The sequence below is a fragment of the Canis lupus genome, chromosome 14 (genome assembly GCF_011100685.1).
Source record: "Canis lupus familiaris isolate Mischka breed German Shepherd chromosome 14, alternate assembly UU_Cfam_GSD_1.0, whole genome shotgun sequence".
Taxonomy (NCBI): Eukaryota; Metazoa; Chordata; class Mammalia; order Carnivora; family Canidae; genus Canis; species Canis lupus.
The window spans coordinates 39,526,431-39,588,976 of record NC_049235.1 but is presented as its reverse complement, the minus strand read 5'-3'; the positions used below and the strand labels follow the sequence as shown (position 1 = coordinate 39,588,976).

At 43.9% G+C, this 62,546-nt stretch overlaps 1 protein-coding gene across 1 annotated transcript; it reads right to left on the bottom strand.

Moving 5' to 3' along the window:
* Nucleotides 1-1,812: 1,812 nt before the first annotated feature.
* Nucleotides 1,813-37,019, bottom strand: NFE2L3 (nuclear factor, erythroid 2 like 3). The gene is made up of 4 exons (XM_038557145.1): nucleotides 36,414-37,019; nucleotides 7,906-8,076; nucleotides 4,172-4,255; nucleotides 1,813-3,505 (listed from the first exon to the last, which is right to left on the bottom strand). Exons 1-4 carry the CDS (start codon nucleotides 36,975-36,977, stop codon nucleotides 2,273-2,275), a joined length of 2,052 nt encoding a protein of 683 aa, XP_038413073.1. The 5' UTR covers nucleotides 36,978-37,019; the 3' UTR covers nucleotides 1,813-2,272.
* Nucleotides 37,020-62,546: the final 25,527 nt, after the last annotated feature.

Here is a 62,546-nt window from a genome sequence, read left to right as displayed (position 1 = left end):
AGATGGAAAACCTTAATCCAAACATTAAAAGCAATACACATTCTTGGGAAAATTTTGTGTGAATCTGCTCTTTGAGCTTATCTTTGGAATAGCTGTGCCTAGATGGTTGATACACCTTGTATGATTTTCATGCCACACCGCTGTTTACTATTGCGCCGATCACTTAGCTGTAGCAGGTTTTTTTTGTAACGGGTCAAACTACCCTAAGGTGAGTAGACTACCCAAGAGCGAGCAAATTCATTTCTTTGAAGATGCTGGAAGGGGAAATTAAGATTGATCCAGGTGTACATAAAGCATTTAAGTCTTGTGTAAGCTGATGTGTTTTGCAGCTTGGATATGTGCAAATTGGGTTTTCTGACCTGCTAGGTTCTAAAAGATCTTGCTGAACCGAAGTCCAATTTGAGAGGGACCCAAATAATCCAAGACCTTTGGTACATGTTGCATGAGGTTACATACACTTGAAAATCTAATTTTACCTGTGACAGCTGTTAAACATGGTGCTTGTTGATGGCTACTTTTGAAATGTGAAGGCTTTCTTTAGAAACTGAATAGTGGGATGCTAAGAATCTGCCTTTCTTCACTTGTAACTTTATAATAGGAATGACTTCAAGATTAAGAACTTTCCCATAAGTAAAGGAGGTAAGACTAGTTCCAACTGGGATTTAAACTAGGGCCTACCCACTGTAGATTGAGGAGGGGAAGGAGTGCCCACCAGAAATGTCTGTAAAAGCAGCCAAGGGCTGGCTAGCTAGCTTTAAGAGTAAGCTCTCGCCTGACTGTTCCCCCTTGACGTCTGCATTTGTAAACCCTGTACCAAATATTCAGAAGAAGCACACTGGTGGTATGAGGTAACACACTCCTGAGCCACTGGTTCTATGAGTCTAGTGTGTTTGTTTACCTTTCTGTCAAAATGGCACGAAATACCTTTTAGACTAAAGCTATTAAGCTTCAGTTAAGTACTTGTTCTTAGGTTCCTATTTACCCATGATTGAACCTGTAGTATATATAGTTCATGTTGCAGGGATGAGGATAATGCCCAGTCTCCTGTATTGGGTGGATAAGGCTACTAGTAGACAAGCTGGTATTAACAAGTTTAAGTTGTGGATTTGAAGTTAATTTTTTGTGGAAATGTGAAGCATCATGTTACACATTCTGTGGACTGTTCCCTTAGAAAAAGCCAGCCTCTGAAGAGATTTTTAGGTTAAAAAATTACTGTACAAAATTGACCAGAACATTAAAAAATTACTGTACAAAATTGACCAGAACATGTCTTAGAAGGATTGTCAGCAAAATCTAGTGCTTAAAAGAAATGCTTAGGCTCGTTTTAAAAGCACTTACTAGGCTCCATAAACCCTGCTTTCTGTAAACCTGTCCTATTTTACGGTAAACTGTTACAGTAGAAGTAACATTTGACAACACGTGTACTCTTTCATATTAATCTTCCCAAACAGTCTGGGCTATATTCGCTATACCCTACTGCTGAAAAGTGCTCATTGAGCTTGAGTGTTTTCCCCTATTACTGTTGGGTTGTGCTGTGTGGCTTTTAAATGTTATCACATTGTTAAGTGAGGCTTTGGGGATGGGATGGGGGAAAAGAGGTCCATGTCCAGATTAAACTTGATAGGTAGTTCCATTTAGGGAGCCCTGTTCTGTCCGCTTACAAGAGACACAAACTTTTTTTAGACCCATTTTTGTTCTTGGCACCTTGGTTTATAGTCTGATCTTAAAAAATCCATACCATGCTGCCCTATTTGCTAGGTGACCCCTGTACCAGAATGTGGATGTTGTGGAAAACAAATTATCCAAGGTAGATATGGTTGGAAAAGATGTTTTTTATAAACTAAAGTTTATTTCCACCAAGCAATTCAGAGTATTCATAAAAAGCTAAAAACAGCACTTGTAAAACTGTACTTCAGTGCTAAAAAAAACTACACTGCATTTCAAGTCACAAAAGCCAAAATGTTTTAAAAATAATTTACATCCAGTATTTGCTGTTGGAAGCGACCGGCTTACTAGGAGGGAAGGAAAAAAGGTAACCAAGTGACTAGACTGTCAAGTTTCCATGTCACCCTGTTCTTGGTACGTTTGTGTCATGCAAATAAGAGTTGGACTTAATGAAAAGTTGTGGCTTCCCCAGATTTCCCACAAATCTGTCCATAAAAAGCTTCAAAATGTAGCCCTGATTCAAGTAGCAGAAGAAATAATACTTGAGCCAAACTTTGAAGCAGTTTGTGACCAGGTATCAGTTTGATACCTTCTACCTTTAGTTTCTTCACTTTCTTTTTCCCTTATGGTTTTCCTTTTTGTGGCCTGAGGTCACCAGTTCCTTAGGTACAATCAGAACGCTTCCATCTTGGCTGCACTGAAGAACATACTGGTTTGGATTGACTGGCCTACCTTCATCATCTCTTAACCTACTAAAAATATCATGATAAAGTTCATGCAGTTTCTGTTTCATTGTGTTAATAGCTTTGTTATACCGGGCTCGTTCTCTCTTAAGGATTTCCCTCTTGGCTTGCAAGTTACATACATCATCTTCAAGATTCAAAATTATGTCCAGTTTGCGCTTACGACAGTTCTGAGCAGCAACTTTATTTTTTCCTCTTCTTCTGATATCACGGATGAGTGACACTTGTAAATCTGTCAGATAGTGCCTGCTTAGCATGTTGTTGAAAGAATCAACAGGCATACGGACAATTTCATCTACAGAAAAAGGAATGTGCAAAGCCTTAGCACGCCGCTCATCACGGCTTAAGTTTCTATCTGTGTCATTGAGGTACCTCCTACTTTTCTGTGACTTTCCATGCCGTGAAAGAGATGTAGAGGTGGATTCTAGAGCACTTGGCTGTAGGTGGTAAGTGTGGTTATGAAATACATGTTGAAATGTAAGATCCCCATGAAAACCAGAATTACTCCTATGATCCATGTGACAAAGCTTACTGGGCTCTGCGTAGTAGCCTCCTACAGCCCCTTCCAGGTCATGGTGGGAAAGAGATTCAAGGTCACTACTAGAACCTGTAGCACCTTCACACACAGAGTGAGAAGAATTAGACTTGGTGACAGAGGTACTATTGTGGCTTGAGTTTAAGGAAAGTCCAGAATCAGAGTCTGGTTCTTCAAAAAGCTGAGCCACTTCCATTGGATCAAAACCTGTGGCCAAAGACATTAAATTTATCTCATCAAATATGTTTAGGTCGAGGTCATAGAGAAGATCTTGACTTGTCAGATTCCTCATCTGATTGCCAACAAGGGGAAAAAATCCTGTCAGATTAGTTCCCGGAAGGTTCTGTTCAGAGTTGGTATTCTGAGAATTTAAGTGTAGAAATGGTTCTTGTGAAGTCCGTGCTACTGGTTCTCTTCTAAATGTATTATCAGGGCACAGCAACATGGCCTCATGGAGATTCACATCCTGACTTATAGCCTGGCTAAAGTTTACATTATGATGTATTGAAGAATTCACGCCATCATTGATGTTTCCTGGAAAAGTATCTTCAAGTGAGATGCCCTGAAAAGGGGGATAAAACCATTTTTAGTACATGTAATCTTATTTCAGTAGCAGTTCTATTAAATCTAGTGCTTTGGTCACTTTTGTCAATTCCTCTATACAAATAAGCAGTTAGCTATGAATCACTTTTACTAAACCTAGGCAAGTACAATATGCAATGTGAGCCCAAATCTGAATGATGCTACATTTGGGGGAAGCTTTTTCTTTTTTTAAATATTCTAGAAATGCCAAACATTTGATTTAGTTCATATTGTACCTTGCTGCTTTATAGATATAAACTGAACAATCAACCTAGCTGTTGGCAGAAAGTCCACAGGGGAGTAGTCTAGGCAAGGTGGGTGGTTGTCTTCTGATAAACTATGATTGAGACAAATGCTCACAGGAAAAAAAAAAAAAAAAACTATGCCTTAGTTTGTCAAAGGTTTACTGTCATGATTCGATAAATTATAAATTTGATTATATCCTTGTGATCATTTAAGAGGAGGAAGGAACCATCTATATAAGCTAATTCTCTAAAACTGAAGTTTCTCTATAAAAAGGAATCCTAAATCTGTGCTCTTACATAATGGCAGTACTGTTGCTCAAAACTATGTCATAAACTATGTCATCCTAGTAAAGAGGTTAAATATATTCACAGATCAGTGCAGAAGCTAAGGTTCCAATTACCTCCAATGAATTTTCAGGCTGTGATGAAAACATCTGAAATAAGTCTTCCAGAGAGAAAGCTGTATCTGTCCCATTTAGAGCTCTCTGCAGGAAAAAAAAATTAAGGTTAAGTTCTTTATCTTGAAAGAATAACCAGGTCTTTTATCTATTCTGAATTTTTACCCCTACTTTGAATTTCTACACTCTTCTTTCAGTACTAAATATTTTAATATCCCTCAAACAAGGATTTTATTTGAAGACTTTATTCGTAAGAGACAGACACAGAGACACAGGCAGAGGGAGAAGCCGGCTCCCTGCAGGGGAGCCCAGAGTTGGGACTTGATCCCAGGACTCCACAATCACGACCTGAGCTGAAGGCAGACACTCCACCACTGAGCAACCTAGGTGCTCCTAAATAAGGGTTTTTAACTCCAAACTCTTCCCCCATTCTTGCCTTAACCATCTTTCCATATTTTTGGCTAATATTCTTAGTTCCACCTTATTTTTACCCTTCTGTGGCTGATTCTCCAACTGGTTACAAAATTGTGATTTTTTTCCAAGTCAAATATGTATTTAGATTTACCAAAATGTTTTGCCAGTTTCACTAACTGCTTCATCTCCTGCCTTCAGGTTTGTTTCTTAAGGAAATAACTCGTTTGACAGCTTTTTTTAGAGAGTGGCTCCACCAGGGGTAAACTCAGTTTTTGTAAACTGGAATTATTTGCTTTTATGCTTAAAATAGGGATTTATCTGTTATGATTATCCGGTTTAATGTTTCCCCTTTGTGTTTTGCACTAAGGGGTGTATTGCTATTGATGTCAGTCTGTCACTTTATAGCCAATCTTTCCCCACCCCCTTCAGACTCTGTCTCACATTGGTGTATTTGGGATTTAATTTGTTTTTATTTACTCTGCCTGGGACTCTGTACTCCTTTAATCTGAGTCCTAAAATTAATTTTCAAAATATTTTGCCATAAACACTCTGAAGACTGGTTCACCTTCATCCTTTTCTAGCCTGAGACTCCTATTAGAAATAACTTAGATTTTCTTGTTCTGTCTTAAGCTCATCTTTAAATATAAAAGAAAAATTATCTCTCGGTAACTTTCTTTAGGAATCCCACATACCAAGGGTTACCAGCTAACTATTAAAACAATTGTTTTTCTCTCCAAGGACCAGTTTTTATACCATTTTGTACACCTTGCTTTCTTGGCTTAGGATTCCTGATAGTAATGGTAGTGTGGATTCAGATTCTAAATCAAACACAGGGTCTTTGAGGTTCTGATTTCTAAGGCTGGATAGACTGCTCTTGTCTCCTAGGTGGTGTCTAGGCTTGCACTAGTCTCCCCATCTCCTGAACAGAAGAATCTTTATAAATCCTGAGCTTTACGTGGGGGAACTTAGGTACTTAGGTACCCCACCGTATGGGCTTAATACCTCATTTCTCATCTGTTCAACTCCAGTCTCTGTCATGACATCTGTATACAATCCCTTCACTGTGGCTTCTTAAATTTTGATGTCTTTTAAATTCTGGATTTGCATTGCCTCTGCTGCTTTTGTCTACAGAGTTGCCATTCTTGCTTTTGAGTTGCTATGCACTTAAAAACTTTTATCCAGGACTTTCTGTCTTTGGTTTATCATAGGGGTTTTAGCTTTACATGTCAGCAGGTTCACATTCCTGATACATTCCCCTCCCCTAACTTTGTATTTTAGGGTTTCCACTTTTGAGGATTCAGACCAGTTAAACTTGCAAGTTTTTAGTGTATACAAATAATTGGTTTCTCGTTACACCAAGTACCTTGCATTCTATGAAGGCATGTATTCAAGGCCCATTAATACAAATACAAGGCTTTCTGTGTCTATGGATGCTACAGGACCACCTAAGCTGAATTGGTAAGATGTCATCATTTACTAGTAAATTATACATTCTTAGTGGCCTGGAGACTTTATTTGCTAACTTGACTGTTAATTTCTGACCCAAACTTGAGTCATTAGTCCCAGCCCAAGCACTGACCAAAATTTGTAGATGGCCATAAGTGTGTGAGGAGTACCAGCACAAATCTAGATTCCTGTGAAAATCCTATATTGTGGGTAAGTAACGTTATTTGCAGAAAAGAAAGCCTTAATATTTAGAACTGATGGAAAGGTACAAAGTCTATTCTGCTTTAAGTGTATTATGGACTGATCCTCCAGGATATACAGATCTGTTTCATTAAATCTGTGCTTGTTCCCTTCTTCAGTGCCCCTACTGAGCCAGCCCCCTGGCTAGATCCACAGGAGACAAAGGGCTAAGATGAGAGGAAGGACTGATGTGCCTTAGAGACAGCTGAGCTCCCTTTCTTCCCAGGTTCCCTTCTGCCTTGATTTGGATAATGACTGTCCTCGAGAGTTTCCTTATTCTTGGTTTCCCTTAAACCTGCCCTCACCTCTTAAAAACAAACAAAACTTTCCCTCTCTTCAGAATCTCATTAGGTGTGTTGATACTTGCTTTCTAGTTGAGGGCCTTAACATCTGTTTAAAGTCCAGGCAACAGAATTATTCCACTACACTTAAGATTATAGAGAATAATTTTTCAGACATTTGGTTTCAAAGAACTTTGTTACTGTTTTTAAATACAATGGCCTTATTATTTTTGTTTAGCTGGGTATAGATCTTGCACAAAAATGGACAACTACGTAATCCTTACAGTTAATCCACAAGATGTATTCCATACTTTGAGTGAAATTTAGATTGCCAAGAAACGGTCAGTCTTTTTAAAGTCCACTTCTTAAAATTCTTCTAAAATTTAATGTTAAATATAAACATGTGGTTCTCTGGGGCAAGTCATGCTGAGAGGACCATCAGGGCGAGCCCTGGTTTAAGGTTCTGTGGAACCTTCAGGTCTGTCTTTGGAGTGTGTGTTTACCAGGCTTGTGGACTAGGGTGTCAGCAGGGGTGACCAGAAACCAGAGTAGGGCCCATATGAAAGAAGGAAGGGACACACAGGCTGCAGGAAGAATCTGTCATTCATCTTTCTATAACCTCTTCACACAGCCAAAGGGTATGGTTAGAGGAGCCAAAGAGGCTGTCCCACCCGGTCTGGCCAGAGATACAAAGCGGGCTCCTGAATTCAGAATGGTCTACCAGGAGACTAAATGAGGATTTGAGGCCAAGAATCAGCTGGTATTGAGGGGTAATTTGCCTTCAAGTTATTCTGCCTCAGTATCCCAGACCTAGCCAGCTTGGGTGCCCCTGCAGATGTCTGGTTAAGAATTCCTGGGTTTAGTAAGCCAGTCACCTCTTTATCCATTGCCATAGCAAACACAACAAAACCTGCTAGCAACTTCCTGAAGGGGTTTGTGTGTAATACATACAGTACCTCCTTCCCGCCCCACAACACACACAATCTTGAGTTTAACCAGAGACAACTAATTCGATGGGCTGATTCCTTTGTAAATCAAAAAGCCACTCACACAACTATAAAAGATACGTATTTTCATATATCTGATTTGCTTACAGTAGGGCACTTATGTGGGAAACTCCTTATCAACACATTGTCAAAACCAAAATCTACCTTACGGGGGCACCTGGTTAGTCTGCCTTCGGCTCAGGTCATGATCCCAATGTCCTGGGATCAAGCCTGATAACATGTCACATCATCTCCCTCTCCCTCTACCCCTCCCCACCATGTATGTATGTGCATGCTTTCTCTCAAGATCTTAAAAAATTCTACCTTATAGCCGAAATGGTAAAAGGCCGAGCTATTCTGATGTGCTTACCTCATTGCTAGATTCAGTGGGCTTTTCTGCCTCCCAGTCAGGATTATTTGCTATTTTACTTTCTTCATTCTTTTGTGATCTTTCTTGGGCTGATGATACTCTTTGCTCATTTTCCTCATTCTGAGAGCTATGATCCACAGCTTCATGCTTCTCTCTTAGTACTTCACTCCCCTATAAAAGTATCCCAAAATGTACTAAGTAGAAATCCATATTTCACCAAATAAGTCAAACAACCTTTAAAACTGCATTATACTTTATTCAGTGATCTTAAAAAACCCAAGTCAAAAGCTACGACTGGCATTGCATTATTTCAGTATTAAAGAGTTAATTCTGAAACAAGGCCCAAGAACTCACTAAGACACTGGCTGTTGTAATATGCAGAATTTATAAAGCTCTAAGTTTAAACTACTTACAAATTTGATCATATTTAGGAATCAGTGTTGCTAGCAGGCAGTTTTTACTTAGTTTTCTGTTGAAAATAGATCAGTTAAGCTGGAAGCAACAGTGATCATATATATAAATAGAAAAGTCTGGAAAGTATTATTACAAAGTGTTAATTGTAGTTTTTTTCTGAAAGGTAAATAAGGTTGGGGAAGTTTGGGTAAAAAGTGTCTACATTTTATACATTTCTGTGCTTTTTGAATATTTTACAACAAATGTTACTTTTAAAGTCAGAAAAAAGATATTAAAAAAAGCGAACAAAACTTAAGACTGAATCTCCATAGGTATTTTCAACTGCTTACCCAGATGAACCCTACTTTTTAATCTAACTGGAAACTTAAGAGTTAACCATTAACATACACTGGTATACTGATACTTATATTAAAAGCATGCAATGTTTGCCTAACAATAACAGGGCCTCTCAAACTCTTTCAAAAGACCTATTTTTAATTTTTTCTTTAAGCAGCACCACCTCCAAATCTAAAACAGAGAAATGCTAATTTAAAAAATAAAAATAAATAAAAACACACGAAGGTCAAAGAAAGATAAAACATACAGATGCCAGAAACAAGGAGAGAAAACCTTTAAAAAAGGAAGCTGACATGCTAGTGGACCGCTTGGTTTTACTTCTCTGTTCACTTAACTGACTCCCTCCTGCAGCAGAGTTGTTCTTGTTCCTACTTCAGTCTCTACCAACAACCAGCTCCAGGGCTCAAGGACACTCACTGCTGCTGCTGCTCTATCCTCTTCTGTATCTAGGGTTTCCTGTCGAGATACTCCCACCAGCCTACTAACCTACAACCTCTCATCTTTAAAATCTCTCCCTCCTTTGATGTCCCATATTATTCTCTAGATTCCATCCCATTGTTCTGGTTCCTTTTAGAGCATCATCCTCCAGAGAGTCATCTGGACTCCTGCACTCTCTTTTGAACCTACTCCAGTGGGAATTCTGAAACATCTATTCAGGGTCTCCCCAGGTTGACAGTTCTCCAGGCTCACCTTACCAGACCCATCAGTCACATTTCCCTTATTACTCCCTCCTTCTGGAAAACGGGTTCTTACCTGGCATCCAGGTACCTTCTCTATTATCCTACTTCACCAACCACTTCTCTCTGGCTGAATTTTTTTTTTTTTTTTAAGATTTTATTCATGAGAGACACACACAGGCAGAGGGAGAAGCAGGCTCCTTGCAGGAAGCCGGATGCGGGACTGGATTACTGGATCCCAGGATCCCAGAATCACGCCCTGAGCCAAAGGCAGATGCTCAACCACTGAGCCACCCAGGTGTCTTGTCTTTGGCTGATTCTTCAGCTCACCCTCAGGCACACCAAAAACTCTCCTTTCAGCTTGCGTTTGACGTAGGGCTCTCTGCTCACTGCCTCACCCCCTCACCCATGGCTTTGAAGCTTCAAGTTTCTATTCAAATATTACCATCATACTTTTATTTTATAAAAAGGCACTGTATTTCCCTCGCTTTTTTTCATAGTATTTAGCATCAGCTGAATGTTCTCTATCCCAATAGAATGCTAGCTTCTTAAGGGTAGAGGCTCTGTTTAGCTCCTGCATGCCCACTGCCTAGCCCAGGACCTGCCACATGATAGACCCTTACTAGGTATTTGTTGAATAGAGGAGCTCCCAGACACAGCATCTGAAGATTCTGATAGCGATCCACTTCCAATGGGTGAGCTGCCATTGTTTTATTTTAATCTTTCCTGCAATTACAAATCTGTTTGCTATCTAAATCTGGGGAAGGAAGGAAAAGCTGACTGACTGGTCATCACTCTTTTAATGTCTATCTTTTGCCAAGGCAAAGTTTCTTTTGTTAAGCCTGAAGATAATCAAATTCAAACTTCTGGATTCCTGAGGCAGCTAACTTACGAATTTGCTGTTGGTGGGCACAGGAGCTTCTAAATTCTATGATCTATTTTAGAGCCACGAAGCAAGCTCCCTTTCATTAACGTATAGTATGTGAGTTAATACAGTACATATGGACACAACATGAACTTGCAAACACAAGAGTACGTTACGTCTAACATTACACAAACAAAACGGAACAAGCAGCTAATACAGGCCTGGATAGGAAACCAAGTAAGCTTTAGTCTGGGAAGACTTCGGGGAAAACTGAGACTTTAGTAATGGCTTTCCTAAAGACGCTGGAAGATAAACAATACAAGAAGCAGAAATTGGGTTAAAAGCCCTATCTTCTAACTAATTAAATAAAATGAATTAAATAGAATCCATAAGTCCATCTGAATATAAGTAAATGAGAGAAAAAGGAAATCCTTAAGGTAGAATGCAACTAATAAATAAAGGAGAATGACAGGGGCTAGAAAATCATTAATGGATGCTAAAACTAGGGAGTAAACAGTTTGATGAGAAACATTTAAATAGGGACACTACAAGAGAAACATAGCAAACCACCTCAGCCAAGAGGTAAACTCTATCATCACAAAATGGCAATAAAATCAATGTGCCACTTGATGGGGAAATACACACTTCTGTGGTATTCCTGTCCAAAATTCATAATCTCAACTCAATCACAAGGCAACATCAAAAATAAATTTTTAAAAATTGGGGCCATTTTATAAAGCAAATGACTGATGCTCTTCCAAAATCTAAAGGTCAAGAAATCCAAGACTGAGGAACTTTTCTCTACTAAAAGTGACTGAGAGACTTGGCAACTAAATACAATGTATAATCCTGAGTTAGATGCTGATCCAGGAGGAAAAGGTCTTATATGGGACATTTCCAGGACAATGGATAAAATGTGAATACGGATAGATTATAGTCTTAGATTTACATTAGTTTCCCGATTTTGATAATTTGGGTACTCAGAGACAAAATGGCTTTTATTCACTTTTACGTGTTCAGGTACTAAAGTATTTGGGTACTCAGACAAAATGTCTTTAATTCACTTTTACATGTTTCACAACAAAAATTATGCGTAGATGGATAGGTAGCTATAATTACAAAATAGAACAGTCAAATGGAGCAAAATGCAAACACCAGGTAAATCTGAGTAAAGGATATATACTATTCTTACAACTTTTTTAAAGTTTGAAATTATATCTCACTAATGAGTTGCCCTAAAAATCTGTACATGACAAAATTACTTTGGTCAAAGCAAGAGCAAAAGGTTGACCCAGAATTATTCTTCCATTAAATTTTCTGTTAATCTCTCTCTCTCTGTCATGAATAAATAAAATCTTAATTTTTTTTTCTGTTAATCTTATTTTCTCCCCAAAGTATACAATACTATCAATTGCCTTATGGTTTTCATCTCTCCTTTCCAACATTTACATTTCATATATCATTTTCTTGCCTTACTTGCTTTGGTTATACTTCCAGAATAATGTTCAATAATAATCGTGAAAAAGCTCTTGGTTGGTCTACTCTTGATTCTCTTACAACACTCCTTCATTTGACACTAGAGGTGTGCATTTCCACACACCAAGAAATTCTGCAACACAGGTGACTATCCTACAATTTAACTCAATTCTATCACTACCTCCCCTGAAGACTGCGTCAGATCCCACAGATTAGTCTCCTAAGACTGTCCACTCCCTCCCCTCCCTTCAAATGCCAAGTCCAAGTTGTTACCTGTGCTTCAGAATTGGCTATAAATCAGAGATTCTCACGACGCCCTCCCTTTGGATTTTATTTGCTAGAGTGGCTTACAGATCTCAGAAAACATTTTACTTACTAGGTTACCATTTTATTACAGAATATTATAACCAGGTACACAGAGCAAGTTACATGGGAAGGGGCATAGAAGTTCCACATGCAGGGCATGCCATTCTTTTTTTTTTTTTTTTTTTTTAAGATTTATTCATTCATGAGAGGCACACAGAGAGAGGAACAGGCAGAGGGAGAAGCAGGCTCCACGCAGGAAGCCCAATGTGGGACTCTATCCCGGGACTCTGGGATCACAACCTGAGCCAAAGGCAGACGCTCAACCGCTGAGCCACCCAGGTGTCCCTCTGGCATGCCATTCTTGCACACCTCCACATGTACACCAACTTGGAAGTCTCTGAACCCTATCCTTCAGGGTTTTTATGGAGGTTTCATTAGGCATGATTGAATAAATCATTGACCATTGGTGACTGGACTAATCTCCAGTTGCTCTTGCTTCCACAGAGGTCTGAGAGGTAGGGGCGAAAAGTTCCAACCCACTAATCATCTGGCTGGTTCCCCTGGCATCCCACCTTTAAGGACTTTTCAAAAGTCACCTCATTAACATAAATCAAGAGTGGTTGCAAGGGGCTTGTTATAAATAACAAGACATGCCTTTTGCCTTTATGGCTCTGGAGCTGTTTTAAGAACTGAGGACAACAGACCAAATAGTATAGCAAAAGATGCTCCCATTGTTCTTAATTTTTAGGAAACCAAGAGTTTTGGAAGCTCTGGGCCAGAAAGAGATAAATACCAAAAAATAAATACCAAAAAATAATAAATAAATAAATAAATAAATATCAATTAATACATATTGAGTGCCAAACACTATACTAGATGCTGTGGTTACAATAGGGAAAAAATACATTCAGAGTGCCCCTTAAGAGTTAAAGGGAGGAAGAAAGTTAATTACAAAATAAGTGATGGCAAGTGAAAGAAGAAAAGAGGAGACCTCCTTTAGAGTGTGGCCAGGGAAGAGCTCTCAGAAGAGATGGGTATTTGATGGAATCTGAAAAAACAGAGAAGAGCCATGTGAAAAGAGGAATGCACTAAAGGTACAGATAACCTCCAGTGTACTCGCGTGCCTGTTACCATAATGTATTTCCTTAGCTTCTTAATGATGGATACTTGTTTCCAATATTTCCTTTTAACAATATTAAAACGTCCTCATCCTTACATCTTTGTATGCATGTGCAAACAGAATAAATTTCTAGGATTTATGCTGGGTCAATAGATATGTGCATTTTTTATTTAATGGATTCTATCCAGTAGCCTTTCAAAAATGTTTGTGATAATTTAAATTCCTACCCACAGTGGATAAAAGTGCCAATTTGGTGCCAATTTGAAAATTGGTATCTCACTGTAATTTTACTTTCTCTTACTGAGGTTGAACATTTTTCACAAGCTTTAAAGCATTTGTATTTCCTTTTCTGTGAACTGTTTGTGGCTTCTGCCCATTTTTGTATTGGAGTATTAGTCTTTTTTCTTATTATTAACAGCACAGGATCATTTTTACTCCCCTTCTCCCATCCTGTCTGCAGAAATGCAAGAGTAGAAGTGGGGAGTCCAGTAAGAAGGCTACTGCAGTAATTTAAGGGAGAGTGGGGGAGAATCGGAAGAGGGTAGTAGGGAGGAGGGGCAAGCTGGCGGAAGAGTAGGGTCCCCAAATCACCTGTCTCCACCAAATTACCTAGAAAACCTTCAAATTATCCTGAAAATCTATCAATTCGGCCTGAGATTTAAAGAGAGACCAGCTGGAATGCAACAGTGAGAAGAGTTCGCGCTTCTACCAAGGTAGGAAGACGGGGAAAAAGAAGTAAAGAAACAAAAGGCCTCCAAGGGGGAGGGGCCCCGCGAGGAGCCGGGCTGAGGCCGGGGCGAGTGTCCCCAGGACAGGAGAGCCCCGTCCCGGAGACACAGGAGCTGCACCGACCTTCCCGGGCGGAAAGGGGCTCGCAGGGAGTTGGAGCAGGACCCAGGAGGGCGGGGATGCCCTCGGGCTCCCGGGGACAGTAACAGCAACTGCGCGCCCAGGAGAGTGCGCCGAGCTCCCTAAGGGCTGCAGCGCGCACGGCGGGACCCGGAGCAGCTCGGAGGGGCTCGGGCGGCGGCTCCGCGGAGGGGGCTGCGGGGCGGGAGCAGCTCGGGGGAGCTTGGGCGCCGCTCCGCGGAGGGGGCTGCCGGGCGGGAGCGCGAATCCAACAGCGCAGGCCCCGGAGCACAGGGCGCTGGGACACAGCCCGGGATCCGGCCTCCCCCGGGACAGGCAGAGGCTGGGAGGGCCCAGGACAGCGAGGACGCTCCTGCCCCGAGCTGAGCAGAGCAGCGGCCCCGCCCCGGAGCCTCCAGGCCCTGCAGACCGAGAGCTCCAGAGTTCCTGCCGGAGCTGAATCCAGGGCTGCAGAGCTGGCCCCGCCACTGGGGTTGTTCCTCCAGGGGCCTCACGGGGTAAACAACCCCCACTGAGCCCTGCACCAGGCAGGGGCACAGCAGCTCCCCCAACTGCTAACACCTGAAAATCAGCACAACAGGCCCCTCCCCCAGAAGACCAGCTAGACGGACAATTTCCAGGGGAAGCCAAGGGACTTAAAGTACACAGAATCAGAAGATACTCCCCGTGGTTCCTTTTTTTTTTGTTGTTGTTGTTGTTTTGTTTTGTTTTTGTTTTGCTTTTTGATTTGTTTCCTTCCCCCACCCCTTTTTTTCCCTTTCTTTCTTTTTCTTTTTCTTTCTCTTTTTCTTCCTTTTTTTTTTTTTTCTCTTTCTCTTTTCTTTCCTTCTTTCTCTCCTCTCTTTTTCTCCTTTTCCCAATACAACTTGCTTTTGGCCACTCTGCACTGAGCAAAATGACTAGAAGGAAAACCTCACCTCAAAAGAAAGAATCAGAAACAGTCCTCTCTCCTAGAGTTACAAAATCTGGATTACAATTCAATGTCAGAAAGCCAATTCAGAAGCACTATTATACAGCTACTGGTGGCTCTAGAAAAAAGGATAAAGGACTCAAGAGACTTCATGACTGGCAGAATTTAGAGCTAATCAGGCAGAAATTAAAAATCAATTGAATGAGATGCAATCCAAACTAGAAGTCCTAACGACGAGGGTTAACGAGGTGGAAGAACGAGTGAGTGACATAGAAGACAAGTTGATAGCAAAGAGGGAAACTGAGGAAAAAAGAGACAAACAATTAAAAGACCATGAAGATAGATTAAGGGAAATAAAGGACAGCCTGAGGAAGAAAAACCTACGTTTAATTGGTGTTCCCGAGGGCGCTGAAAGGGACAGAGGGCCTGAATATGTATTTGAACAAATTCTAGCTGAAAACTTTCCTAATCTGGGAAGGGAAACAGGCATTCAGATCCAGGAAATAGAGAGATCCCCCCCTAAAATCAATAAAAACTGTTCAACACCTCGACATTTAATAGTGAAGCTTGCAAATTCCAAAGATAAAGAGAAGATCCTTAAAGCAGCAAGAGACAAGAAATCCCTGACTTTTATGGGGAGGAGTATTAGGGTAACAGCAGACCTCTCCACAGAGACCTGGCAGGCCAGAAAGGGCTGGCAGGACATATTCAGGGTCCTAAATGAGAAGAACATGCAACCAAGAATACTTTATCCAGCAAGGCTCTCATTCAAAATGGAAGGAAAGATAAAGAGCTTCCAAGACAGGTAGCAAATGAAAGAATATGTGACCTCCAAACCAGCTCTGCAAGAAATTTTAAGGGGGACTCTTAAAATTCCCCTTTAAGAAGAAGTTCAGTGGAACAATCCACAAAAACAAGGACTGAATAGATATCATGAGGACACTAAACTCATATCTCTCAATAGTAACTCTGAACGTGAACGGGCTTAAATGACCCCAAAGGCGCAGGGTTTTAGACTGGATAAAAAAGCAGGCCCCATCTATTTGCTGTCTACAAGAGACTCATTTTAGACAGAAGGACACCTACAGCCTGAAAATAAAAGGTTGGAGAACCATTTACCATTCGAATGGTCCTCAAAAGAAAGCAGGGGTAGCCATCCTTATATCAGATAAACTAAAATTTACCCTGAAGACTGTAGTGAGAGATGAAGAGGGACACTATCTCATACTTAAAGGATCTATCCAACAAGAGGACTTACCAATCCTCAATATATATGCCCCGAATGTGGGAGCTGCCAAATATATAAATCAATTAATAACCAAAGTGAAGAAATACTTAGATAATAATACACTTATACTTGGTGACTTCAATCTAGCTCTTTCTATACTCGATAGGTCTTCTAAGCACATCTCCAAAGAAACGAGAGCTTTAAATGATACACTGGACCAGATGGATTGCACAGATATCTACAGAACTTTACATCCAAACTCAACTGAATACACATTCCTCTCAAGTGCACATGGAACTTTCTCCAGAATAGACCACATACTGGGTCACAAATCGGGTCTGAACCGATACCAAAAGATTGGGATTGTCCCCTGCATATTCTCAGACCATAATGCCTTGAAATTAGAACTAAATCACAACAAGAAGTTTGGAAGGACCTCAAACACATGGAGGTTAAGGACCATCCTGCTAAAAGATGAAAGGGTCAACCAGGAAATTAAGGAAGAATTAAAAAGATTCATGGAAACTAATGAGAATGAAGATACAACCGTTCAAAATCTTTGGGATGCAGCAAAAGCAGTCCTAAGGGGGAAATACATCGCAATACAAGCATCCATTCAAAAACTGGAAAGAACTCAAATACAAAAGCTAACCTTACACATAAAGGAGCTAGAGAAAAAACAGCAGATAGATCCTACACCCAGGAGAAGATGAGAGTTAATAAAGATTCGAGCAGAACTCAATGAAATCGAGACCAGAAAAACTGTGGATCAGATCAACAGAACCAGGAGTTGGTTCTTTGAAAGAATTAATAAGATAGATAAACCATTAGCCAGCCTTATTAAAAAGAAGAGAGAGAAGATTCAAATTAATAAAATCATGAATGAGAAAGGAGAGATCACTACCAACACCAAGGAAATACAAACGATTTTAAAAACATATTATGAACAGCTATACGCCAATAAATTAGGCAAACTAGAAGAAATGGACACATTCCTGGAAAGCCACAAACTACCAAAACTGGAACAGGAAGAAATAGAAAACTTGAACAGGTCAATAACCAGGAAGGAAATTGAAGCAGTCATCAAAAACCTCCCAAGACACAAGAGTCCAGGGCCAGATGCCTTCCCAGGGGAATTCTATCAAACATTTAAAGAAGAAACCATACCTATTCTCCTAAAGCTGTTTGGAAAGATAGAAAGAGATGGAGTACTTCCAAATTCGTTCTATGAGGCCAGCATCACCTTAATTCCAAAACCAGACAAAGACCCAACCAAAAAGGCGAATTACAGACCAATATCCCTGATGAACATGGATGCAAAAATTCTCAACAAGATACTGGCCAATAGGATCCAACAGTACATTAAGAAAATTATTCACCATGACCAAGTAGGATTTATCCCCGGGACACAAGGCTGGTTCAACACCCGTAAAACAATCAATGTGATTCATCATATCAGCAAGAGAAAAACCAAGAACCATATGATCCTCTCATTAGATGCAGAGAAAGCATTTGACAAAATACAGCATCCATTTCTGATCAAAACTCTTCAGAGTGTAGGGATAGAGGGAACATTCCTCAACATCTTAAAAGCCATCTACGAAAAGCCCACAGCAAATATCATTCTCAATGGGGAAGCACTGGGAGCCTTTCCCCTAAGATCAGGAACAAGACAGGGATGTCCACTCTCACCACTACTATTCAACATAGTACTGGAAGTCCTAGCCTCAGCAATCAGACAACAAAAAGACATTAAAGGCATTCAAATTGGCAAAGAAGAAGTCAAACTCTCCCTCTTCGCCGATGACATGATACTCTACATAGAAAACCCAAAAGTCTCCACCCCAAGATTGCTAGAACTCATACAACAATTTGGTAGCGTGGCAGGATACAAAATCAATGCCCAGAAGTCAGTGGCATTTCTATATACTAACAATGAGACTGAAGGAAGAGAAATTAAGGAGTCAATCTCATTTACAATTGCACCCAAAAGCATAAGATACCTAGGAATAAACCTAACCAAAGAGGTAAAGAATGTATACCCTTAAAACTATAGAACACTTCTGAAAGAAATTGAGGAAGACACAAAGAGATGGAAAAATATTCCCTGCTCATGGATTGGCAGAATTAATATTGTGAAAATGTCAATGTTACCCAGGGCAACATACACGTTTAATGCAATCCCTATCAAAATACCATGGACTTTCTTCAGAGAGTTAGAACAAATTATTTTAAGATTTGTGTGGAATCAGAAAAGACCCCGAGTAGCCAGGGGAATTTTAAAAAAGAAAACCATATCTGGGGCATCACAATGCCAGATTTCAGGTTGTACTACAAAGCTGTGGTCATCAAGACAGTGTGGTACTGGTACAAAAAGAGACACATAGATCAATGGAACAGAATAGAGAACCCAGAAGTGGACCCTGAACTTTATGGTCAACTAATATTCGATAAAGGAGGAAAGACTATCCATTGGAAGAAAGACAGTCTCTTCAATAAATGGTGCTGGGAAAATTGGACATCCACATGCAGAAGAATGAAACTAGACCACTCTCTTTCACCATACACAAAGATAAACTCAAAATGGATGAAAGATCTAAATGTGAGACAAGATTCCATCAAAATCCTAGAGAAGAATACAGGCAACACCCTTTTTGAACTCAGCCACAGTAACTTCTTGCAAGATACATCCACGAAGGCAAAAGAAACAAAAGCAAAAATGAACTATTGGGACTTCATCAAGATAAGAAGCTTTTGCACAGCAAAGGATACAGTCAACAAAACTAAAAGACAACCTACAGAATGGGAGAAGATATTTGCAAATGATGTATCAGATAAAGGGCTAGTTTCCAAGATCTATAAAGAACTTATTAAACTCAACACCAAAGAAACAAACAATCCAATCATGAAATGGGCAAAAGACATGAAGAGAAATCTCACAGAGGAAGACACAGACATGGCCAACATGCACAGGAGAAAATGCTCTGCATCACTTGCCATCAGGGAAATACAAATCAAAACCACAATGAGATCCCACCTCACACCAGTGAGAATGGGGAAAATTAACAAGGCAGGAAACCACAAATGTTGGAGAGGATGTGGAGAAAGGGGAGCCCTCTTACACTGTTGGTGAGAATGTGAACTGGTGCAGCCACTCTGGAAAACTGTGTGGAGGTTCCTCAAAGAGTTAAAAATAGACCTGCCCTACGACCCAGCAATTGCACTGTTGGGGATTTACCCCAAAGATACAGATGCAATGAAACGCAGGGACACCTGCACCCCGATGTTTATAGCAGCAATGGCCACGATAGCCAAACTGTGGAAGGAGCCTCGGTGTCCATCAAAAGATGAGTGGATAAAGAAGATGTGGTTTATGTACACAATGGAATATTACTCAGGTATTAGAAATGACAAATACCCACCATTTGCTTCAACGTGGATGGAACTGGAGGGTATTATGCTGAGTGAAGTAAGTCAGTCGGAGAAGGACAAACATTATATGTTCTCATTCATGTGGGGAATATAAATAATAGTGAAAGGGAATATAAGGGAAGGGAGAAGAAATGTGTGGGAAATATCAGAAAGGGAGACAGAACGTAAAGACTGCTAACTCTGGGAAACGAACTAGGGGTGGTGGAAGGGGAGGAGGGCGGGGGGTGGGAGTGAATGGGTGACGGGCACTGGGGGTTATTCTGTATGTTGGTAAATTGAACACCAATAAAAAATAAATTTAAAAAAAAGAATAAAAGAAAAAAAAGGAAGAGGGTAGTAGGTAACAAAGTGGAACAATTTATGGACTATGGAAAAAAGAATACACAGGAGTTGCTGACAGACAAGAATACACAGGAGAAGGAAACGGGAGGGGCAGCCCCGGTGGCTCAGCAGTTTAGCACCGCCTTCCGCCAAGGGCATGATCCTGGAGACCCAGGATTGGGTCCCATGTCGGGCTCCCTGCATGAAGCCTGCTTCTCCCTCTGCCTGTGTGTGTCTCTGCCTCTCTCTCTGTGTGTCTCTCATGAATAAATAAATAAAATCTTAAAAAAAAAAAAAAGGAAGGAAATGGGAGATAAAGAGAATTAAGGATGATTTCTACATTTCTGGCTTAAAAATATGGTGGACAGTTCTAGAGAGAAGAGGGGAAACACAGTTCTTCCATTTTGGATATATTAGATTTGAGATATCAAAAGTCAAGTAGAAATGTCCATTACGCTGTGAGATGAGAATCTGGAATTTAGAGTGAATGTTTGAACTTCCAGGGAACACATCAACAACAGCAGCAGCAACAAAACCCCACAGAAAAAAATGAAATTCCAGCGAGAGTACATGGAAAGGGCTCGGCAGTGGGTCCCAAGGAGCCACAGCATTCCGAGGTCAGGCAGAGGAGCCAGCCAAGAGCCTGAGGACAGGAAGTGAGGTTCAGGGGGAAGCCAGAGGACAGCAATGTCTCAGCATCTGCAAGTGTTTCAAGAAGAATGGAGTGGTTGATGATGCTGAATGCTGCTTGGAGGTTGCACAAGGTAAGGACAGAAAAGTCTTCACTGGGTTTGGCAATAAGAAAGTTGTTGGTAACCTTCAAAAAAATCAATTTAGGGTAGAAGCCAGTGGTACTGTGTAGAAGAGTAAAAATGGGAGCTGACAAATTGGAAACAGCAGACTGGGGACTTTTCAGGAATGGTGGCTGTGAAATGAATAGAGATATGGATCAGAGTAGTGTTTTGTTTGAAGAGGAGAGAAACTAGAGTACATTTGTAGGAGAATGATTTAGGAGAAAGGGTAACAATAAAGCAAGGTCCTCCAGAAGGTGATAGAGGATGGATTCCAAAGTACACGTGGCAGGGCTAATTCAGAAACAAGTTAGTTAAAGCCTTTATTTCAGGACAAGGAGTAGGAAATGGATGGAAGCTTTGAGAATTCAGTAGTGGGAAAACCTATCCTTATTTTTGAAAGGTATTTTTAAAAAGAATTTTAAAATATATCCACAAATTATTTGACACAGTTTTCTTCAAAAGGTAAAGCTCAATTCCCCTTCCCTTGAGCTGGACCTAGTGAACCACTTCTAACAAGCAAGGTGGATGTGATGGTTATGACACTGGTTTCTCCCTGCCCCCATCACTTTTTCTAGTGGAAGTCATCACTGGTGTTGGAAAGATCGAGCTCTCCGGAGAGGCCTACTCCACGAAGAACTGAGGCTTCTCGCTAACAGGCATGACTGATCCATCTTGGAAGTGGATAAACACAACCCACCCGACACCCTGATCACAACCTAGGAGACCCTGAATGAGAACCATCGAGCCAAGCTGCTACAGAATTTCTGATAATACATACTTGTATTAAGCCATTAAATTTGGGACAATCTGTCATTCAACAATGGAGAACATAAACATTTATTTTTAAAGATTTTATTTATTCATGAGACACAGGTAGAGGGAGAAGCAGGCTCCATGCAGGGAGCCCGATGCAGGACTCCAACCCGGTCTCCAGGATCTTGCCCTGGGTCGAAGGCAGATGCTAACCCACTGAGCCGCTGAGCCACCCAGGGACCCCCCCGGATAACATAAACATTTAAAAAGTTTTTTGCATCTACATTTTTTGTATGCCTTGCTAATATTTTATTTAATGTTCTGCATGAATATGCATAAAAGTGATTCTTAGATTTTTGTGATGCATTTTTTTTTAGGTCTTGGTATCATTACTGTGCTGGTTTTGAGAAAAAAAAAAAAAAAAAAAAGAATTGGGAAGCTTTATGTTACAGAGTTCCCTACTGGAAAGCCTGAAGATTTCCTCTTGAATTTTCCTGCACCAGTATACATTTTTTAACTTCTTAAAGAAATTATGCTGACGATGTTTTCAACTGCTTTCACGGGATATGCCAAAAAGCCCTCCAAAAAGGCCGTTCTAATTTACATGGTCATCAGTGGCATTTGGACATACCCACTTCCTCACACCCCACCTATTCTGGATCTCTTAGTATTTTGCTGATGAAAAGGTTAAAAATGCAGCTCACTAGGCAGCAATATCTTAGAGCTCTCAATGTATCCATGAAGCAATTGATGACATAAAGACAGCAGAGGCTGGGCTCTAGATTCAAGTCGGGGACAGAGTCTACACGGAGAAGGATTGCTGACTATCATTAAGGATGGAGGCATGAAAAAAAAAAAAAAAAGGATGGAGGCATGAGAAGCTGGCTGCAGGAGTCAAGGGAGGAAAGTCACAGTAGGAGCAGGGATTTGAGCTGTGCTGCCTTCAGGTATTTCTTCTTCCTCTCTGGCCACAGAGAGGGAGGCGGGAGAGGCAGGTGGTGAAACCTGGAGCACTTCGTTTCACTGTTGAGTACCTATCTAGTCTCCTGAGAGGGCCCTTGCCAGTTCTGACTCTCCGAGGGTCTAAGAAAGTGGCTACAGAATTTATCCCCCAAAGCAGTCCATTTTTGAAAGGGTAAGAGGACGCTAGTAACAATGAAGCTGGACAAGAGGCTCAAACTAAGACCATCCCAAAAGGCTGCCCTGTCTAGGAGGCTGCAGGGGACAGGAGACTGCTAACCACCAAGAATCTCAATGGCAGGTGGAATTCCAGAGAACTGGGGAAGAGAGATGGTTTAATATGCACAGGTTTAAGCATTTAGTATTTTCTCTTAAAGACACATACTGTTATTTTTGTGGAAGGATTTTAAAATTAATTTGTCAGAGCGAGCACAAGCAGGGGACGTGGCAGGCAGAGGGAGAGGGAGCAGCAGACTCTCAACTGAGCAGAGAGCCCAATGTGGGGCTCAATCCCACGACCCTGAGATCATGATCTGAGCTGGAAGCAGATGCTTAACTAACTGAGCCACCCAGGAGCCCCTATTCAGTATTTTCTTAGCTGGTCCTTCACTCATTCATTCAACTATCATTTACTGCAAAGTGTGTTATAAAGCTAAAAGAAATTAAAAGAAATGTGTTATGAGAAGTGACAAATAAGAATTTTCCCCGGGGTTAGTGTGCTGCACATAAAGCTGTGTAACCCAGAATCCCCTCAAGGAAGGACCAGTGGAGACAGGGCCTCCAGCTGAGCCTTTAAGGATACCTCAAAGGAAAAAAAAAAAAAAGGATACCTCAAAGGCTGACAGCTACTTCCCCTGAGGTCACACCCTCCCCTGGGCACCCAGAGTCCAGGACTGAGCAGGGAGAGTACAAAGGCCTGGCCATCTTGGCCCAATGTGGGACAACTGTGATGAACCACACTAGCCCCAAAGCTCCTGGTTTCATCAGCCTGCATCAAGTTTGACTTCTATTTCTGTCCTCCCTTCCCTAGTTGTAGTGTCCATGGTCACACCCTTATGATCATCCTGCAGATCTAACTTGATCTCAAGAATCCACCTCCCAGGGAACCCAATTTGTGACATCACAGTTAGCAATTTTATCTTGGTGGGAAGAAAGGAGAGACCACATCTCAAGGCAGTTTGGGGTAGAGGACTCAATATTGTAATATTTCTACTGAGAAAGTAAAAAAAAAAAAGGCTATTGCACATGTAGTATAATTTGCACAGCCTACAAGGCGCCTCAAAAGTCCAATGGAGGGGCACCTGGATACCTCAATCTGTTAAGCATTTGATTCTTGGTTTAGGCTCAGATCATAATCTCAGGTTCATGGGTTTGAGCCTTGGGGGGGGAGGGGCTCTGTGCTCTGCATGGAGTCAGCCTCTGATTCTTTCTCTCCCTCTGCTCCCCACTCACCGTGCATGGTCTCAAAATAAATAAGTGAAATCTTAAAAAAAAAAAAAAAATTTCCCTATGGACAGCTCAGATCCAAAAATGGCTGAGGAAAAAAGGCCATCCTACTCCTATCAGCTATATTACCTTGGGCCTCAGTTTCCTTGTCTGTGAAGTGAAAGGATACTTTATAATTCACATTTTAAGAAATTGGTTGAAAAAAAGCACTTCACACATTAAAGATGTCACAGTAATTACTACTCCTTTCTAATGCTTTTTGATTCTGAAGTTACAATTAAAGACTAACTGCATGCAGCTCACTCAGAATGTCAAGAGAAAGCCATACAGGCCCTGGTACCAGTAATTACTATCTTTACTCTCTTCTCTTCCTGTTTTTCTCAACTGAGTGACAAGGAGCTGAGATACACCGTACATGTGTTTTACAAGTACAGTTGTATATACTGGAGATTTATGGTCCATGCTCTTAAGAATAGGGAAGTCAAACCCATCATTAAGTTACTTTTTATTTGTGTGTAGGTGATTTTTACTTTTGTGGGGCTGGGACTCAATTAAAAAAAAAAAGTTTCTGTGCTTGCCATAGGAAGCCATCGTAAACTAGTGAGCTGGGGCGCTTAATCATAGCTAAGAATCCAGTGACTTGGACTGAACTGGCACCTGTAGAAGGGTCCTCCCCCACTACAGTCATCTCTGCTGGGAGGGGACTCATCTCTTCCTCTGCACAGGTCCAGGATCATGTCATTTTGCGCCCCTTTCTAAAATTTGGTTCTCCTGTCTCTAAAATACCATGGCTTCTGGATTTTCTCCTATGACACTTCTCCTGTTCTATATAAAATTACAATTATTGGGATCTTTTCTTTCCTGATGGGCTAGAAACTTAGACACCTGTCCTCCAGCTGTTATTTACGTCTGCCACCAAGGTTAAGGAGCAGAACCTTGCATGCAAGTTTTCTGAATCAGTGGAGGTAGTGGGAAGGGGGAGAGGGGAGCGACACGGGGCTCTTCTCTTTTTGTTAAATTTCTGAAGTTCCTGATAACTGGCAACATGATTTCCAAGCCCGAACTCCTTATAATGTATTGGGGACCTGAATACTGGGATGGAGAGCTTGACCCTGAAAAAAGGCTTTGTGAACAGTCCCAGCTGGCTTAACTGGGCCTTTCAATTATGCTTCTGGGGGAGGAATGACTGTGACCTGCTTTGACCTTTAGGGTTGGATGAACCTTCAAAGACAAAGAACAATGTGGTGCCTACAAGAAGGATGACATCAGAGGGAGAGGGGTGAAGGCCAAAGAATTCTGAGGCCCATCTCTAGGCTGGAGGCAAGCTGGAGTCATTAGGTCTAGAGAGAAACCAGGAGCCAGATAAAGAGGCTGTGTCCTATTTGGCCTGGGTGGTTTTTAATAGCAGTTTATAATAATTATAGCTCACATTTATTGAGCACTCGCTGTGGGCCAGGCACCACATCCATGATCTCATTTAAGTTGCTCAGCAACCCTGTGAGATAGGTACTGCTGTTACCTCGGGTGCCAGATGATGAAGCGGAGGCACAGAGACATTAAGCAACTTGCCCTAAGTCCCATAGCTTTTAAGTGACAGAACCAGGATTTGGCTGCAGGCATTCGCCTGGCAGAGCTGGCTCTTAGCCACCTTGTCTGTCCCTCCAGATCTCCATGTGCCTGCAGAAGCCGTCCCCCCCGCAAACCTGGGGCTCGGAACAGGTGGCTTCCAGCAGGGCTCAGGGGTGGGAAGCGAAACAGGACAGTGGAGGCTGAACAAGGAGGAGGCCAAGCCATTTCTCCCCCTGAGGGCCTCACCGTCCTCACCCTCACCTGTAACACTTTCAGCCCTTCCCCTGACCGCCTCTGCGTGCCCTACCATGCCCATCTGCTCCGTAAGAAGTCATTCATGACGTGCCTTCATGGGAGCCATCTAGGGCACACCCGGCCTCCTGCCAGAAGCCCAACGGCCTCACCACCAATGGCCCGCTGCACCCACTGGCTTCACGCAGAACAGAAGAGCAGGGGAAGGGCTGCTGGGCAGGGCTGACTCCGTCAGCATCAAGAAGTCCTGTCTGTCTGAACCTCACCGTCCCCTGCGGACACGGCTGGCTGCTGTGCCAGGTGTGGGCCTGGCCTGGTCAGGAGGCCAACAAACCAACTGCGGAAAAACTACTCATGGACTGTTTGGGGGACCTTGAGTACTGACTGGAAATTTGGTGATGTTAAAGAATTATAGTTGATTTTTTTTCTTTAGGTGTGTTAATGGTTATACTCTGGTTATATTTAGCAGAGTCCTTACATTTTAGGGATATATATATAAATATTTACAGTAGGTTTTCTGAGTCAGGGAAGCCAGCGAGAAGAGTAAGACAAGGACAAAGCTGGGCTTTTCTCTTCTCTTTGCTAAGTCCCTGCAAAGAACTGGCACAAGAATTCCAAGAAATGATATCTGGGATTTGTTTTAAAATAAGGAGGTAGGGAGGAGGCTGTTACAGACAAAATAAGACTGGCCATGAACTGTAATGTTAAAGCTAAATAAACAACAGGGCCAGGAGGTTCCATCACCCTAGTCCCCATTCTCTCCACCTGTATGCTTGAGAATTTTCCATAATAATGTACAATACAAGCTATTTCTGAAGGCCCTGGAGGAGGCAGGGAAGCAGCTCAACAATTGGCAGGAGTGCTCCACATGGCTAAAACGAAGTCATTTGATGTGACTGCCCACTAGAAGTCAAATGGGCAGTGCTTCTAAATAGGGGCCTCAATACCTAGGACACAAGGGCACGAGTGCCAACTCAGACTCGATTGTAAAAAAGTGCTGTTTCTCATGCAGGTGGCACCTCCAGGCAGACTGAGGCGCCGGGGAGTGGAGAGGCAGGCAGTAGAAATTCATTTATGATTCATTTATTTTATGCTGGAATTACCCCGGCAGGCAAGACAGGCCAAGTGAGCCTCAAAATGCATGATGTTTTTCGATTTTCTTTACTCTTGAAAATTTCAAACACATAAAATAAGCAGAAAACAGACTTTAGGAAACCCTCCATGCACACCCATCACCCAGTTTCAGCAACTATCAGCATCCTGACATGCTTTTATATCAATACCTTCACCTCTCCCTGCAGAACTATTCCACCAGTTTCTAGGCAGGATTTACACAGACAGGAATGCATAAACCTTAGCTGTACAATTTTGATAACGGAGGTGCCTATGTAACTCACATCTCCACTTGACACAGAACATTTTTACCTGCCTAAAAATTTCTCTCCTGTTCTGATATTTCTACCTTGCCTGCTTTAGAACTTAAGCAAGAGCTTTAAACTGCATTTATGTGCAAGCTATAGCTGACCTTTGAACAACACAGATGTGAACTGCGCCAAGTCTCCTGATATGTGCATTTTTTACAGTACTGTAAGTGTATTTTCTCAGTAACATTTTCTCTAGCTTCCTTTACTGTAAGGACACAGAGTGTAATGCACATAGCATACGGAATATATGTCACCAATTCTTCATGTTATCAGTAGGCTATTAATAGTAACGTTTTAGGGGAGTCAAAAGTTCTACTTGGAGGGGCCTCTGGGTGGCTCAGTCGGTTAAGTGGCTGCCTTCAGCTCAGGTCATGGTCCAAGGGTCCTGGGACGGAACCCCTCATTGGGATCCCTGTTCAGCAGAGAGTCTACTTTTCCCTCTCCCTGCCACTCCCCCTGCTTGTGCGCTCAAATAAATAAAATCTAAAGAAAAAAAATAAAATCTAAAGAAAAAAAAAAGTTCTACATGGATTTTCACCTTTGTGTGGAGTCAGCACCCCTAACCTCATTGTTCAAGGATCAACTGTAGTTCTACATTCATTATTAGTTTTTTGGCAAGCTAGTTCCCCATCCTCCAGCGAGGAACTAGAGAAATGTGGCTTTAACTTGAAAACACCTGGTAGGGGATCCCTGGGTGACTCAGTGGTTTAGTGCCTGCCTTTGGCCCAGGGCGCGATCCTGGGGTCCCGGGATCGAGTCCCTTGTCAGGCTCCCGGCATGGAGCCTGCTTCTCCCTCTGCCTGTGTCTCTGCCTGTGTCTCTGCCTCTCTCTCTCTCTCTCTCTCTCTCTCTGTGTGTGTGTCTATCATGAATAAATAAATAAAATCTTTAAAAAAAAAAAAATAAGAAAAAAGAAAACACCTGGTAAACCAGAGCACTAGCCCTGGCCCTGCTGCCCAGTCCTTTAGCTCTTCTGAGCCTTAAATTGATGAAAGGGCAGGCTTTCAGCCAGACACTCCTTCCACGCAAGGGTTGCAGAATATTAGGAGGCCATAGGAGATGAGCATTATGGCTGAGGTCAAGCTTGTGCTGGCTCAAAGATCATCTGGAGGTCTGGTAAACTGCAGATTCCCAGGCCCCACCTGAGAGGCTCTAGTTCAGCTGATCTGGAGTGGGCACCGGAATCTGCATTTTATTTTATTTTTTTAAAAGATTGATTGATTGATTTGTTCGTTCATTCATTCAGAGAGAGAGAGAGAGAGAGAGAGGCACAGACACAAGCAGAGGCAGAGGGAGAAGCAGGCTCCACACAGGGAGCCTGACGCGGGACTCGATCCTCGGTCTCCAGAATCACGCCCTGGGCTGAAGGCAGCGCTAAACTGCTGCCCCGGAATCTGCATTTTAACAAGCAACTTAGTAACTGATGCACTCACTGGATCACTCAGTTCCTTTTTTTTTATTTTTTTTAAGATTTATTTATTTGAGAGAGAGAGTGTGCTAGTGCATGAGCGGGAGGGACAGAAGGGCGGGGGGAGAGAATCTCAAGCAGACCCCACAGAATGCAGAGCCCAACACGGGGCTCTATCCCACGACCCTGAGATCACAACTCAAGCCAAAACCAAGAGTTGGACACCCAACCACCTGTTCCACCCAGGCACCCCAAAACTCCGCTCTTAAGAAAGGTTAAAGAAAGGGGCGCCTGGCTGGCTCACTCCTTACAGCATGCAACTCTTCATCTCAAGGTTTTGAGTCCAAGCCCCACACTGAGCATGGAGTCTACCTTAAAAAAATAAAATAAAGTCCTTCTTTTAGATGAGCCTTCATGATCAGGGCTTGCCTCGTCAACAATTCCAAGGCCTCCCTCATATAACAGCTCTTCAGATATTTTGAGTGGCCCGTCTTGTTCTTTCCTCAGTCTGACCTCAGCATGGACCATCCCCACTCTGCTCCACCATTTCCGGCACGATTTCCCCCTCACAAAAGAGGGTTCCTCTTTTCCCACCAAAGCAGGTCCCAGTATGACCTAGCAGTCTGATCCTGTCCTCCAGAGGACAGCAATTTCCTGGACATTCGACCCCCAGTTCGGGGGCAATAAGAGCAAATCATCCGTTATACGTCTAGTAACACGCCAGGACCCCGTACCACCCCTTGGCACACGGGGTTATAGTATCCTCAGAACTCTCCCCGAAACAGGTTGATGTTCTCCTTGCACCATCTGGAAACCAAGGCTCACAGAGGTTGCCCAGGAAGAGATGGAGCTGGGGCGGGGAAGGCTGGCTCCACGTGTCCAAGTGGCCAGGCTACCACACTCAGTTAAGCAATGAAACGCTAGCCGAGGTGTCGCTGGGGACGTACTCCATACGCGTAGTTAACAGCTACAGTCAACCAAGTGACTTTCAGTAACAGATGATTGTGGTTGTCTGAGTAAGCCTCACGCAACCAGCTGAAGGACTTAAGAGCAAAACTGAGGTTTCACTGAGGAAGAAGAAATTCTGCCTCAAGCCTGCGGCATCAGCATCCACCCAGAGTTTCCAGCTACCCAAAGTTTGGACCTGCCAGCATCCACGATCACATCAACCAATTGAAAGAAGTTTCGGAAACAGATAGACACACACGCCCATCTACATCCGTACACTTATCATCCTGGCTCTATCCTCTGAAGCACCCTGCCACCGATGGGAACCCAGTTCTCTGAAACCTCAAGAGGCCGGGTCTCGCTTCTGTGCCACTGTCCATACTCTGCCAACCACCATCGGCAATTCAACCAGAACCAACCCAGGGGTGGGTCTGGAGCTGCGGCCAGCTTCGGCTGCTCAGAAGCATACCTGAATATTCACACGGATCCTCAACTAGAGTTTGAGAATAACTTACTCAGATCCAAAGGCTGCCACAAACGGGGAAAGTTTGCCTTCACAAGTTTGAAGTTTAGCAGCTGGTGGGAGGTATGGTTTACTCAGTGCTTAAGAACAGTGACTTGTTCTATTCTGGGTAAGGTACACTGACTTGCTCTATAACTTTAGGCCATCCTGAGTTTCACCACCTGATTAATTATAATGCCAAGCTCAAAGTCGGCTTTCCATGGCCCCCATCACTCAAACTGGCATTAAATGGTCAGATGGCCCATCAGGATTTCAGATCTGACCTACTTACTAGTTGAGACTAGCCTTGAATGACCACGCCACATTCACGCTCACGGTATCCTGGAAGTTCTGCAAGGCCGATGCGGGGGATGGAAGAGGAGTGCTCAGCAGAGAGGCTAGCTGGACTGGCCTCTGCTCTTGACCCTGTCTCTGGTGCTCCTTGTAGGTGAAAGTAAAGACCCAGTTTCTATGCTCAAGACAAGTAGAGCATTCCAAGGCCCATACATGAAATATTACACAGTGTGCTCAGGGCTCAAAGACAAGAACAGGAAATGCCTGTAGATGAAATGACGATAGTAGAGATGAGTCTGAGAATTTAACAATAAGACTTGGAAGGAATGAAAGGATGGATTCTGGGCAAAGGTAACAGAGAAGCACAGGAAAGCATGGGACTGTGCAGGGTGGGGGTGGGGTGGGAGGTGGGTGGGAGTTTTAGGTGGAAACTAGGCCACAGGTAGAGTGTTAGTGGGAGATTAACTCAGCTAGGGCAGTTGGGGAGTTAGGTCACACTAGCCAAATGCAGAGCCTTGAATGACAAAATATAGAACTGGTAGGTAGAGGCCATCCCTGGGTGGCTCAGCGGTTTGGCGCCTGTCTTGGGCCCAGGGCCTGATCCTGGAGTCTCAGGGTCTGAGTCCCACATCAGGCTCCCTGCATGGAGCCTGTTTCCCTCTGCCTGTGTCTCTGCCTCTCTCTCTCTCTCTCTGTGTGTGTGTGTGTGTGTGTCTGTCATGAATAAATAAGAGAATCTTTAAAAAAAAAAAAAAAAAAGGAACCGGTAGGTAGGTAATGAGCTGGTGGAGGCTCCCCAAATGAAAGTGAAGAGACAAACATGAGCTTTGGAAAGCTGTGCCCGGCAACAGAATGAAGTGGAATAAATTGGGGCAGGGGCATTAAAGCCACAGCTGAATTAACAGCAATCGCTAACATTACTGAGGGCTTACTGAGTACCAGCCCTGAACTTGTGTGATCTATTTAAACATCACAAGGACTCCCTAGGGTACTCTTATCATCCTGCTTTACAGATAAGGGAACCAAGGCAGTAAGAGGTTAAGTGTGCCCCAGATCATACAACCAGGCAGTGGCTTCTGAGATCTGCAGCTTCCCCAGCTGATGTGACCCCCATGCCAAGCACACCTGACCACTAGGCCCAGCCTGCCTTGGAGTTGGGGCCCAGGCCCTGTGCTCTGATTTCTGAGCAGAGAAGCAGGGGAAACGGAGAGCAGCCAAATGGTACAAGGGACACTGCAGAGGGGTTATTTCTATAACCCCCTTTTTTGAGGTGAAGGATTGACTGGGAAAAAGTTTGAAGCAGAGTTCCTTAGGGTTACTTGCACATGAAGTCGGCAAAAAAACCAAAACAAAACCAAAAAACCCCCAAGTTTGCTCATGAGCATACACCAAAACCTGCAGCAAATGATCCTAGACAAGCTGCCTCCAGAAACTGTTGTAGCCTACTTGCTAAGCCAGCTCAACAACCCAAGAGCTGCCAGGAAAAGGGATGTGGTGACTGTATAATAGATTGACTTGTGTCCCTCGAAACCCATGCTGAAGTTATAACCCTCAGTACCTAAGAATGTGATTTTATTTGGAAATTGGGTCACTGCACATGTAATTAAGATGACAGGGGGAGGGGGCACCTGGGTGGCTCAGTGGTTGTCTGCCTTCGGCTCGGTGTGATCCTGGGATCTGGGATCGAGTTCCACATCAGGCTTCTTTTAGGGAGCCTGCTTCTGCCTCTGTCTCTGCCTCTCTCTGTGTTTCTCATGAATAAAAAAAAAAAAAATCTTTTTTTTTTTTTTAAAGATGACTGGGGCGGGAGGGGTGCTAATTCAGTGTGACTGGTGTCCTTATAAAAGGGGAAATGTGGACACAGACCAGCACACAGGGAGAATGTCTTGTGAAGATGACCGCAGACACTGGGGTGACAGTAGAAACCAAGGGCCGCCTCTGAACAGTGGGGTTGTGAGCTTAAGCCCCATGTTGGGTGTGGAGATTACTTAAAACTAAATTCTCAAAATAAAATGAGAAAGAGAAAAAGGAAAGAGAAGAGAAAGGAAAAGAAAAGAGAAAAACCAACCAATCAACCAACCAAGGGTTGCCAAAGATAGCCAGCAAACTACCAGAAGTAAGGAGAGGCCTGGAACAGGTTCTGCCTCTCAGCCTCAGAAGGAACCAAGCCTTGATGTCCAACTTTCCACCTCTAGAACTAGGAGACAATAAATTTCTGCTGTTTAAGCCACCCTGTTGGTGGTACTTTATTATTGCAGCCCTAGGACACGAAGTCAGTGACCTATGCCATCTTTCCCCATAAGATCACAGGTGAATTTTTACCTTGAGTAAGCAAGGTAAAATTACCAAGTCCTTGAGTAAGCAAAGAGCCTCCTCTGACACTTCTTTATACCACGATGTATGAAGGTCAAAGGCTACCTCTGTATCACAGTTGTGAGTTAAAAACAAGCGTTTGAAATTTCACCTATCAGGGCAGCCCGGGTGGCTCAGCAGGTTAGTGCTGCCTTCAGCCCAGGTCGTGATCCTGGAGTCCTGGGATCGAGTCCCAGGTTGGCCTCCCTGCATGGAGCCGGTTTCTCTTTCTGCCTGTGTCTGTGCCCCTCTCTCTGTGTGTGTCTCTCATTAATAAATAAATAAAATCTTTAAAAAAAAAAAAAAAAAGAAAAGAAAATTCACCTATCTCCAACTGCCCAGGCACCAGGATTAACTTCGCTTCTGAAATGACAAATTTTACTTTATCAAGGAGCTTCTTTTTCTTCCTTTACTCTTAAAAGCGAGTACTGATTGTCTCAGATTCTTCCTGTGACCTGAAGAAACCCGGTCTAATCCTCCTCCAGGTCCTGCTGGACCCCTCACCCAGCAAAGGGTCCCCATTCTGGGGCTTGAAACCATTATGAAGATGACCACAGGCCACTTAGCTTCCAAGTGGAGACAGCTCTCTGAAATACGGGTGCTGGGAGCTGGCTACAGGCGGTTATCCATCTTCAAATACGCTTACATATTCAAATTTGCAAAAACTGTTCCAGTCTCTGTTTAAGCCGTGCATTACTTTGAGAACACGTGCATCATCAGTTGTGAGTGGTTTTGAAGGGAAGCAGGTCTGCCCTGGGGAATTCCGGATTCTGTTTTCAGATAATGATTACCCCACTAAGAAATGAAACCAAAGCAGTACTTTCTTTTGATACCTGGAAAATCCCCCACTCCCAGGAACATTTTTTGCAAATGTACAAAAGTTATGGAAAATTATACCACACAACCAGAATCTCCCACAACTCAAATATATAAGCCATCGGAATTATTTATTGAAAAAAGAAACACAACAAACCTCTGATGGTCCTGTAGGACAAAGCACTCCTTCTTTTCAAAGTTAAGAGTAGCTAACTTTTAATAAGTGCTTAAAATGTGACAGGCACGTGTCTAAGCCTCTTGCAAAAAATGAATGAATTCTCACAACCATCTGTGGTGGGCACCTTTAGCATTCTCATTGTGAGGTGAAAAATGAAGCAAACAGGTGAAGAAATTGGCCCAAGGTCACACAGAGCTGCAAGTGGTGGAGCTGGGATTCAAAGCCAGGCAGTTCAGCTGCAACACACCACACCCCCTTAAACAAGCAAACAACCAGGTCAGACTCATAAACAAGACAAAAGGGAAGAGTTGAGTGGGGACGGGTTAAGGAGGGTGGGTTGAGAATGGAGGCGGAGAAAAAAGATTGGCAATCATATTCCAAGCTGACACTCCACACAAGCTTTTCCCATTTAATTTGCACAAACCTTACAGTAAGAATCACTCTCCCACCTGACATTGGTAAGTGACAGCCCTAATCCCAGGTCTGCTGACTGCAAAACCCGGGGCTGCTTTCCCAACCCACTCTCCCCCAGTCATGGTTTCAGATTGCAACCTCACCATTACAGACGATACAACCTGCTTTTAACAGTCAATCCAGCATCAGGGGGCAGTGGTGCTGAGGTCAGGAGTGGAAAGCATCACCCCATCCTAGATACATGCTTGTTCAGAGAACCCGGGTGTAATCACAGGTGCTTAACTAACATGCTAACATGAGTGTCAGAAAGCTCGGGTTCTGGTTGTGCTTCTGGCACCACGGTGCGGCTTTAGCCAAGTCCCCTAACCTCGCTGGGCCTCTATTTTCCTGAAGTACAAACTGGATAGAAGGATACCCCACCTGCCTACCTCTCAAGTTGATGTAAAAATAAGATAAAATAATAAAGTGTATTACCAAATACTACAAACTTACAACGAGGCAGAAGCTCCTTAGGTTTTCTGGTTTTGTTTTTAAAAGACATTACCAAAGAAGGTGAACTGGCTGTGAAAACTGTAAGGTATTCCACAGCTGATCACTGCCAGAATGAACATAACCAAGGGCACCTACCACAGTCCAGCAGGTCCATACAAGCTAGCTGGGGAAGGCAATGCCAGGGGGGGTTGGCCCCAAATGAACTTTATCCTCCCCCCACCCCAGGAAAACTGGGCTCCATCTTCGATGGAGGTGTGGCTGGTTGCTGGCCCCCAGAGCTTCCCCCAAAGCAGGTTTGCCAGACCGAATATGTAATGCTGAGAAGGGGAAGTCCTCCCAAGGCGAACAGCTTCACCTCCCTCCAGGTCCTGGTATGCTTTGCAAGTGGGTGGCATTCAGCAGGGGAGGGGAGGGTGCCATCTGCTGCAGCAAGGTGCATTGGGTTTCACAAACACACACACACGTTACAGAATCAGGAAAGGCTGTAGTGCAGCATGCGCCACCTCCTTAGGAGATAGAGGATTCAGGTGATGACTGAGATTGGATGAGTGAAGGGGAAGAAACTTCCACTTTTTGTTTTGGACAGAAGCCCACCCAAGACTCTCAGTAACCCCCCACCCCATTCGTTCCGGCCTCAGGAAGAGGAAGGGATCAGATCTGCATAACAGTGAATCACAAGCACTTCGGCACAATGACCCCTCCGGGAGAGGGTGGAGAAGCTCGTCTGGCAACTGCCTACACAAACAGGGCAATTCTGAAGAGCAGCAAACAAACCAGTCTAGCCCCAGTTCCCATTTTGCATAAGATTGCACTCCACAGAGACAACATCCAAGCAACACCTGTTGATCGATACCGACTGTTGACACTAAGATATGGGACAAGGGATCTTTAAGAAGGCCCCCTTGAAGGAACTCTGGGTAAGGCAGTTATGTGAAAATTGGTTAAAAAAAAAAAAAAAGAGTGTCCTGAGACTCCAAAAGCCAGGAGGAGCAGCATACAGATACTTTCATCAGTTGATTTTGGTGCACTTTGTTTCAAAAGGATGTTAAACCAGAGGATCTGAAACCATAAATCAGAGCACTTGTTAAGCCAGTAGGTGACCATCAGGGTATCTGCTTTCTTTATGCTCAGAAGTCACACCGGGCGCCTGGGGGGCTCAGTCAGTTAAGCGACTGACTTCGGCTCAGGTCGTGATCTCGGGGTCCTGGAATCAGGTCGGGGCTGCGCGCTCTGCCGGGAGTCTGCTTGTGTCCCCCTCCCTCTGCCCCTCCTCCCCGCTCGTGCTCGCTCTCTCTCTCTCTCAAATAAGTAAATAAAATCTTAAAAAAAAAAAAAAAAAAGTTACACATGTTCCAGGAGGGAGGAGGGGTCGTTAGGCGCCGGGGATGGTTAGGTCACAGCGGGACCGCCTGCCAAGTGGCCTGGGGCTGAACACTGACCACGGCTCTTTAATCCAGGTAAGCAACAAAAACGAACCGCAACCGGGTTAAAATGCGCGCAGGGGCCACCGCGTTGGACAGGGAGCAGGGGTTCCTAGGAGAAACCTGTCCTCCCGGGGGCCGAGGCCTCTTTCGGGTCCTCCGGTTCGGACACGGGCTCCAGGAAAAAGACATCTCCGTGTACGCGAGATACCGAAGACCGCAGGCAAGGAAATTACCAGCATCCCCTCTGCCTTCCGCAGCCCCGAACTCTGGTTCCTCTAGAACCAAGCGGATGACTTCACCCACTTCTTTGTCAGACACCTTAAAGCCATAGCGGCCGAACTAACAGCTTTCGTGGGGATTCACAAAAAGGAGAGGCCAGAGTGGTCCCGAGACCGGAGCCACCCAGGGGCTGAGGGTGGAGGGCGGGCGGGAGTGGCCCCCCGGGCGCGCCCCAAGCCTCCGGGGCTCCTGGCCACCCCCCAGCTCCCCAGCTCCCAGCCCCGCGCGCGTCCCCGCTCTCCTGTTACCTGGTTCGCGCGGCCGCCGGCGTCCAGCACCTGGGCCGTCGGTCCCGCCGGCGCCCTCTCCTCTTCCCCGGCGGCCACGGGGCTGCTCGCAGCCGCCCGGGGGTCCCCATCCCCCGGCGCAGCCTGGCTGCTGTCTTCCACGCCGGCGCCCACTCCCCCCGCGGAGGCGGCGCTGGCCGTGGCGCCGAGCAGCCCGTGGGCCCCGTCGGCGTCCGCCGCCGCAACGCTGTGCACCAGCCACGCATCCACCCGGGTGCGGGGGATGAAGGGGACCCCCAGCGCGCGAACCTCCCGAAGCAGCCGGCCCTCGGGCTCCGGCTCGCGGCCTTTGGGGTGCAGCTGGTCCGCGCGCCCCCACCCTGCCGAGGCCGCGAAGGGGCTGAGCGCGTAGGTGGCGCTCGTCGGGCCGCCAGCCAGCAGCAGCTCATCCCAGAGCAGGGTGGGCGGCGGGAGCAGCAGGTAAAGGTCCAGGTCCAGGTCCAGGCGGAGCCCCGCCAAGCTCAGCAGGACGGTGAGGTGCAGGAGGCCACCGCCGTCCGACCACCGAGGTTTCAGGTACTTCATCTCCCGCCGCGCGCCCGGGACGCCCCTGCCGGCGCCCGCGGGTCCCTGCGCTCCGGCCGCCGCTTCGGCACGTGCGGGCCCCGCGCGCCGCGGGCACCTGCCCGGAAGAGACGGAGAACCGAAACAATGGGCCCGGGCCGCAGCGGCCGTCGCGGGCTCTCGGGGCCCGGCACAAAGGCGCTCCTGCGGCTGCCGCCCCGGGGCCCGGGGGTCAGGAGAGGCGGAAGACCGGCCACCTGCGAGGAGAGTCAGCGGCCCGGCCGCCCCGCCGCCCAGCGCCGCGGCCAGGCCCCGCCCCCCAGCGCCGCGGCCAGGCCCCGCCCCCGGCAGGCCCCGCCCCCCGGCAGGCCCCGCCCCCGGCAGGCCCCGCCCCGGGCCGCGGGCGCCGCCGCCGGGGACACGCCCACGGCCGCCCCGGGCTCGCGCCGGGGGAGGGGCTGCGGGGGGCGGGGCCCTCGGGCTCAGCGGCTCTGCGGGGGGGACGCAGTGCTTTCTGGGAGCAGAGGTGGTTCGCGGCCCGAGGTGGGCTGGGCGGCTGTCGGTGACCGTGCGGGGTGGGAGTAGGGGGTCGGGGTGCAGGGGAGTGGGCGGGCACAGGATGTGTAGGCCCGGGGCAGGTAGAGGCCCGGGGCAGCATGCACAGGCCTACCCCCCACGTGAGAACAATGGCTGGCACGCCGAGTCCAGGAGTCCGACCCTCGGTTCCGTACCCCAGCCCCACAGTCAGCTAGGCGGGTGACCTCGCGTAAATTAACTTCTCTGTACAAATGGGGATAGTAGTACCTGCCCAATAGGGATGCGGTGCAGTAAGGTGAAATACTCTATGTAAAGCCCACAGTTGGGATGAAACCGCATTCCACCCAAACCCCTGTTCCTCCCCACGCCCACCCAGCCCTCCAGGCCCCGTGCTCCAGCCTCACCACCGATCCCTCACTGTTCCCTGGGCACGCCCTGCACACCCCCTCACTGTTCCCTGAGCACGCCCTGCACACCGCTAGGCCTTCCCTTGTGGTCTGCTTTGCTCCGTAAGCGAGGGTTAAGAGCACCGGGTCTATAGGAGTTCAAATCCTCCCCTCCACCTCTTACTAGCCTGGACCTTGGACAAATTACTCACTCTCTGCCTCGGTTTCCTCCTTGTAAAGTGGGACTAAAAAAAGCACATCCCCTGCAGACCTGTTGTGAACCCCAAATGAGATGCATCTAAACCACCAACCACAGCTCTTGGTATAGGAAGTGTTCCCTGAGTGTTACCCATTATTTATGTTACCCATCCCCCAAGACTTAACCCCAGAGATACATCCTCTAAATTTTCACCATTTGGAATTAATCTCTTCCTCCATCTGTTCTCCAGTGCTTTCTCCATATGCCAACATTGCAACACTTGGCACATTCTCCTTTGTATTGTAGTTGAGGATTGGTCTCATTTGCCTATTTTAAATTCTCAAGGACAAAAAACCTGTCTGGATCACCTTTGTGCCCACATGGTACTCAGTATTGGGCCTTGCAAATGTAGCTTTTACTAACCCTCACTCCCTTCCCTGGGGGGAGGGGGAGGAAGGGAAAAGAAGATGACCAACTGAGGGTTAGCAGTTGTGTAAGGAGTAAAGCAAGAAAACTTGTTTTTAAAGCCCCCTTTCTCTACCTGGTTCTTTCTTCTGGGCCTAGTGTAAAAAGTTCACACTAGAGTTCATTTTTCCCACTGAGAGCAAGGGGGGCAGAAGCAGACTTCTTAAAGTTGCTTCTGCTTTAAGCCCTGAAGGATGGGTTAGGAGGTGGCAAAGAGGCTAGAAGAGAGATGCTCACCAGGTTAGTGAGATTTGGGACTGAAGCCTTGTTCACAGCACTTAGTCCCTGGACAGGAGATTCAGGTTCTGGGTTCAGTTCATGCTGCTATAAAGTTAGATTTTTACCAAGCACCTACTAAATTGCCTGATGCTGTGCTGAAGACTGAAGGATATGAAATGCATACTTTGCTTAGTGGGTTTATGATTTCATTAGGGAGACTAGATGGAGATGTCTGACACTCAGAAACAAGAGAAAAAATGTACTCACATGCCAAAATATTGAAATGTATGTGATTCTAAAGGAAGTGCTGTAAACCAGAACAGAGATGGTGCGCTGTTCAAGGTCGTATCTTCCAGAATCTTACACACAGAGCTGGTGCTCAAAATATATTTTTTTCAATTGAATTGAGGCATTTAGACTTGAGAAGTGTTTTTGAGGAATCCGAATAATAGACTAGCATCAGTAAGGGCATTCAAACTTCCTTTGTAACATTAGTCGGGAAGGAGGTTGACCCCTCATCTTTAAAAATGCGCTCGGATAATCATATTTGTCAGACTGCTTCGTTCAAAAGTGCCTTAATTCTAGCTTACAGACTGGTAAAGAGGAGAGCACATAAAGGACCTTGCAGTAAAATCTTAAACAAGAAACTCAAAATCAGTCCCACACACCCTTGACTTTAATCACAAGAGGTCCCAATTTTAGGTTTGCAGAAAGTGCTGTGATTAGGAGGAATGGCTTCTACTTAGGTTTTTAAAAATTTCTAAAATCCCTCCATCCAAGAATAGCCAAGTGAAAAGCCAAATTGTCTTGTAAAAGCCTTGAAAAGTCACCTGCATTTGCTAAAATCCCTAAATCAGTGCTACTCAAAGGATGGTCCAAGACTAGTGCCAGTCCACAAACTGTTTCTGATCCAGATGAGGTAAGTAATAGAACTGAGAGTGTTTAGAAATTTTTATAGCAGTTTGACATTGTGCAACATCCAACACATGATCAGTGGGTTTGCTTTTCTATGCATTTGGTATGTTTTTAAGAAATGACTTACAATAGATTGGGAAAAAAGGAAAGCGGGTCCTTCACCAGGATTAGTCTGCAAAATCACTGCCTTCAATGGCATTCCTGAGAGTGTGGACCAAACCTATAGTGATTTACTTCTAGCAACTAGAACATGGCAAAAGTGATACGATGTCATCCTCAAGGTAGGTTACAAAAAGACTCAGTGGCTTCTTGCTTGCTTAGTCTCTTTTGGCTGATCTAACAAAATACCAGAGGACTGGGGGCTCATAAACAGCAGAAATCTATTGTTCTGGTGGCTGGAAATCCAAGATCAAGGTTGCCACCATGGGCAGGCTTTGTTGAGAAACCTCTTCCAAGTTGCACTGCTAACTTCTTGTTGTATCCTTACATGGGGGAAGGGACAAGGGAGCTTGCCCAGTGGTTTTTTTAAGGGCACTAGTCTCATTCATGATAGTTCCACCTTTACGACCTAACCCCTTCCCAAAGGTCCTACCTCCTAATAGCATCATCTTGGGGGGGTGGATTTCAACACATGAATTTTGGGGGCACACAAAAATTCAGACCATAGCAGTTACCTCCTCTCTGCATCTCTTATTCTCTCCTTCTTGGAGAGGGCTGCTATGTTGTGAGTTAGCCCTATGTAGAAGCTCATGTGGCAAGACACTAGCATCTTCGCCCAATAGACAGTGAGAATCTGAGGCCTTCCCACAGCCACTTGAGTGAGTTTTGAAGCAGATTTTTCCCCAATTGAGGTCTAAGATGACTGTAGCCCTCTCTGGCTCATCAATTGTATCTGTAAAAGACCCTGAAGCCAAGGACAAAACTAAGTGGCACATGGATACCTGACCCAGAAAGGACTCTAAGGTAATAAATGTTCTTTCAAGCCACACTAAGTCTTGGGGTACCTTGTTACACAGCCTAGATAACTAACACCCTGTGTCAGAAGGGGACTACAGTTGTGCTGCACAGTTAGTTATACAGTCAATGAATAATTTATAACTATGAAGTAACATTGCAGTGGTACATTGTGGTCCTTAGATGCAATAATCTAGTTTACCCCAATTTTATTTTATTTTTTTAAAAATATTTTATTTATTCATGAGAGACACAGAGAGAAGCAGAGACGTACGCAGGGGGAGAAGCAGGCTCCCTATGGAGAGCCTGATGTGGGACTTGATCCCAGGACCCTGGGATCATGACCTGAGCTGAAGGCAGACAGTCAACCACTGAGCCACCCAGGTGTCCCTAGTTTACTCCAATTTTAAATGTAAGATTGTAACTTGGCATGAAAGATAGTTATCATGAAAATATAGCCAAAAACAGCTTCTATAAATGGAGCACCAATGCCTTCTTCGGTGGCAATTTGTTATAAGTATCTATCCAAAATCATCAAAAAAAACACAAAAAACTAAAACAGATTAGAACTTTGGCATCCTTCTGTTGAACGTTTCTGCTAATGTTAGCCACAGGAAATTTAAATTTATAATAGAAATTCCAATGATTAAGCAAAATGGCCTACTAAAAGTCCAACACCTGAATTAAGATGTAAGTCATTTTATCTAGGAGGAAGAATTAAGCATAGTTAGTTTCAAAACAGGCGTAATCACTAGAATTTAAATGACTCAGCAGTTGAGAAATTTTGCCGAAGGCTTCTGCAAAATAGATTTATGAATGGCCTCATTTGCAGTCTAGTAACCTGTCTTGGTGATGATGAATCAACTGATACCTAATCAAGAGAAAGAGTCTGTCCTCTTGTTAGTCTATAATCTTCTGAAAGTTTGGCTGTAAAGCTCTTTTGGATGTTGTAATGACGATGACCATCCGCCATGTGCTCACACACAGCATTCACAGTAGAAGCTACGACGTGCTGAACCCCACTATAAGCTGGGCCCTTCTCATGTGTATTATTATTATTATTATTATTATTATTATTATTATTATTGAAATTCTGTGAAGTAGGTATGAAGTCATACCTCTATTTTATGTTGTCTAGATAAGGACACTGAGGCTCAAGGACATAAGACCCTGTGCTCAGTGACATGCTGGTGCTAAATGGCAGAGTCAGAATTCAAACCCACAAGCTCTCCACTTTTCACTGTAGGCTACACCTCCTCTGGGCTGTGTCACTTGTTTTCTCACTACTCACCCTCCTCTTCCTCTGGGAGGAGGGGATGCCATTCTTCAATCAATGCCTTCTTCCCATAGCTTTTGAAAGTGTCCGATCTGCTAAAATCTTCTCTGCAAAGATTCAGGGAAAACAAAGTGTTGGTTTGTCCCTCATACGATGCTCTTCCATTTTGATCTTTGACACAAAACTAACCACTCCTGTATTTAGGACACAGTTTTGATTTCTATCTTGCAGTCTTCTTAGGGAAGCAGGATGTGAACAAGGTGAAAGTCACGCCACTGATTTGGGAATCTGATTCCTTATGTGAGAAATTGGTTTGTTTAAGGCTGGGCCTTTGCCAGCCTTAAACAAGCCTTAAACAAGAGGCTAAGGAGCCCTGCTGCCTTCCACTCAGTCTCTGTAGTGTGAATTAGAATTCTTACATTCAGGGGACCTGGGTAGCTCAGTGGTTGAGCATGTGCCTTTGGTTCAGGTAGTGATCCCGGAGTCCTGGGACCGAGTCCCATATCGAGCTCCATGCACAAAGACCCTCTGCCTATGTCTCTGCCTCTCCCTCTGTGTCTCTCAAGAATAAATAAATAAATAAAAATTTTTTAAAAAAGAATTCTTACATTCAGGTTAAGCTTCCATAGTTTAAAGTTGCCATGTGTGCAAGGAAGTATGTGGGGCTGGGGGTGGGGTTGGGGGGTACTGCAGAGGATAGAAAGGAAGTTAGCAAGAGAGGTCTAGGGGACAGAGTGATGCTGATCAACCAAGAATGAGAAATGTGCAAGTTTGCAGCATATGCATTTGGGACAAAGGGAATTAGCATTGCCAACCTTGGTCCTGTCCATCACAACCAAAGGGCCTAGCCCCTAAACTATTCTGGGCCTGGTTCTGGTGAGCTGCCCACACAAACCTAACCAGAGCAGCTAACCACTACATTAAATAATCCCCAAATCTCAGTGGCTTTACTTCTTTCTTATTTCACTCTTCAAAAAATGTTTGGGATAAGGGGAGTCTCTACTGTTTTAGGTCATTTGTGGACACAGGCCCTTTCCTTACTGTGGCTCTGTCTTTTTCCAGGTCCTCAGCATCTTCTCCATTCAGCTGGTGATGGAGAAGAGAGTAAAGACCAAGCATAGGAAGATTTTATGGGTTGGGCCTGGAAATGGCACCCATGACTTCCACATTCCATTGGCCAGAACTCAGCCTGATGGCCACGCTTAAAAGCAAAGGAAGCTGGAAGGTGGGACCTAGTGGTGCTCCTAAGACCAAGAGAACATGGATACCTGTCTTGGACACATCTGCCCCTTGGTCTACATTCTATTCACTTAGAAACCACTCGCTCAGCACCTCCTTGGTATCTAGCTATTTCTGACTGAAGGCACTATTTTAGCAACTCATCGGAATTTGATACACTAATGCAAACCTGGAGTAGCTTACTCAAAGTAGAGTAGCACTTTACCCTGACAGTCTAGGTGTTTAAGGAGTGCTGCCTGGTGAAAACATTTAAAGCATATCATGAAGCAAGCTTGGGGCTCCTGTTTCTAATCCTAGTTTGGCCCAAACAAGTCATTTTGGAAGGGGGACCTATAAATCTGGACTTTGGACCTCTTACCTGCACAGAGAAATTGAACTGGACGGGCTTCTAACTCCCCTTCTTGCTTTCGATGTCTCTGAAAGTCTTGGCAGTGAATGAGGAGTTATGCTTGATTCCTATCAAACTCATGTTCTCACTTGACTCGAACGCTTTTAGTCCTTAAGCTTTAAGTCCACCGCATAGCTTTGGAAAAGAAAATACACTCTAAAAAAAAGAAAAGAAAATACATTCTACTCTTGATTCAACCTCCAACTGGAAGGGGAACATGAAAGCGTAGAGCTTCCTTACTTTTTCTGTTAGTACACATACCTGCCGGATGACATTTGGAAAGTCTATCACCTTGATCTTCACTCTACGACTTCACACTATTTGATGGTGGGAAGCTGCACATAAGTTGGGTTGTGGGGAAACTCACTGATCATCCAGAAAGTAGAAAACCCGAGAATTCCTAATCGGGACTCAATAGAAATCCAGTTTCTAGAGGCCCGATTTATTGCTCCTTTGCTGTATAAGAAACTAGTCTTGAGGCCAATGACCTGATCATTATTTAGTAGAGTTAATGCCCTTTTTATTTCCTGAACTGATGCTTAGTTTAGCACCTGAATTCTCTCATTTCCTTGATCTTCTCCTTCAAGCATATTTGCATTTTTGATAGCAGCTATAATGTTCTCTGTGCTAATTCACATTGTTAACCAATTCGTGCTTAACAGTTTCTTTGTCCTTGCTGTTTTCTAATTCTTTATTTTCCTGTACTCCAGCAACCCTATCAGATCTCAACTCTAAGGCAGCTTTCTGAATGACAAACTACAAGATAGAGGCAGGGCCTTCTGGGCCCTATGGAGCCAATTCTGAGCCCCCCCACCCCCAACCCCTGCTAGCCTTCCACCTCCTTTTTATTTTTAAAAGATTTTATTTATTTATTCATGAGAGACACAGAGACAGAGAGAGAGAGGGGGGGAGAGAGAGGCAGAGACACAGGCAGAGGGGACTTGATCCTGGGACTCTGGGATCACGCCCTGGGCTGAAGGCAGGCGCTCAACTGCTGAGCCACCCAGGCATCCCTCCACCTCCCTTTTAAACAAATGTTGTCTATGGTATTATAGTGGGCCGAATAGTTCACATAATTCACATCCACCCCAAACTTCAGGCTGTGGCCTAAATTGGAAATCGGGTCTCTGCAGATATAATAAGATGAGGCTTGAGACGAGAGATCTTTTGGCATTAGGATGGGCCCTGAATCCCTCAAGAGTGTCCTTATAGGAGACAGAAGAGGACACAGAGATGCACAGAGAAGGAGGCAGTATGAAGACAGGCAGAGATCAGAGCAGTGCTGCCATAAGCCAGTGGGCACCAGGAGCCATCAGCAGCTGGAAGAGGCAAGGAAGGGTTCTCTCCTAGGGCCTTCAGGGGGACGCACACAGCCCTGCCAGCACCTTGATTTCAGACTTCTGATCTCCCAACCAGAGAGATACAGTTCCATTTCAAGTCCCCAGGCTTTTGGCATGGTCATTTGCTGTGGCATTTCTAGAAAACAAATACAAGTTTTCTATTTCCTTCTTGTTGTTGTTGTTGTTGTTGTTGTTGTTGTTGTTCTTGTTATTATATAAGAACTATCTTTTCCCCTGAGTAAAGATTGGGACACTCTGGGTGCTGCCAAGTTCACGGCAACCTCCAAGCCAGGGTATGGGAGGGAGTGTTGCTGAAAGGGGTAGTTTCGACATTGGCTTTCAGGCCAGTTCAGGTGAGGGCAGATGGGCGGGAGGCTTGGCTTGGAAGCCATCTGAACCCTTTACCTTGCCCCAGTGTCTTACCTTTGAGGCTGATCTACCCTCTGCACTGACTCTGTTTTGTCCCTCCCCCTTTCCCCCAGCAAAACACTGCCTCAGGCTTTTGCAGAAGTTGATTAAAAGTTACCTGTGACTTCCTTTTTACAACTTGAAATAACTTTTCCATTTCCTCCTAATGATAGAACCAATATATGCTCCCTGGAAAACAGCATCAATAGGAAATGCAGAAATAAAAATAGGATTTAAAATCACCTAGGGGGGCAGCCCTGTGGCTCAGCGGTTTAGTGCCACCTTCAGCCCAGGGCCTGATCCTGGAGACGGGGGATCAAGTCCCGCATCAGGCTCCCTGCATGGAGCCTGCTTCTCCCTCTGCCTGTGTCTCTCATGAATGAATAAATAAAACCTTAAAAAAAAATAAAATAAAATCACCTAGAATTTCACCACCCAAAGACAAATACTTTTTTTAGTGTTACCCACATGCACCTAATTTTTATAAAAATAATTTTATTATTTATATAACTTATATGAGTTCTATAATAATTTTATAAAAAATAATTTGGTTTTGTAACAAATTTCTTGTACCTGCTTTTTTCAAATCACTAATATTAATTACATCTTCCATATTAAACAAATATAGCTATACACAACAGATGCTGTCGCCCCTCAGGGGACGTTCATCTAATCTTACTCTTCTTAAGAAGAGAACAGTCATCAACCTCAGCAGAGCCCTAGAAGATCTCCCCCAGATGTCCTTCCTGTAGGTTGGAGTGAACTAGGAGTCTTCTCTCACTGTCATCTTTACAGGCTGCAATAATATATCCTCTAATATGAATGTATCTTGACTTAGTGAAACAATTTGCTACTGATGAATGTTTAGGTTGTTGTCATATTTTCACTATTGGAACTCCCTGATAAACTGTTTTTATACATATTTTGGGAATCTTTAAAAAAGTTTGAATTTTTTGTCACTTGTCTCCCCTCTTCCTGCTTATCCTCTCTCATTTCTGCTTGACAGTGATTTGTGATCATAGAATATCGCTTACTACTTTGTGACTTTTACAAACACCCATTAACTGTGAACATCACCTTCCTTAATGTATGTCTTTTTTAATTCAGCAGCAAGTGCACTTTCCCAATTCTATTGAACTACATCTCTCCAAACCTTCAGGATTGCCAAGATGAGTTTAGGAAGAAACAGGATCTGGATCTGTTTCCCACAAAAGTGTCAATATTTGCTAAAACAAAGAGCTGGGAGTAGCCCCAATGGAATGCCATCTGTCCTTGTCTTTGAGAGCCTGCCAGAAAATCTTTTCACAGCCAAGGGATGATTATTTGGCATAGCTGACACTGAAATTCGGCAAGGTGGCTGATGGATCAGAAACTGGCTGATGCAAAGAGATGTTTTGCCATGTGAAAACTGAAAGTATAGAGATGTGTTTCATTTTTGAAACTGTAAGTTAAGGATTATTTATTTTCCCCAAATATTTCCGACAGAAATCTTGTAACCAGCAAGATCACCTTGTTGATTTAAATATTTAGATCATTAACACATCATTTTGCAGTACAGCTTTTTAGGAAGGTGGCAGTGGATGAGACCCAGTTCCCCTCTCATTGTTCCACTATTTCAACCATGCTGTTTCTCCAGCAGAGAAGCTCACTAACTCTCTTCTATTACTTACAGAAACTCAGCTCCTCTGTGGTTTTAGGATAGAGACAGAACACACAAAGCCCAGCTTCTGAAATGTGAGTTGTCTGAGCTGGGTTTGGAGGGTCCTAGCTACCTGGATTCCTTTGGGAAAACAAACAAACAACCCCCCCCCCCAAAAAAAAAAAAAAACAACAACAACAAAACACCGAGATCCCTTTGGACAGCAACCTGAAGAGTAATTCAAAAGGTCATCCTGGGTAGAAATGAAATTCTTCAAAATATGTTCTACAGGGCAGCCTGGGTGGCTCAGAGGTTTAGCGCTGCCTTCAGCTCAGGGCATGATCCTGGAGTCCCGGGATCGAGTCCCACATTGGGCTCCCTGCATGGAGCCTGCTTCTCCCTCTGCCTGTCTCTCTCTCTTTCTCTTTCTCTCTCTCTGTCTGTGTCTTATGAATAAATAAATAAAATCTTTAAAAAACAAAATGTGTTCTACAGCTATCAGGACCAGTTCTCTCACACAGTATTGCTCAGAGGGGTAATTACCACTCAGAATTGCTTATCCATTCATGTATTGTCTGGCTCCCCTGAAAACAAATTCCTCTAAATGTCTCAAACCATCTGTAGAATCAATCTGAATCCATAGCATTTTTGTGACCCCTAAACACTCCATCCAACTGTATCATTTCTTCCAAGTTTGTTTCCAGCAGATGCTGACACCCCTCAGGGGACCTTCATCTAATCTTGCTCTTCTCAAGAAGAGAACAGTCATCAGCCTCAACAGAGCTCTAGAAGATCTCCCCCAGATGTCCTTCCCGTAGGTTGGAGTGAACTAGGAGTCTTCGCTCACTGCAAGGCATTTGACTGCTCTACAGACCTCTTGGCCCAGTTAACTACATCCAGCTAATCTGGGAGGGTCTTGGCCAGTATGGAAATACATTTCAGCCCCTCAAGATACATAGGCATGTTTACCTACACAGTTTGTGGTATGAATTTAATTAATTAATTCAATAAATATTTAATGAGCACCTACTGTATGTTAGGTATTGTTTTGTGAATAAAACAAAGCCCAGGTCTCCTGGAGTCCTCAGTCCATTTGCCTGGAGTCCACAGTCCATTTGAGGCAATCAACAAATAATTTGTCAGGGGTGATAAATGCTAAAAAATATGAACAAAAGAGGGGAAAAAAGAGATAAAGGAGAAGTAAGTGATGGTATGTGTGTGGGAGCTCACAGTTGTGTTACATAAGGAAGTGCCTAGGGAAAGTCTGATGTCAAGTAAGGGAGAGAACCACACGGCTAGCTGGGGGAAAGAGTATTCCAGGTAATGAAAATAGTGAGCGCAGAGGCCCTGTGGCAGGGGAGCACCAACTGTTTTCAAAAAATAGGCCAGTGCAGTAGGAAGGGAGAACTGTATCAGGTACCAAGTCATACTGGACCCATCACAGACCATAGTGAAGAATTTGTATTTTACTCTGAGTGTGATGGGAAGCTCTTAGAGGTTTGTGAATAAGAAATTAATACATGCACGCTGCAAACATTCAAGAAATGCTTTTTATTTCTGCTTTCCTTGACTCTACTCTGCTTTATGAGAATGGTATTTTCTTTTCCAAATATGGCAGGAAGGATGGAAAACAAAATATAAAAATCCTGATCTTATAATCTCTGGGTCTAGTTTTTTCAAAGATTTTATTTACTTATTCATGAGAGATACACATACAGAGAGGCAGAGACACAGGCAGAGGGAAAAGCAGGCTCCCTGTAGGGAGCCCAATGTGGGACTCGATCCCGGGACTCCAGGACAATGCTCCGAGGCAAAGGCAGACACTCAACCACTGAGGCATGCAGGCATCCCATCAACAATGTATTTTTTAAATGCTTCCTATATGGACATTTTTAGACTTTATATAAATTTAGGACACCCAGCTTCCAGTAATGATCAATTCATGGCTAATGAGGGAGAGGGAGAGAGTCCTAAGCAGACTGCGCTGAGCATGGAGCTTGACGTAGGGCCTGATCTCACCATCCTGAGATCATGGCTTGAGCTGAAACCAAGGTTCAGACATTTAACTGACTGAGCCACCCAGGACCCCATCTCCCATCTCCTTATACTGAATTACTTTATGACAAACCCCAGACATCTCTTATCTGTGAATGCTTCAGTATGTATTTCTAAAAATAAAATCTTTCTATTTTTCATCACCATAATGCCATTATCAGACCTACAGGTTTAACAATAATTCCTTAATATCATAAAAAATCCAGTCAGTATGCAAATTTCCCTGGTTGTTGCATTAATACGTTAAAAAATTAGTTGATTCATTTAAATCAGGATCATATGCTGCATTTGGCTGATAGGTCTTGTAAATCTTTTAAACTGACTGTTCACCCTCCCTCTTTTTTTTTCCTTGTCTTTTATTTGTTGAAGAAGCCTGGTGATTTATCCCTTAAATGTCCCTCATTTTCAATTTTGCTGAATACATCTGCCTGCATTTGTTGAATGTTCCTCTTTCCCCAATTTTTCCTATAAGCTGGTAGCCCTAGAGGCATAGTGGAGGTGGATTTTTCTGGCAAGACTGCCTCATAGGAGGTGCCATGAACTTCCCGCTGCACCCCATCTTAGGTACACCCTTCCTCCCTCCTCTCTCTCTCTCTCAGAGAAAGAACATCACATGTACCACATGTACCTATAAGCCACATTAAAGTGTTCAATTCGGTGGCGTTTAGTACATGCACAATGTTGTACAAATATCACTCCTGATTCCAGAACTTTTCCATCACCCCCAGAAGAAACCCTTTACCCATTAAGTAGTCACTCTCCAATCACTCCCGCGCCCAGCCTGGGGGATACAGAGTTCAATGAAACTGAACAGGCTTCTTTGCTGCAGAACCTCCCAGCGGCCTCAACATGTGAGCGGGCACTGGAATCCCCAGCCAGGGGGTCCACCCTAGGTCCACCCTTTCCCACACCTTTTTTTCCCCCTTTTATAATTCTTTTTTTTTTTTTAAGATTTATTTATTTATTCATTCAGAGAGAGCGAGAGAGAGGCAGAGACACAGGCAGAGGGAGAAGCAGGCTCCATGCAGGGAGCCCAATGTGGGACTCGATCCCTGGTCTCCAGGATCACACCTAAACCGCTGCGCCACCAGGGCTGCCCTTATAATTCTTTATACTTAGGACATGTTTAGGAGAATGCTGTTTTCGTGTCTAGGATACTTAAAGTAGTATTACTTATGAAGATATGCATGTGTTTCTCACCAGGTAATTGTCCTCAGGACAATTGGAAGCAGGACAATTGTCCTCAGTGGCCACAAGCGGCCTGTACTGTCATAAAAGCCCTGGACAGCAGAACTGGCAATATTTCTGGCAATAGTTCCCTGGAAACGCTGAATTGAGATTATGTTCCTGGGAAGGAAAGCTAAAGCCAAGCCAGCAAATATCAGTCAGTGTTCATCACTCCCTCAGTCCTAGAGAATTTGCTGGATGAGGCAGGAGGACCCCCCACAATGTGGAGGGGCCTGGTGGCCTCCAGCGCTCCTCCTGGCTCTTTGCTAGGGTGGCCCCCTATGGTCTTCCTCTGGGTCACACTGCTGTCTCATCTCCACCCCCATCAGCGTGGTCAGGAGGTCACAGGGAGAGAGGATGCAGAGGATTCCTTCAATGACGCTCTGAGGTCAGAGATTTGACCATGTTCCATTAATGTGGCCTCTGGGAGAAGCATCCTCTCTAACAGACTCCACCTACCCATTGGTTTCTTTCTTTCTTTCTTTCTTTCTTTCTTTCTTTCTTTCTTTCTTTCTTTTTAAAGATTTTATTTATTTACTCATGAGAGACACAGAGAGAGGCAGAGGCACAGGCAGAGGAGAAGCAGGCTCCATGCAGGGAGCCCAGTGTAGGACTCGATCCTGGTACAAAGTGGAACCCCTGGGCCATCTCACTGTTAAGAGGGCCCAGCTTTGTGCCGGGCGTGCTGTGTCTGGGGCAGCCGGCTAGAGGTGGTACTCAAAGTCAGCCAGGGTCCAGGACAGTGGTCCCAGGTGAGAGGTTTGTATTCAGCAGGACCCATCAGTAGGGGATAGATGGTTAGCGTCAAGCTCCATGGGAAGGAGCCTGGCAAGAGCTGGGCAGGATGCCAGGATCCCAGCCATTAGCCGCCTTGGTTCTGATGGGCTCAGAGGTTAGGCAGGGCCGAGTGTGCTTGCAGGAAGCCTCATTGGCTAAACCAATAGGGCCTCTAAATGAACTTGCACCACCTAACATCGGGCCTAGGACAGGCTGGTGTTGAGAGGCAGGATAATGGTTGAGAGCACAGATGTCTGTGCCAGACCTCCACGGTTCAAATCCTAGAGCTCTGCTGCTCACTAGCTGCGTGTACTTGGGCAAGTCCCTCCACCTCTCTGTGCCCCATTCTTTCTAGCTATAAAATGGGATAAAAATAATACCTACTTCACAGGGTTGTTAAAGGAGTTAAGATGCGCGAAAGCACTCAGAGCAGTGTCTGGCACATAGTAGAGGGCCAGGCGTTACCTGGAATTAATCATGGGCTCAGAGAACAGCTCTGTGATTTGAGGGGAGAACTGGATAAGCAGTGGGGAGGGCAGTAGGTGCTCCAGAACAGATGGGCAGCAGCAAAAGCGGGGAGGGAAGGGACACAGCAGGTCAGCAGAACAGCATGGAGAGGGCTGGGGCTTGAACTCCCTGGACACCGGGCAGTTTAGAATCGGGAGGGTTATAGCACCCCCTTCCATGGCAACAGGCCCAGTTCATGGTCCGCTGCTATCTCCTGGGTTCAAAGCAGGTAGTGGCCAAGTTGGGTGTCTGTGTACCTGGGTTACCTGATTTCTCCTCCTGGCCTCCTTCTCCAGTGGTTCCCATGTGTCCCTCACCCTGATGGCTTTAGAATAGTCACTAAGGTTTCAACTAAACTTATTATCAGTTTATAATTTTTTCAGCTTTTTTTTCTATTTATTTTTTACATAAGAAAAGAAGATTTCGCCCATTCTAGAGAAAAGGGAAACCTTCCCTAGGATCATTAAACATATCTTTCCTTGCTCTCCATAATAGCTTGGTGATGGTGGGATGGGGAGAGTGCCGGAAATAGCCAGGCAAACTGAGCTGGGTGTCCACATATCACAATGTCCAGTTGCCTCCATGCCAACCGGCTGCCTGGCTCTCTGCAGCCAGGGGCTCCACCATTTCCTGGGAAGGAAACCAGCCCTTGAGGACCAGTCCTCACCAGCCTGCCCAGTGCAATGCCCCAGCTCCACCACCCCCCCCCCGCCCCCATGGATGACTAGGGGATGTATTTCATCTCCTTATAGAACTGGCTCATAGCAGACTAGGACTGCTTTTTATTTATTTTTTTACATTTGTTTTTATTTAAGTTTGACTTGCCAATATATAGTATAACACCCAGTGCTCATCCCATCCAGTGCCCTCCTCAGTGCCCATCACCCAGTCACCCCTTCCCCCTGCTCAACTCCCCTTACTCAACCCTTTGTATCCCAGAGTCAGGAGTCTCTCATGGTTTGTCTCCCTCTCTAACTTTTCCCACTCAGTTCCCCTCCTTTTCCTTATGATCCCTTCCATTATTTCTTATATTCCACGTGTGAGTGAAACCATATGATGATTGTCCTTTTCCAATTGACTTAGTTCACTCTGCAAATTACCCTCCAGTTCCATCCACATTGAAGCAAATGGTGGGTATTCGCAGAACTGCTTTTAAGGGTCCTTGCTTCCTTCATCTACCCACTCCCATTTTTGTTTTGAAAGAATCTGGTCCTTTCTATTTTGGGTTCCAGAAATATCTTTTTGTTTTTTGTTAAAAACATTATGATGATGATGATGATGATGATGGTGATCAGAGAGAGTGGGAGAAGGAAAGAGGGGATGGGGAGGGGCAGAGGGAGAGGAAAGAGAGGATCTTCAGCAGGCTCCATACCCAACATGGAGCCCAACGCAGAGCTCAATCTCACAACCCTGAGATCATGATCCGAGCCTCCTTGGATGCTTAAGCAACTGAGACCCCAGGAGCAAACTGCCCCCCCCCCCATTATTTTGAGAATGTCAGCATCCTGCCTTCCTCTCTAACTCTGCCAATGCCTGTTGTTCTCACCTCTGCTAGATCCTCTCTAGGGCACATCCTCAGCACTGTGCTTGTGCATTAGATCATTCTGGATATTGGGCATCTAGTTGTTTCCACCTCTCACCTCTGATTATATCCCTCTGCCTGTCTCAGCACCGCCTCCAGACCGGTCTGGTGGATCCCAGCCCTTGGCTCAGACATTTCTGTTGTGAGGTCACGGAGCAGTTTGGTGTGTTAAAAGCAAACCTCACTGGCGTCTACGAGACCTTGATGTCATTAATAGACTGCTTTGATTTTCCCTCATTGGCAGCAACCGCAGCCCATGTCAGTTTGGGAGCCAGCCCCTAATTCATAATCATTATTAACCTTAAACAGTAGGTGAGTACTTGGTACTGTCCACTTAGAAAGCATGAGATGCTGAAGTTCTCACTTTTCATCGTGAAGGTTCTTTGTGATCTGAGTCAGCTTCTTATTTCCCCTCCCACAGGGAGGCCTGTGCTTCCACTCTGGGTGAGGAGAAAGGTGGAGAGACACTCCTATGGCCAAACCCACAACTGCCTCCCTTTTATGACAGTCTCCGGCCACGGGCTCAGGGCCAAGTCTTGGTCGTCCCCAAACTGTAGGTTCTGAAGGGAGAAGTGACTCCACCACAGAAAGAAGTTGCCTCTTAAGAATGAAAGGACAGCTTCAAACATGTTGTCAGTAATTCATCAAATGACAAGGATGAAGCAACTTGTTCAGGTCCTGCTGGGCAGACAACCGGTCTTGGGCTGAGCAGAGCAATGGCAGATGAAAGGAGGAAGCTCACCTGGGCCAGCTTGCTCGGGAGCTGAAATATGCAAATATGGGGACAAGGCAGGTACTTCATTCCTGCACCTGTTCTGACTTAGCACACTCTGAAGTGTCGAACCAGATTTGACACGATGCCCATACCGGCAGCAGAAGCAGAAAGTTTCACAGTGACATCAAATGGTGCCAGGGAAGGGACAGAGAGAGCCCACTGGGCTCTGCCATCAGCTCTGGAGGACTTTCTGAAATCTTTCTCCTGCCAGCAGGGAAGGCTTGGGCTGATGGCTGGCTTCCCTGGAGCAGTTTGCAAAAATAAATTAGCATGGCCTCGACATTTAAAAATTTGCCAACCGCAGATTTTTAAAAATGTTATCAGAGGGGTTTGGGTTTCAGGATTGCTGCTAAGAAAATTTGAGCAACTCACACAAATCTATACCATTGTCGCTGGCTTAATGACTGCTCAGAAAAGAAATCTCCAGACTTAAGAAAAGGCATGGGCATGGTGCCTCACCTTTCTCATGATGTTCAGGGTGGAGTTGGCATTGATCAAAACCTTTTCACAGCCTTTAGTCTACATTCAGTGGTTTTATTTTATTTTATTTTATTTTATTTTATTTTTTTCATTCAGTGGTTTTAAAGTGACATGTAATATTGTGACTTATTTGTGGTGTCTTCTTCAGGATTGTATTGCACAGTATCAAAGAAGAGCTGCCTGTGGCTGTTTATATGAATCTTTAGGTTTACTATCTTGTGGGCTTCCATCAAAGGTAGTTGAAACACCTCTGTTTGTGGAATATGGAAATGCTTTAAAGTGCATGTGAGAGAAAATCTTGAGAAGATGGTAGACTGTTTATAGGAGAGGTAGCAAACTATGACCTGTCTGGGATATAGAAAAAAAAAAAAAAACTATATGCATCTGCTGTAAGCTGCTTTTTATTAGTGGAATGCATGGCATACCTTATAAATCGTGAAACCTAAGCCTGGACAGCTGTTTTAATTCTCTGGGAGCCACAATTTACACTGAAAGAGCTAATCCAGTTCATGGTAAGATCAGAATGGGTTATGGAATAATTAGACAGAAAACAACTCAAATGCTGACTGAGTGGATCTAAGACCAAGAGCTATTACGGCGGGTGGGATGCCTACCATTTGGATGCATTTGAATTATTATCATAGAGCGGGAAAGGACCCATTGTCGTCTCCTTTGGCTTCCCCAGCCATTAGTTCTCGAGTCTTTGACAATCTAGGGGGTTGGACATGCCCAGGACCTCACAGGCAGCCTATCTTGGGGGTGCTTGCTCAGCTCTGTTTGTAAGTTCCCCTGTGGTCTCTACCCACTGGACCTGCTTTCTGGAACTACCCAGAGTGAATCCACGTCTATAAGACAGGTTTTCTAGTACTTGCCTTTGGGACTTGTGTGTCCCCTATCTGGCTTTTTTTTTTTTTTTTTTTTTTTTTTCCCCAGGCTGGTTCAATGGATCTGGCTTCTGCTGAGGTAACTCAATTAAAGAGGATGAATTTCTCGGAGAGAAGAGAACAGTGCTTTAGCCAAGCGAAGCACGGTAGCTGTGCTTCTGAGTTACACTCTCCAACAAGCCTGTGAGCACTTTCCAGACCAGCACCACCTCTCATTTAGCCTTTCTTCCCTTTCAAATTTTCCAGACCTCTTGCCATCTTGGTGACCCTCCAGCAGCTGGCATTAATTAGCCAATGGTCTTGAAAGGGATACCCAGCAAAGGAGTAAAATTGGCATGGATAGTCTGGTTGGAGCTCCCTTTTCTGGGCAGTATACTTCTAGAGAGTTGGGTAAGATTTACCTATCTTGGGGGCACCTGGGTAGTTCAGTGGTTGAGCATGTGCCTTTGGCTCAGGTCATGATCCTGGGGTCCTGGAATCAAGTCCTGCATCAGGCTCCTGCAGGGAGCCTGCTTCTCCTCTGCCTGTGTCTCTGCCTCTCTCTCTCTGTATCTCATGAATAAATAAAATCTTAGAAAAAATTCACCTATCTTCTCTGATTGTTATTTAACATATCCTGAATATCTTTTACAAGTTATTTCTATGATGTAAACTATGTAAAATAGTACAACCACTTTGGAAAACAATGTAGCATAGAAAAGGTGACCTTCATTTTTAGGTATATACTCTATACATTTTCTTGCACATGTGAAAGAATTGAGACATGTAACAGAATGTTCATAGTAGCACTGTCACCAATAGCAACAAAACCAAATAAACAAAACTGGAAATATCCTAAATGTCCATTGACAGGAGAATGAGTAGATACATTGCTTATTTGGTTTTTTGATTGCAGAAAAGTTTACATAACATAAAATTTACCCTTTAACCATTTTTAAAAAGATTTATTTGTTTATTTTAGGGAGAGAGAGCGAAAGTACGTGGACTGAGAGGCAGAGGGAGAGGGAGTCTCAAGCAGACTCCATGCTGAGCATGGAGCCCAACATAGGGCTCAATCTCATGCCTCTGAGATCATGGCCTGAGTCAAAACCAAGAATCAGATGTTCAACAGACTACACCCCCACAGGTGCCCCACCCTTTAACCATTGTTAGGTATGTAGTTTCATGGCATTAAGCACATTCACATTGTTGTGGAAGAGTCACCCCCACCAGTCTCCAGAACTGTTCCTCTTTCCTGACTGTAACTTTGTACCTATTAAATGCTAACTCCCCTGTCCTTTCTGTTCTCTCCCCTGACTTCCTGTCTCTATGGATTTGACTCCTCTAGATGTTTCATATAAGTGGAATCACAATATCCGTCCTTTTGTGCTGGCTTATCCTAGTTAGCATGACGTCTTCAAAGTTCATCCATATTGTGGCAGGTGCCAGAATTTTCTTCCTTTTAAAAGCTGAATAGTATCCATTGATATGTATACACACACACACCACATTTTCTTTATCCATATGTCCATCGATGGATGCTTGAATTGCTTCCACCTTTTGGCTCTTGTGAATAATGCTGCTATGAACATGGGTGTACAAATATCTCTTCGAGTCCCTGCTTTCACTGCTTTTGGGTATATACCCAAAAATGGAATTGCTGGATCATATGGTAATTCTGTGTTTTGAGGAACTGTTAAACTCTTTTCCACAGCAGCTGCACCAGCTTATTCATTTGTTTTTCTACATATACTGTGCTATGGTATAAGGATATTGTAATTTATTAGATATTGCCAACCTTTTTCCTAAAATGACTTGCTAATATATAAACCTACCAGTGGTGTATTAGGATTTCCTGGTGATCCACATCTTCACCAAAACTGAGTATTATCAGTTTTCTGATTTTTGCCAATTTAGAGGCTTTAAAATGATTGTCTTATCATAGTCTTCATTTTCCCGATCACCAATGCAATTATTCATCATTTTTGAAAGTTTTGTTTTTCACATGGAAGCCTTCACTCCATTAAGAAATAATTTTTGTGTATGGTTTACAATAGGGTCTACCTTCATTGCTCTTCATGGGATAACCAAGTGTTCCGGCTCCATCCTTTCCCTCCTTGCCCCCTATCCCATATGTCAAGTTTGCATCTATGTTTGCTTTGCCTCTGAGTTCTCTCTTTGTTCACTTGGTTCATTTATCCACCTCTGGTTTTTTTTTTTTTTTTGAAGATTTTATTTTATTTATTCATGTGAGACACAGAATGAGAGAGAGAGAGGCAGAGACACAGGCAGAGGAGAAGCAGGCTCCATGCAGGGAGCCCGATGTGGGACTCGATCCCGGGTCTCCAGGATCACGCCCTGGGCTGCAGGCTGCACTAAACCGCTGCACCACCAGGGCTGCCCTGTCCACCTCTGTTAATGGCTTCTTTCTTCTTTACCATGAGGTGACAGTGATGTTGGGTTAATCAGGCACTTATTGTGCAGTATTGTAATTGCACTGGGGAATGGGCTGGGTGGTTAGAATTGGCCTGCTGGCTGAATAAAGTATGGGCCATGCACTGATGAAACTCATGGACGCATATTTGCATCTAGATGATGCAATGGGATAAGCATGTGAACAGAGGAATAGCTGAAGTGCCATGAAAAAAAAAAAAACAATGGAGGAAACCACTACTGCTAGATTTCGTATTAGAATGTAACATAAGAGGGAGGTTGCTCGTTTAAAATAGGAAGTGCATGGTATTGTAGCTGAGAGCTGCGTTCTAGACATAGACAAACTCATACTTGAATCCAAGAGTCCCCGTTTATTATCTGTGTGACTGATAAATTCTCGAGACCTCATTGATCCTCAACTTCCTTATCTATGCAAAAGAGGTAATAATACCTATCTCAGAAGGTTGCTGGGAACATTAAAACAGACCAGGTATCAGTAGACATAGCCCAGTGCCTCACAACACTGGAAGTACTCAATAAACACAAACCCTTTCATTCATTCATTCATTTGTTCATTCAGTAATATTAATGGAGGATCTACTGTGTGCCAGGTATGGTCATAAGCCATTAATACAAGTATGGGCAAATGATCTTTGCCCTCCTGCAGCTTTAGTTTAATAGGATGTATAGATGCTCATAAAATAAACACAAAATCCATCACTACAGACTTCGATGAGTGCCATCAAGGGAAATTACAGGGTAGGACAGAAGGGAAGGAGGAAACCTGATTTATGATTATTAGTTTGATAGTCACTACTTCTGAGCTGGGATTTAAAGGATGAAGAGGAGTTTATGAGTGTGGCAGGCAGGGAAGGTTATTCCAGGCATACTGAACTTCCAAGGAAATGTTTGGAGATGTAAGTGTTTTCCAAGTCAGGGGCAAGGGAATGGGCACCCCTCACTGCCCAGAGGCTTTGGAGGGATTTCTCTTGCCCACCTTTCCCAGGGGGTGAGCAGGAAAAGGAGGCTGAGTGACTGCCTGTGGCTCTCAAATATGTGTTGTGGTCATGGACCCTGATCATTGGTCAGTGTGAGAAAATTATTATTTGGGACTGACTTCAGTTTGGTGCTCCAAAGCTCAGACATAAAAAGAATTGCTCAGAGAAAGGAAAGGTAAGTGATTAAAGGTTTTTCTAGGCTATAGGTGAAGCTGACAGTGAATACTATTTTCCAGTAGATATGGCAAAGAGTTATATTTGCAGAAAGGGGTAAATAGATGACTGTGAGGGCTTTTTGTGGAACGAGTATAATTCAATAGTTCTTAAATTACAGTGTATGTCAGAATCCCTCTGGGAGCCTGCTAAAAATTTAGACTCCTTGGCTATCTTCAAGACTCAGTAGGTGTTCCCTCGCCCAGAGCTCTGTATTTTTAACAAGCTCCCTAGGGGATTCTGATGGTGGAGAACACCCTTTGAAAAACTCTGTAGACATCATCTTTAACTCTTTCCTTTCCTTTGTCTTTGTTTGCAAAGTCTTATTTTTTTATTTTTATTTTTAAAATATTTTTATTTATTTATTTGAGAGAGAGAGAGCACAAGAGAGAGCACAAGTGGGGGCTGGAGGAAGGGCAGAGGCAGAGGGAGAAGCAGATTCCTCACTGAGCAGGGAGCCTGAAGCAGGGCTAGGGCCCCATCCCAGGATGCTGAGACCATGACCTGAGCCGAAGACAGATGCTTAAGTGACTAAGCCGCCCAGGTGCCTGCAAAGTCTTCTTTCAGAAGACTTCTTTTTTCCATTCTTTCTTCTCCTGCTTCACTGTCAACCTAGGATCCCAAGCATGGTTGCCTGGCTGGGTCGCATAAATACATGAAACAAGGAAGGTAAGAGAATGGAAATTAAGCTGGTTGGGCAGCCAGCCTATTTTTTAGTCACTTTGCTTTTCTAAATGTTGTGTAGGCCAAGAACACATATCAGAGCTTCATACAGCTTAGTGCTGCCCATCACCAGACCACTGATGTATACAACTGTGTAGAAGTTAATGGTACAGGCTCTGGACTCAAATGATATCAGCTGGAGTCCTGTAACTTTGTACAAGTTATGGATCCCTTCAAACTCTTCTATTTTCAGCTCATGGGGTTTTTGGGGGGATATAAAAGGGTAATTCATGAAACATTAAGGACATGGGATAAACAGTGGGGGGTTAAGTTAAGTGATTAGGGGCTGGCAATTTGGGGGATTAAGATTAAGTGAGGTGGTCAACTAATCTCCAACAAAGCAGGAAAGAATATCCAACGGAAAAGACAGTGCCTTCAACAAATGGTGCTGGGAAAACTGGACAGCCACATGCGGAAGAATGAAACTGGACCACTTTCTTACACCATATACAAAAATAAATTCAAAATGTAGGAAAGACCTAAATGTGAGAGAGGAACCCATCAAAATCCTAGAGAACACAGGTAGAATCATCTTTGGCCTCAGCCATAGCAACCTCTTGTTAGACTCATCTCCAAAGGCAGGGGAAACAAAAGCAAAAATGAGCTATTGGGACTTCATCAAGATAAAAAGCTGTTGCACAGCAAGGGAAACAGTTGACAAAACTAAAAGGCAATCTACAGAATGGGAGAAGATATTTGCAAATTTCTTATCAGATAAAGGGCTAGTATCCAAAATCTATAAAGAAATTATCAAACTCGGGAAGCCTGGGGGCTCAACTGTTGAGCATCTGCCTTCAGCTCAGGGCATGATGGCAGGTCCTGGGATTGAGTCCTGCATTAGGCTCCCTCCGAGGAGCCTGCCTCTCTCTCTGCCTGTGTCTCTGCCTCTCTCTGTGTGTCTCTCATGAGTAAATAAATAAAATCTTAAGAAAACAAAATTTTAAAAAAGTTATCAAACTCAACACCCAAAAAACAAATAATCCAGTCAAGAAATGGGCAGAAGACAGAAACAGACATTTCTCCAAGGAAGACATCCATATGGCCAACAGACACATGAAAAAATGTTCCATATCACTTGGCATCAGGGAAATACAAATCAAAAGCACAATGAGATACCACCTCACACCTGTCAGAATGGCTAAAATTAACAACTCAGGAAACAATAAACGTTCGTGAGGATACAGAGAAAGGGGATCCCTCTCACACAGTTGGTGGGAATGCAAACTGGTATGGCCACTCTGAAAAACAGTAAGGAGTTTCTTCAAAAAGTTAAAAATAGAACCACCCTATGACCCAGAAATTGCATTTCTAGGTATTTATCCAAAGGATACAAACACAGTGATTTGAAGGGGCACCTGCACCCTACTGTCTATAGCAGCAATGTCCAAAATAGCCAAACTATGGAAAGAGCCCAGATGTCTACCGACAGATAAATGATAAAGAAGATGTGGTATATATATATATATATATATATATATATATATATATATATACACAATGGAATATTACTTAGCCAACAAAGAGAATGAAATCTCGCAGTTTGCAACAACATGGATGGAACTAGAGGCTATTCTGCTAAGCAAAATAAATCAGTCAGAGAAAGATAATTATCATATAGTCTCATTCATATGGGGAATTTAAGAAACAAAACAGAATCATAGGGGAAGGGAGGGAAAAAATAAAACAAGATGAAATCAGAGAGGGAGGCAAAACATAAGAGACTCTTAACTATGAGGAACAAACTGAGGGTTGCTGGAAGGGAGGGGGCTGGGGGCTGGGGTATTCTGGGTGATGGGCATTAAGGTGGGCTCTTGAAGTAATGAGGACTGGGTGTTTTTTGCAACTGATGAATCACTAATTTCTGCCTCTGAAACTAATAATACATATATGTTAATTAAATTGAATTTAAATTTAAAAAGATTAAGTGAGGGAGATTAAGTTAAATGATTAAGTAGAGTGAGTGGGTAATTTGAGGATATTCCTGTCATTGTCACAGACTGTAGAGAGCAACAGGCAGACACCTATTTCGCTGTCTCTCACACAGTCCCCTCATCCTGCCCTCTGTGCTTTCTTTTCAAATTGCGGTATAACTGACATACAACATTATGTTAATTTCAGATGTGAAACATATTGATTTGATATTTGTGTATACTGCAAAAGGATTACATAGTAAGTCTAGTTAACATCTATCCCCATGCATAGTTACAGAGCTCTTTTTCTTGTGATGAGAACTTCTATAATCTACTCTTTTAGCAATTTTCAATTGTGCAATACAGTATTAACTATGGTCACCCTGCTGGACATTTGTTTTATATATTTATTTTTATTTTTATTTAATTTTATTTATTTATTTTTGACATTTGTTTTATAAATTGAAGCTTGTGCATCTTGATTTCCCTCACCCATTTGGCTCACCCACAACTTCCCACTTCTAGCAACTACAAATCTATGAGCTCAATTTTTTTCTTTAAGATTTCACATATCAATGAGATCTTTGTTCACTTGGCACAATGCCGTTTAGGTCCGTGTTCTTGCAAATGGCAAGATTTCACTCTTTTTTTATGGTTGAATAATATTCCTATATATATATATATATATATAATTTTGCTTTATCCATTCATCTGTTGATTGACACTTAGGTGATTTCCATATCTTGGCTATTGTGAATAATGCTGCAGTGAACATGAGAGTGCAGCTATTTTTTTAGCATTAGTGCTTTCATGTTCTCCATCTAAATACTCAGAAGTGGAGTTGTTGGATCATATGGTAGTTCTATTTTTAATTTTTTTTAGATTTATGTATTTATTTTAGCAGAGACCAGCAGGGGAAGAATGTGAGAGAGAGAGCAGTCTCCTTGCTGAGCACAGAGCCTTTGTGGGCTTGATCTCACCACCCTGACATCATGATCTGAGCCAAAACCAAGAGTTGGATGCTTAACTGACTGCCACCCAGGTACTCCTATTTTTAATTTTTTAAGGAACCTCCATACTAT

Coding starts and splice junctions, on each gene's coding strand:
- NFE2L3 (XM_038557145.1), bottom strand. CDS start 36,977: ATGAAGTACCTGAAACCTCGGTGGTCGGACGGCGGTGGCCTCCTGCAC. Junction 8,077..36,413: donor CCGGCGGCCGCGCGAACCAG/GTAACAGGAGAG, acceptor ATACTTTTATAG/GGGAGTGAAGTACTAAGAGA. Junction 4,256..7,905: donor CCACTGAATCTAGCAATGAG/GTAAGCACATCA, acceptor TTTTTCCTGCAG/AGAGCTCTAAATGGGACAGA.